Source organism: Marmota monax, unplaced genomic scaffold, assembly GCF_021218885.2.
Source record: "Marmota monax isolate L192 unplaced genomic scaffold, Marmota_monax_Labrador192_F-V1.1 WCK01_AAM20220418_F8-fsc00160, whole genome shotgun sequence".
Lineage (NCBI taxonomy): Eukaryota > Metazoa > Chordata > Mammalia > Rodentia > Sciuridae > Marmota > Marmota monax.
This window is the reverse complement of record NW_026694183.1, coordinates 1,276,354-1,342,075: the sequence shown is the minus strand read 5'-3', so window position 1 is coordinate 1,342,075 and position 65,722 is coordinate 1,276,354. Positions and strand designations below refer to the sequence as shown.

Below are 65,722 nucleotides of genomic sequence, written 5' to 3'. Positions count from 1 at the left end.
CCTCTAGGCCAGGTCACTTCCGGCTCCTGGAGAAGCTCTGTGGGACCAAGAGGAGAGCCGAGCCCTCAGGGAGCAGCTCCTGCTCTCATCAGCGGTCAGTTGGGGGGACAGGTAAAAGCCCAGGAGATGGAGATGGACAGCCCCCGGCAGCCCGTGCTTCAGAAGGCGGTGGGAGCGACCGTGGAGGAGGCGCTGGCCGGGACTGAGCACGCTCCCAGCCCCGCACACCATCGCCCACTTTCCCCAGCAGCCCATGCACCTGGCCAGGTTAGCAGGCCCACGTTACAGAGGAGGAAACGGAGGCCCAGAGGGGGCAAGAAGCCACCCAAAGGAAGCACCCAAAGTTCCCAGTGGGCCCCATCCTTACCCACGAGGAAACTGCAGAACAGAAAGCAGAGGGTCCCTCCCAGGGCCTCAGCCTGAGGGGCAAAGGCAGATGGTCTCCTGCCCTCTCCTGCCCTCTCCTGCCTGCTCCAGGGCCACACCCATCGGGCTCCACCCACAGGGCTCCACCTCCAGGGCCAGGCCAGGCTGCGCCTCCCACCCCACCCCTAAGTCCATTCACCTGCACCCTGCTTGGTTGGAGGATGGCCGAGGGTAAGGCTGCCACCATCTCCTGAGAGGGGACAGCACCCCCCGCCCCCGTGGGTCACAGCAAAGAGTATGCACCTGTGGTCAGCCACGGGGATGTCGGAGCCAGGCCACGTGTTAGGATCCCAGTCCTGGCCCTGAGCACGGGGTAGCTGTGTCCCTTTCCCAGCCTGCATCACAGCCAGGTGAAGAGTGCCTGGTCACTCGGCAGCCAGCCGGGCGGCGTGGGCACCACGGCAGCAGCCCTTGTCTCCCGAGCCCTCTGTCCACGCCGGCCACATTCTGGGCATGTTCCATGGATGCTCCCATTTGTATCTGTCCAGGCTCCACCAGCGGAACAGCTCCAGCAGCAGACCCACCCTGAGATCCTCGGCAGAGATGGGCTCCCGTGATGGGGACGGTTGGCAAGGCAGGTGCCGGAATCCGTGCTCCCCCAAAACTCCTGTGTTGAAATCTGACCCCCAGATTTGGGGAGGTGATTAGGTCATGAAGACTGAGCCTTCACAAATGGGACAGATTCCCTTAAAAGGCAGAGTCCTCCATCTGCCACATGAGGACGCGGTATAAAGACCCCATCTGTGAACCAGACGCAGCCCTCACCAGACACCAAATCTGCTGGCACCTCAGTCTTGGACTTCCCAGTCTCCAGAACTGTGAGAAAGAAACCTCCGTTCCTTATAAGCCTCCCAGTCTGTGGTGTTTTATTACAGCACCTGGAGCTGACTAAGACAGCAAGTTGGAAGTCTGCAGGGAGGAGACTCAGGCAGCAGCTGGAGCTGGGGTCCCAAGCAGAACCTCCTGCTCCTGGGGAACCTCCGCTCTGCTCTTACGACCTGTCAGCTGATGGAATGAGTCCCGCCTACGCCGTCACGATAATCTTCACTTACAGTCACCAGATTAGAACCACAACAACCACCCAGGGAACTGCATGAGAGGCATGCGTTAGTTTGCTTGACCGTAGCCATCAGCTCGCCTGTAAATGTGCCTGAGAATGTCACGTTGGGCACTGTGAACATGAACAGTAAAGTCAGCTGATTAGAAACGTCAGTCACTTCTACAAATACCTTTGGGACCACACCTCTTCCAGTGTTTGATCAAACAACTGGGGACCCCTGCTGAGCCAGGCCAACACCCACCACTGACCACCACACCGCTGGATCCTCGCAGCCCTGGGAGCTGGGCCCCAGGGTTACCCCATCGTGTGGGGAGGATGAGACTGAGAGGGGTAAGGAACTGGGCTGATGGACCCTCCCCATCCACCCTGTGGATGACGACATTCAGCGAGTGACTTCAACCAGGGGCAGGGCACAAAAACAGAGAGTGTGTCCCTGTGTGTCTGTCATGCCTGATCTTGTCCCAGAGGGGGGGATCTTTGAGGCTGAGGGGCATTTGGTCAATGAGCAGGGTGGAGGCTCCTATCCTTCAAGAACACTTTGAGTGCCTGCTCTGTGCCCGGCCCTGAGGACAGAGCCCCGAGGGAGGCGGGGTTCCCAGGACACGCTGAGGCCCGCCGAGGACTCACCGGTGGGTGAAGCCCGACTCCTCCTCAGTCCCCTCCTAGGAGGCAACACCGTCCTTGGTGCCCTGTGCTCCCTTCCTGAGGCCGTCCCCAGCTGGGAGCTCTGCCCTCACGGGGCGGGGAGAAAGGCTGCTGCTTGGGAAAGGCTGCTGCTGGCACCTGCAACACACAGGACGCTCCGGCACCGGGGACCGTCAGCCAGGGGGGCCACGGTGCCGAGGTGGAGCGGCCCTGGCTAGGGGCTGATGTACACGCAGGCCCACGGTGTGCTGCTGCACCTCCAGACTCATCACGCAGTGTCACGTGCTCAGCGTCCTCAGAACAAGCCCTCGAACCCGCCCCAGATCAGTGTCCTTTGGACGTGGTTTGTCCCGTGGGGGGTTCATGTGCCAGAAGCCCAGGCCCCAGTTGGATCTACTGACATGTGGCAGGACGGTCACAGGTGGAGCCTAGTGGGGGGTGTGATGGAATGACCGTGGTGGCACCACCCTCAGGAGGGACTAATGTGGATCTCCAAGGGAGTGGCTAGGTCTCCCGTGGGGCTGGGTTGGTTCTCAGGAGACTGGGTTCTTTAAAAGAGTGGCCCTGACCCCTCCTTGGTCTCTTGCTCACTCTTTGGCCATGTGGGTTTCCTCAAATATGCTCCCTCCATGTGATGCCATCTGCCATGTTGGTCCCAGAGGGGTGTCAGAAATCGTGCTGTTTGGACTGTCACGCCGTCAGAATCATGAGCCAAATAAACCTCTTTCTTTATACCTTACCCAGCATCGGGCATTTTGTTGTAGCCACACAAGTGGACCAGGACCCCCAGGGCATGGATGCAGCCTTCCTGGTGATGGACGTTCAGGCAGACCCTCCTCCCTGAGCACAAGGGACAACCCTAAGCTGCTGATCCTTGTCTGTCGCCTTTGGGCAGGCATGAGATAACTCTGCAGGAGAAAACTCGGAGCGTGGACTTTCCAGGTCATAGAACAGTTACATCACTTTCATGGATCAGGCCAAATTGCCCTCCACAGAAAGGGAGCCGACGTCATTCCTGTCAATAACTGGCAGTACCAATCTCCTGTGAAACCAGGCTCCTTTTATTGCCCATACAATAGATGAAGAAATAGTATCTGTGGCCATTAAGGTTCTTTACTTTGCTTATTTGCTGTGAAATTGAGCATCTTTCACACTCTTGCGCCTTCCAAGCATTGTCACTTGGGCTTCCGGCCGCCACCCAGACCCTATGAAACCTTAGCATAAAGGAGCACACTCAGTGAGCAACAGCGGAGCCACTAATGGCGCTCGGTCAGCAGGGTCCTGCCAGGGAGGAGTCAACCCCTTGCAGTGGTACTTCTTAAACAGACTTTCTAATAAAGGCACCACTTACAGGTGTGTGCGGGGTCACAGACACAGACGGTCCCCAACCTAAAAGGGGTCACTTCACAATAAACCCGTGGTGAGTTGAAAATACCGTAAATTGAAAATGCAGTCCACACACCAACTGAGCATCCAGCTGAACAGCACAGTGCACGGCAGTGATGCCGGTTACTCACCCTTGGGACCCCAGGGCTGATGGGGAAGTGGCCCTATGGGCATGTGACAGTCCCACGCAGCCTGTGACCAGCCCAGGAGAAGGTCAGATTCCAAACTCAAAGCACAGTTGCTTCTGAATCAAAAAACAGTAAGTTGAGCCACCCTAAGTCAGGGTCTCTCTGCCCAAGGAATGGGAAGGCTCTCAGCTTCCAGCAACAGGAGGGAGGGTCCTTGTCAGGTTCTGCTGAGACCTGGAGGAACAGGGGGGAGAAATGGCGTAGCTGCCACCTGCAGAGGATGCCGATCACCAAGAGGGGCTGCCTGCGGCCTCCACTGCCAGAACTGAACCATGGTGGGGCGGCGGCCCAGGGGTGTACTCTCCAGCCACCCACCAGCCTTCTGTCCGTGCCTCCCTTTGTCCAAGCTGACCTGGAGGATGAAGGGCAAGGGAGCTTGCAGATGTGGTCAAGGTCACCCCTGGGCATGAAGCAGGCAAACAGAGGATGGGGAGGGATGTGGTGTGCTGGCCTGAGTAAGGGTTCCCAAGGACATCAGGTCGGAACCCTGGAGCCTAGCAAGTTTATGAGACGTGATGACATGAATAAAAAAAAAATTAAAATGTGATGAAGATAAGGATTTTGAGATGAGATTATCCTAGATTATGCAGCTCTATCCTAAATGCAATCCCAAGTGTCCTTCTGGGAGGCAGAGGGAAATTTGAGCAGAGACAGAAGACAGAAGGCCATGTCAATACACCCAGAAACTAGGCAGATCTGGCAGGAAGCCAAGGCACAGGGTAGGCACCAGAAATGGAAGGCAGGAAATGGATTCTCCCCTTAATGCCTCTGAGGGAGTCCGGCCCTGTTGACACTTGATCATGGATTCTGACCTCCAGAATTGCAAGAGAAAAAAATGTGAGGTTTTTTTTTTTTTTTAATTTTTTTGGGGGGGAGTTGTAAATGCTTTTCTTTCTTCCTTTTTTTCTTTCTTGTGCTGAGGATTGAACCCATTGCCTCACACATATTAGGCAAGCGCTCTGCCACTGAGCTAAAGCCCCAACCCCATGTGAGTTGTTTTGAGCCACCAAATATGTGATAATTTGTTACAGCAGCCACAGGAACTAATACACATGGGAGCGGGCATGTGCACTAGAGACAGCCCAGTGGCACGCCCTCACGGCCCTCACGCTGAGCCAGGTGCTGAGCGAAATGCTTTCCATGCATGAGGCAACTTGCTTACTTCCCAGGGCAACTCTGTTGGGCCACAGCCACCATCTCCAGTGAGGGCTGAACCTCAGCCTAGGGAAGGAGGCCCCTTTTCCAGGGTAGCTCCTTTGAGTACCCTCCCTGAGTCCTAGGCCATCCTTTTGAGTTCTTCTTTACCCCTCTATAGAGGACCACCTGTTACCATCACTAGTTCCTTAAACTTTCTGTGTTCAATTTAGAACATTTGGCAGGGCAAATTGCTAATCTTTCTGTGCCTCAAAAACACTGGGCTTATTAACACCTCCACTTCACAGAGTTGCCCTGAGGTTTTCTGGGTTGCCAGGCCAGCGCTGATCCACAGGTGCTGATAGGCAGAAGACCCTCTACAGCGCAGGCAGGCTGAGGCCAGGAGACTCGAGCTGGGACAGACTGGGAAACCATCTAAAGGGAAGCCACTGAAACCTGATGGAGTTGAGCACCCTGAATGTCCCCTTTACCTGTCTCCAGTGACCTCAAGACAGGAGCACAAAGCAGCCCACATAAAAATCAAACCACAGAGAACCCGGCTCCTCCCACAGAGTCCCTCTGGCTCCTTCTGCTGCAAAGGAAATATATTTAAAGTCTGCAGCTCCATTTTTGCCAAGCAGGCAATAAAGGGTAGCTATGAAGCTGAGAGGCAATAATAAAGCAGTATTAAAGATTAAGCATGCCTAACTTGAAAATCTGGAACTCAAAATGCTCCAATGGAATCCAAAGCTTTTTGACACAACACTCCTAAAACTCTGGATTGGGGAGCATTTCCAATTTCAAACTTTCAGATTAGGGATGCTCAACCAGTAGACTGTATGCAAATATTCCAAAATCCGAAACACTATGGTCCTAAGCATTTGGGAGAAGGGAAACTCAGGCCTGGGAGGGTGGGGTCACTTGGGAAGGACAGAGGCAGGAACAAATACACAGGACAAGCCAGTGAGACTCTTAAGTCCCAGAGAGTGTTCAACAGGCACAGAGGAGGGAAAGGATGCTTCAGGCTGCAGGGACACTTGGGGACAGCAGGAACAGAGTGCTCTGGATCACTCTAAGGAACACAAGCAGTCTGCAGTGATGGAGAGAGGGGTGAGGGTGGGCAGGAAGCTGACCTCTGTGGTCCTGAGCTCCTCACCTCTGTCCTGGGCTGTCTTTCCCATCACCCCATATTGATTCCTGCCTCTTACTAAGGGTCTGCCATGCCCTGAGCCATCTGTCGTGTTAATAGCTCACTGAATTCTCTTATGGCCTATGAAGACGTCTGGTGACCCAACTCCCAGTTCTCAAAGTACAACTACTTTGACTCTCACTGTCTAGGTTAGGAAAAACTAAGGCACAGAAGGGCAGTGCTACCTGTCCACAGACAGCCAAGGTCTGGACTCAAGCCCAGGCCATGTGGCTCTGCACGCTCTGGTCTGTCCTTCACCATCTGTCTTTGGAGAGGCCTTCTTCAGGGGCCCCAGGCTGGTCACAATGAGAAGGTGCCTGGCGCTCTCAGGGGGTGCCCACAAAGACCAAGTGGGAAGGGGAAGAAGGGACTAACTACGGGTCCTGAGCCACCAGCTGCTCCAGGGGCTCTCATCCTTCTCTACAACCTTGGGAAAGCAAAGCTATTCCACTGCAGTTGAAAGCACCCAGGTCTCGGAAGAGAACTGACTTACCCAAGGACACACAACCAAGTCACTGAAAGCCCTGGGATCCCATGCTTTGTGTCTCAACCCTTTTCCACGATCAGGTTCAGGGTCCCTCCCCATTGCCCTACTATCCTCCTGATGAGGATGGGGTGAAGGGAAGAATAGAGGAGCTGAACTGTGTCCCACAGGGAGAGGGGGGCAGAGGAGAGGAGGGTTGGGCCTGGACCCCTGGGTCTGAGGGAGGAGGCTGGGCCTGGACCCCTGGGTCTGAGGGAGGAGGCTGGGCCTGAACCCCTGGGTCTGAGGGAGGAGGCTGGGCCTGAACCCTGGGTCTGAGGGAGGAGGCTGGGTCTGGACTCTGGGTCTGAGGGGGGAGGCTGGGCCTGGACCCCTGAGTATGAGGGAGGGTCCTTGGAGCCAGGACTCCAGGGTCTGGGGAGAATGAGACTGGAACCTGCAGGAGGGAGCCGGGTTTAGGAAGAGTCTCAGACTCGTGTTGGAGCCCGGAAGACGCGGGGTGCCCGGGGCGGCGGGGTGGGGGCCGGGCCGCAGTAACAAAGGCCTCTCCCTCCAACAAGCAACCCCCCCTCGGCCCCGCCTCCGCGGCCCCCCGCCTCCCCTGATTGGCCGGTCTCCCTGCCCGTCAGCGCCGCCCCCCTCCCCGGGTCTGCTGCAGCTCCGGCCGCCTCGTCGCGCCCCCCCAGCCCCCTCCCCCCGCCCCCGCCGCCCCCCGGGCCGGTGCAGCCGCAGGCGGGGTCCCCCTCCCCCTCCCCCTCTCCCCCAGGCCTCGCGCGCCCCGGACCGGCCCCCCCTCTCCCCTCCCCCTCCGCGCCGCCGCTGCCGCGATGCCCCCCCCTGCGCCCGGGGCCCGGCTCCGGCTCCTCGCCGCCGCCGCCCTGGCCGGCCTGGCCGTCATCAGCCGAGGTACCGCAGCGCCGGGGGCGGGGGGGCTCGGCCGGGACGCCTGGGTCTGGGGCGGGGGATGGGACTGGGTGCGGGGCTGCGTCCCCGGGCCGGGAGGGGAGCGCTGGACGCCGAGGTCTGGGCCCGCCGCAGGGGTTGCATTCCCTGGCCGGGAAGGGGGTCCTGGCAAGTCCCGATCCGCGCCCTGGGGCCGGGGGATCGTGTCCCGGGGCTGGATCCTGGGCCCAGGGGCGGAGGTCCGCTTCTCGTCGCCTGCTAGCAAGGGGGTAGCGGACACCTTGTCCGGGCCTGGGGGGCCAGAGTGTGTGCCTCTGGATCGCGGAGGGGGCTCTGACGCTGGAGTAGGGGTTCCCAGGCATGATCTGCGAACCGAGTTGGGGTGCTGAGGAATGATGCGGGTCAAGGGTCTTGCCTCTGCCTGGAGAGGGTCCCTAAGGGAGTTCTTGCCTGGGGGCTGGGGCATGCGTCTCTGGACAGAAGGGTGGGGGGATGGATATCTTCCCAGGGTCAGTAAAAGTAGGGGACACAGTGTCCACAGACCTAAATCCCAGGGCCAGGAAAAGGGAGCCAAGAGCTGAATCTCCCAGTTGAATCTTCTAGGTTAAGAGAAAGTGTTGGCATTTGGGGTGGTGCAATTATGTGGGGGAACGGTACTGGGATCCAGGAGGTTGGGGTGCTGGGCTGGGAACTGATTCCAAAGCTCTGATGAATGTCTGGATTTCTGGTGCTGGACAAAGCATGAGAGATGGACGGATGAAGGACAGGGACCCATTGGAAGCGGAGGGGAGGGGGAAGGGTTAATGCAGGTCACAGGGTTAAGCTTAACCCCACCAGTGGAGACTGGGGGAGGGTCTCCAGCTGAGCTGGAGGGAGTTCTGGTGGAGGATGTGTGGCTGGAGCCTGTGTCTCCCCCGCAGGGCCTGGCTAGGAGGGGATGGTCAAGGAGATGCCCCCAAGGGGAAGGGGAGAGTAGGAAGCCGCTGGGTGGGTGCTCCGGCGGGCAGGGAACAGTGCTCATCCAGTGTCTCTGGAGGATTCCCCAGGCCTTGACCTAACCAAGGGTTAGTGTCAGGGACAAGAAACCCCAACATAGTGACCTCAGCATCAAAGAGGCAGCTGCTCTCAGCCTCCCTACCATATATGCACAGCCACACAAACACCGCCACAGCACTCTGCCCCAAGATGCACCTGCAGACACCCACAGTCGCACAAACACATCCTCGTCCAGACGGGACATCTATGTCCCCACACCAGATCAGGTCAGGGCCAGAGTGGGCCAGAGCACCAACCCCTTGCTGGTGCAGAAGGCTGGGTTGTTATCTGATTTGCAGACCTGCTCTGTGTTCCTCTCTGTCCCTGTCATGGTCTCTTTGGGTCTCTGTGTCTTGGCCATTTCCAGAGACTCCTATCCTGTCTATTATTTGCTGGTGACATTCCATCCATTTCTGTCTCTGGGTCTTTGTCTCACATCTGTCTCTTTGCCTCTCAAACTGTTCCCCATGGTCACCTCCCACCTCTCTTCCTGGCTCCCTTGTTCATACCTCAGTCCTCCTTCACCTGTTTCGTTCTTCCCTTCTTGCTGCCTTCTTCCTCCCCCAACCCCCTGTCCCTTTGTGACCTATTTCTCCTCCCTTCCTCCCTTTCCCCCTTTACTCTCCAGGGAACTTCCCATCTTCCACTTTCTGTCTTCAAGACCCCAGAAATCATTGCCATGCACACATTCTGGGTGGGAGCACTCACTCGCAAAGCCAGGAGTAGCCTGTGACCTTGGTCAATTCCGGCCTCATCGGTGGTATTAGGTTCCCCATCTGAGAACCAAGGACAAGAGATGATGGGGTGGGGGTGAGCCATGACAGCTAGGTGCCAGACAGGCACCCAGCCCACCCACCCACCCACAATTTGCACTGTCTGAAAATAAGCCCTTGGCAAGATATGCAAAATAGTGCCTTCTCCTCTTTTATGGTGATGTTTTCCAAGTTACGAGCTGCACATGAGTAGAACAGTGCACCTTGCAACAGGTATAAGAGCAAACCCTGCGGTGCCCCAGCCTGCCCTCCTCACACCTGCTCTCCCAGAGCCGGGCCAGCGGCGGCTTCTCTCCCTGACACAGGCTCAGACTCAACAGGTCAGTGGAAGAAGAGGACTGGTTGGTTGGGTGATGTTTGTTTGTTTTTCCCAAAATAGAAACAAAAATAAGCCCATTTCTTATTTCCACTTTAAAAAAGCTCCGTGGCATCCATAAATATTAATCTACTTTTATTTTTTTTCTAAATCTTTTATGCCAACACACACACACACACACACACATACACACATCCTCAAGTGTACAAATTCATTCACAAAAGTAGTTACACTGTATCATGAAACAATTCAACAAAATCAAAAGGCAGCTGTAGCAGGGTTGGAGTTCTTTTGCTCCATGGGCAGCTGGTGGAGGGACAATAGCCAAGAAGGGGACAGGAGGGTCGAGTCCCAGTGCTGCCCCTGACCAGCTGTCCATGGGACCTCTGAGCTCCCAGATTGACGGAACGGTGGGCTCTGCTTCATTGGTTCATTTAGCAAATGTTTATTGAGCCTGGAGTCCCTGCTCCAGGCACTCGGGAGACGCACATGGCCGTGAGCGGGCCAGACCGAGTACTGCCCTCATGGAGCTTGTACCACCGTGGGACGGAGAGGTCAAAAGGCAATTGCAAAGTCTCACAGACAAATAGATGGGTCACTTCAGAGAGTGACAAATGGTATAAAAAAGATAAAAGTGACTTGGGAATGAGTTGGCAGTTTGATTCTGGGTGGTCTAGAAGATGAGGCAGCTGAGAGTGGCCTGAAGGAAGACGAGAAGTCAGACCTGGACAGGTCCTGGGGACAGCAGAGGCCCTGTGGTGTGGACCCCCAGTGAGATGGCAGCCAACACGCAGCATCCAGTTCCAGGGTGCCGGGCCCACCGTCCGGACTCCAGGGCCTCCCTAGTGCAGGCTCCCGGGTCAGCAAGCGGGGAGTCTGGGGGTCCCTTGTGCCAGCTGCACCAGGCCCACCCCTTCTCACGGCCCTCCCCAGCCAGATCCTGGGCTTCCTGGTCCCCACTTCACCAAACCAACTCCCTGGAGGACCCGCACAGGCTCACACCCACTGCCAGGGCCCCAGGGCCCCACCCATGGCTTCTAGGACTGTGGGATCGGAGCACTCCTACCCCAGCCCACTGCAAGGTCCCTGCTGGGCCTCAGTTCTTCCAGGAACCTCGGAGAGTCTTCCCCAACTCAAGGTCACTCAGCTTCTAGAAATCTCACCTGTCTGTGACCTTCATTCCTTAATTTATCAAAGGAGTGTGAGGCCCGCTAGTCTGGACTGTGTGGACTATAAGTCCCTCAGGGCAGGGATCCCCGGGGATCCTGTGTGGTCCTGGGGTCCCCCAGGAGGCTCCTGGTGCCTGCAGCTCCGCCTCCTAACAGCCAACTCCCGGACAGCCCTTGCAAGGACGGGGCCACACCAGCAGCCCTACATGTGCCCCTCAAAGTTCCTCTTTTAGTCCACCCGTGTCCCAGGCAGGGAGGCGTGGTCACCATTCCCACTTACAGGTGGGGAAACCGAGTCTCGGAGAAGGGAAGTGATTGTGGGGCTCTGTGGCAATGCTGGGGTTTGAACCAGGCGGTTCAGCTCCCTGCTGTGTTCTCTTGGCCCCCAGGGGAGCTGTGCTGGGTTGCGCCGGGCCAGGAACAGCCATAGATGTTTCTTTAAAAAAGAAGGTGCTGGCCAGGCACAGTGGCGCAGGCTGGTGATCCCAGCAACTCAGGAGGCTGAGGCAGGAGGATTGCCAGTTCAGGGCCAGCCTCAGCAACTTAGGGAGACCCTGTCTCCAAATTCAAAAAACGAACTGGGGATATGGGTCAGTGGTAGAGCACCCCCAGGTTCACTCTCCAGCACCAACAGATAAAAAGAAGGTGCTGCTGGGAATGGCCAGCACGTCGGACCCTCATGCCAGGCTGGTCGCTGGGATCCTTCACGGAAACCCTTGTGGAGAACTCGTATTGTTTTCATTTTTTCCATTTGGACAAACTGAGGCTCAGGTTGACGGGGGGGTCACCCAGGATGGACATGGTGAGCAGACATTTGGTTTCCCAGTCCAGCTCCTTGGGATCTGTTATCTCTGAGGACCTTCCGTTCCCTCTCACATACTTCCCAGCTCTGAACACGGCCAAGAGTCAGGTCCTCAGGGAACCAACTCCTGGTCCGGTGAGGGTCATGAACACCATCTCAACTGAGTCACAGGGGGCCCAGAAGAGGGGGCATGGGCTTTGCCTTGAGCAGAGAGGTTCTCCTGGAGGAGGGGCGTTCATGTCGGTGTCTTGAGGCATGAGTAGGAGTTCGGGAGTTGAAGTGTATCACAGTGTCCATTTAGTTATTCATTCATCAAGGCCTCCAGCCGGCCAGCTCCTGTGTGGGGAGATGCTAGGGACCCAGACGTGAGTCAGAACCAGGCTCTGCCCTCAAGGAACTCCTAGTCTGCAGGGGAAGTCAGACAGCACCGTGTACTGGGCTCCAGGGGAGGTAGCCCAAGCATGTGGGAAACAGACGCTCGCCTGTTTATTGATCAGTAAGTGTCTCCTGAGGCCTCCTGCAGACCAGGAGAGCCGGGCCTTGCTGGAACCCTCCATCTGGTGAGGACAGCAGACCTGACGCAACCCAAGGTGATTGGGGCATGCAGGGGAGGAACCAGGCTCAGGGACAGAGTCGGCTGTGGTCACTGAAGAAGCTCAGCCTTGAACCAATGAGTGGCCCCAGTGACTACGGCCCAGAGAGGGAAAGGGACTCACCCAAGGCCACCCAGCACAGAGGGGGGCCTCCTGATCTCAGAGTTTTGGGGTTTTGTGAGACAGATGCAAAGGCCTGAGATCTCCATAATCATAGATACAGACTAGGAACCAAAGACCTGCTTGAGAGGCGGATTTGCTCATCACGCATTTCCTCGGACTGCCCGAAAGCCAGGCTCTGAGACAGACAACTTCTACCCAAGGTCATGTGATCTGGGAGTGGGGCAGGAGCTCCCCTAGGAAATCTGGGAGGGCCCCTGTGCACTGGGAAACCTGGAGAAGGGTTCCCATGGGACAGTGCGTGTGCTGGGAGAAGAGGGCCGTGCAGAACTGGACCTCACAAGCCAAGGGAGACACGGCCAAGAGTGACACCAGGGTTCCCAACAGACACCAGGCTGAGGCAGCCTGGTTCTGGGGGCACTGGGAGCCCCAGGGGTGCAGTCAGCTCTGGGCACAGGAGACACACCTGTGGCAGGAATGTGTGTGTGTCTGTCAGTGTTTCTGACCGAGTGTGTCCTGCTCGCCTCTGGAGGGCCCCCCTCCCCATGCCAGGGCCCAGCCCTGCATCCTGCATCCACTGAACCTGGAGTGGCACCTTGGACAGCTCCACCTTCAGCCTCAGGCCTTCCTGTCCTGCAGGCACCTCTCAGTGGGACGATGCCATGTGCTGTGCCCCTAGCGTGCATCCCACAGTCTGCTGTTTGTGGGGCAGAGAGAGCTATGGTCCAGAGCAGGAGGTTCAAACATCCTGCAGTGCACACTACTGTCCAGCCCCAAATGTCAGCAGAACTGAGACCTGGGAACCCTGGCCTAGGATGCAGGTCACCAGGAGGTGGCCAAGTCCTGGGGAGGCGAGGTCTGTCTGTCTGTCTGTTTTGGCCAGCCTGGGAAGGGATCTTGGTGCCCACATGTGACTGTCTCAGAACTGAATGGTGTGACATGACTGCCTCTTGGTCCAGGTGTGACTCTCCATCCAACTCCCTGTGTGGCTGTGTGTGGCCATGTGTGATCTGATCGGAGGTGACAGCATGACTTGGTGCACCTGATCCTCTGCCTGGGGTGGCCTTGGTGTCTGAGGGGATGTGACAGTGCAACTGTGTGCTCGTGCAGGGTGTGGTTTTGTGGAACTCTGACCCAGGGCCTTCCAGAGTGGGGCTGGGGCGCGTCCCCTCAGGCCGTGGTGTCAGCATGACAGGTCAGGTCAGCGTGTGTTGCTTCCCCTGGGTAGGCTGTAACCAGACGTGGACTTGGCAGCCCCGTTGGTGTGGGAGGAACCCTGCGGGAACCAGTGGCATGGGGGGGCTTGGTCTACAGGTGCTGCTTGACAGGGACTGTCCCCCTCGGCTGAGTGTGACAGTCTGACTGCTCCTGGGGCAGAGCTGCTTTTTCCAGCTGACCTGCTGGCATGTGTCTGGGGCTGTGGGTGTCAGTGTGACTCAGTGTTCCTCTGAGCAGAGCCATAGCTTTGTGTGTGACCGAGGGTCTGGGACCGTCTCCTGGCCTGCTGTGGCTCTGCGTCCTTGCCAGGCCCTGGCGACTGTGTGCGTGTGTCTGTCCTGTCGTGAGCAGGCTGTGCGTGGCAGCCCGCTCCATACCTCAGGGGGAGGACCAGGCCCTGGCCTGGTGAGCCAGGCTGAGGGGCTCTGCGGCCCAGGTCCACGCCCGGTGCTGGCCTGCCCACCGCAGTTGGCTGTGTCCTGGCCCCTTCCTGAGGGGCTGCTGATGGAGAGGGCCCCCGGGAGTCATCGGGGCAGCATGGGCAATTAATTCATTAGATTAATTAGCTCCTCTTCCCAGGCTGGGGGTAGGGCAGCCGCACAGGGCCCTCCCGCTCCAGGCGCCAAGGTCATCCAGCCGGCTCCCTCCCTCCCTGCCCAGGGCTGTCTCCACCGCCTCCGCGTGCCCAGCCCCCACTCCCTGGCCCCTGTCCAGCCGGCCAGCCATGGTCCAGAGAGGGATGAGTGGGTGGGGGGGGTTGATGGGGCCCATGGGCCGCACTGGAGTGTGCAGGTGGGCATGGGTGTGTACCCACAAGTGTGCTTGTGAGCACAGGCCGCAGGTGTGTCTGGCACACGTGTGTGTGCAAAGGTTTGTGTGTGTCCATGCACCATGCCTACAGATCTGGGTGTGATGTCTGTCTGTGTTGCGTGGGGCATGCTGGCTCTGTGTGCCTGTGGCGTGTTTCTGAATTCATGTGTGTCTGCGTACAAATGGGGGACTGTGTGCACGTGGATCTGTGCATGTGTATCTGTGCACACGCATTCCTTATATGTGTGTTTATACGTCCTGCACGTTCACAGCCTGTGAATATATGTGTGCATGCATGTGTGTGTGTATACGCATGCATCTACACAAGTGCCTGGGTGCTTGTACCTGTGTCTGTGATGTGGTGTATCTGTATGTCTAAATGTGTACACATGCCTCATCTGTGCACATGCATGTGTATCTGTGTAATTATGAATTTGCACATGGATGCCCCTGTGCACTGTGAATGTATTGTGTATGCTCATGTAACTGCACATAGATGTGTGTCTTCATACCCATGTCTGTGCGTGTGTGTTATGTGAACATCTCTGCATGCGTGTGTGTGCACACATGCATGTGTGTAACTGTGCCTGTGCTGTGTTGGCTGTTGCCTCTGTGTCTGGAGATGTGTGTTTGTGTGTCCCTGTGAGCCCACCTGTCCCCATCTGTCAGTCAGGCCCAGTGTGTGTGGGTGTGTCTGCCATGTCTGAGTCTCTGACAGCATCAGAGGATGCGTGTGGAAGACGTCTCTGTGTCCCCAGGGTGTGTGCTCACGTGCCCTCCTGCCTGCCCTCTCGTCCACAGGGCTGCTGTCCCAGAGCCTGGAGTTCAGCTCCCCTGCAGACAACTACACCGTGTGCGAAGGCGACAACGCCACCCTCAGGTACCTCCTGCCTGCGGAGTCAGGAGTCCAAGTCCTCTGTCCCTCCCCAGTCGGGGCAGCCTGGCAGGGGCAGGCTGGGGCCATGACATCCCCATCAGGCCGAAAGGAGTGTGGACTCTGAGCCCAGTTCTGCTCCAGAGCCTCTGTGTCCCTGTCCGTCCCAGGAGTTCTGCGACTGAGACACCACGTCCAGGATTGAGAGTGCCCACACCCCAGGCTTGGCATGACGTGGCCGCGTCGTAAATGACAGCAGGGTCACTGCCTCGCCGGCTCGCTCCTCACCTCACTCAGGGCCCTGTCTCCTCTCTCTGGGTCTCTGTCCCTCTCTGGGTCCTTGTCTCCCTCCCTCTAGGTCTCTGTTGCCCCTCTTTCTGGGTCTCTATTCTCTCCCCTGGGTCTCTCTCTCTCTCTAGGTCTCTGACTCCCCCTCTCTGACCCTCTGTTGCTCCTCTTTCTGGGTTTCTGCTCCTTCCCTGGGTCTCTGTCTCTCTAGGTCTCTGTACCCCTCCTGTGTCCTCATCATCCCTCTTCCCAGGGTGCCCATGCCTCTCTGGGTCTCTGGCACTTAACATCAGCCCACGGGCTCTCTGAGGCTCAGCTGCCACCTGCCTGGGTGCACAGCAGGGTCAGCCTCTTGGGCTGCGATGTAGAGAAACCCTTCCTCCCCCACCCCACAGCTGCTTCATTGATGAGCATGTGACCCGCGTGGCCTGGCTGAACCGCTCCAACATCCTGTACGCTGGCAATGACCGCTGGACCAGCGACCCGCGTGTGCGGCTGCTCATCAACACGCCTGAAGAGTTCTCCATCCTCATCACCCAGGTGGGGCTCGGGGACGAGGGCCTCTACACCTGCTCCTTCCAGACCCGCCACCAGCCGTACACTACTCAGGTCTACCTCATCGTCCACGGTGAGCCCTCGGCCACGGCCCGGGATAGGGTGAGGGGCGTGGGAGGAGGGGACTCGTGACAGGCTGCATTATGGTGAGAGTGGGGACACATTCAAGTAGAAGCCGGGCACAACCCTGCCCTCATGGATTTCAGCCAAGCAGAAGGGGGACGTCACACTCCTGGTGACACTTCATTGGACCGTTATAGAGCGGGAGAGCTGCAGGGTGAGGGGCGCTCAGAGGAAGACAGGCACTCTGCGGAGCCATCTCCTGCGTGCCCACCGCGTGGGGCTGTTGTAGACGGAGGATACCAATGAGGCAGGATTTCCCCGGGAGCGGCTCAGGGAGGGCTCCCAGGTACAAAGCCGGTACCAGAAAAGAAACAGTGCCTCGGGGATCTACAGGACCAGACCTGGGGCTGCGAGGGCCCACAGCAGGGGGGAGGCACAGAGGGCCTAGAGATGAAGCTCCGGAGGCTACTTCCCTCGCCAGCAGAGTGGCCCGGAAGACAGCAGCACACGAGGGAAAACAGCCCGAGACAGGGAGTCCTGACAGCTCAGGAGCCAGCCTGCCTGGTTCCAGACTCAGGGCCAGCACCCACCTGTGAGCAGAGGCCTCGGGCTCAGCCTCCTCCTCCTGGGATGGGGACGGTGCTGGCACTCATGCAGTGCAGGACGTCCTCAGTCAGAAGGCCCACCTGTATTTTATCCTTTATAAGAGAAGAAAAACCTTCTGCCAATTAAACTGTTTTCCTATATCACAAGCCAATCCTGATTAGAGAATGTCCAAAGGGAGGAGGGGAAGTAAGGCACAGTGTATTAGAACTGGGGAAATAGGGTAACGCCCACCCAGAAAACAGGGTGCGGGCCTAGTGGCTGGGTTTTTGTAAAGCAATTAGAACACAATCTACCACATAGGAAGTGTCATGTATATATTTGTTAAGTTAATTTTAAAATAATAATAAATAAAATAGCCAGGCATGGTGGCAGGGGGATGGCGCATTCCAGGACAGCCTTGGCAACTTAGAGACACCCTGTCTCAAAATAAAAAGGGCTGGAGATGTGGCTCCCAGGTAGGAAACCACCGGGCTCAATCCAACATACCCCCAAAAATCATAATGACAAATAAATAAAAGTGGAGCCAGTAGAGCCAGGAGGGAGGAATCAGACCAAAGATAAAGTTGGGATGAAAGCAGAAAAGACAGACAGACAGACAAAGCCAGTAATTAGACAGGGGGCCAGGCCCAGGCAGCGACCCCTGAGAAGAGGGCAAAGAGTCAAGTGAGGAAACAAAGGGAGGTTTAGAAGGTCTGGGCCTTGGGTCTGGGGAGGGGACGGGCCTGGACCCCTGGGTCTGGGGGAGGGGACGGGCCTGGACCCTGGGTCTGGGGGAGAGGACGGGCCTGGACCCTGGGTCTGGGGGAGGGGACGGGCCTGGACCCTGGGTCTGGGGGAGGGGACGGGCCTGGACCCTGGGTCTGGGGGAGGGGACGGGCCTGGACCCTGGGTCTGGGGGAGGGGATGGGCCTGGACCCTGGGTCTGGGGGAGGGGGCTGGGCCTGGACCCTGGACCCTGGGCCTAGGGAGGAGGCTGGGCCTGGACCCCTGGGTCTGAGGGAGGAGGCTGGGCCTGGACCCTGGGTCTGAGGGAGGAGGCTGGGCCTGGACCCTGGGTCTGAGGGAGGAGGCTGGGCCTGGACCCTGGGTCTGGGGGAGGGGACGGGCCTGGACCCTGGGTCTGGGGGAGAGGACGGGCCTGGACCCTGGGTCTGAGGGAGGGGACGGGCCTGGACCCTGGGTCTGGGGGAGGGGACGGGCCTGGACCCTGGGTCTGGGGGAGGGGATGGGCCTGGACCCTGGGTCTGGGGGAGGGGATGGGCCTGGACCCTGGGTCTGGGGGAGGGGATGGGCCTGGACCCTGGGTCTGGGGGAGGGGACGGGCCTGGACCCTGGGTCTGGGGGAGCGGATGGGCCTGGACCCTGGGTCTGGGGAGGAGGCCTGAGGCCTGGACCTTCTGGACTGAGGGAGGAGGGAAGAAGGCAGGCCTGGACTTCCAGGGGTGCACACAGGACTTACGCTGACCTCTCCCGCTGCCCACAGTCCCTGCCCGCATTGTGAACATCTCCTCCCCTGTGACGGTAAACGAGGGAGGCAACGTAAATCTGCTTTGCCTGGCTGTAGGGCGGCCAGAGCCCACGGTCACCTGGAGGCAGCTCCGAGGTGAGGCCCTACCCCTGACCCAAAGCCTCTTCCCCAATTCTGCAGTCTGGGCCCCTCCTTCCCCATATTCCTGGCTGGACTCCCAGATCCCCCTTCTCCAGCGACCCCACTAAGCCCTGGCTCTGGCTTCTCCCACCTGCTCACTGATTCTCCTAGACTCAGCTCCCCACCACCAGATGCCCTAAGCCAAGCTGCAGCCTGGACCCTGGCCATACACTCACCTCCTAGTCACACCCCACCTCTCTGCAGCTCATTGTCATAGCCCAGTGGTTTCAAAATGTGCTCCCCAGACCCCAGCATCAGCATCCTTTGGGAACTTGCCAGAAAGGTACACTCTCAGGCCTCTGCCCAGACCCAGGGGAGATCAGGAGCCCCCTCCACCTCACCCCAGTCTTTTTCAGCAAGCCCTGAGAACCACCACTCAGGGCTCCCTCCAAATATGACAGCACCAGGCCCAGACATCACCCTCCAGCCCTTTACCTGGCTCTCCACTGCCAGATTCAGATCTCTGGATCCTCACTCATTGGGTCTCTGGAGACCCATGGTGCCAATTGCTAGGTCCTAATCCCTGGATCCCCTGAGATCCCAGAACCCTATTACTAAGCCTCAGATCCCTGGATCCTGCCCCACTGTGTCTTATGAACCCCACAATCCTGATCTTGAGATCCTGGATCCCTGGGTTCCTTAAGTCCTAGGGGTCCTCTGTGTGCAGAACTGTCACGAGATTGCAGATATCTAGATAACTGATTCTGATAATCAGATATCAATTCCCTGGACCTGAAGAACTAGGTCTCAGAATTCTGGATTCTTCCCCATTGTGTTCCCTGGATCCTTCTGAGATCCAAGATCCTGGAATCTTCCACCCCACTGGATCCTCTGAAGACCAGGATCTGAATCATAAGATCCCAGATCCCTGGATCTTCTGAATCCTGAAATTCCAGGACCCTCCCCACTGGGTTCCAGTGCCTAAGTCCCTGTCCTCACTCTCCCTCCCCCTTAGGCCCCTCGCGGCTCCTACTGCCCCGGGCACTCCAGGCCTTGCTGTGCCCGCCCCGCTGATGTGTGTCCGTGTTGTGCCCGTGTTGTCCCGTGTTAAGTGTTTGTGTCCGGCCCCGCCCCCTCCTGCTCCCTCCCCCACAGACGGCTTCACTTCCGAGGGTGAGATCTTGGAGATTTCTGACATCCAGCGGGGCCAGGCCGGGGAATACGAGTGCGTGACTCACAACGGGGTTAACTCGGCGCCCGACAGCCGCCGCGTGCTGGTCACAGTCAACTGTGAGCGCCCACCCCCACCCCGGCACTGGGCAGGAAAGAGGGGTGGGCCTTAGGGCCCTGGGGAGGCGGGGTCTGTATGTTGGAGAAGGAAGCTGGGCGGGGCTCCTGGGTCCGAGGGAGGAGGCTGCTGGAGTGGCACCCTGTAGTCCCCTCGCTGCTAAAATTAGCCCATGCTACACCGTCGCCAGATCCCCCGACCATTACGGACGTGACCAGCGCACGCACCGCCCTGGGCCGGGCAGCCCTTCTGCGCTGCGAAGCCATGGCCGTGCCGCCTGCGGACTTCCAGTGGTACAAGGACGACAGACTGTGAGGACCGCCCCGGGGCCGGCCGGGAGAGGAGGAAAGGGGGAGGCCCTCGGTCCCTGGAATGGCAGGGCCAGGGCGCGGGGGTGGAGGGGCCAAGTTCTGTGTTCTGAGAAGCGAGGGTCCAGCTTCTAGGTGATAGAGTCTGCCGAGTCCAGGGAGACTGACCTGGGTCCCGTGATGAACGCCGGAGCCCGTCTCCCCGGACTCATCAGGGACAGGTCTAGGGTCGGGAGTCTGCTGAGGATCTGGCGTGCAAGGGGACCACTGGGACCGGGTTTGAGAGCCCTTAGGAATTGGGGGTTGTGGCGCACACAGGGAGAGTCCAGTGTCCCTCGGGGCTACCGTGCTTGGAGAAGGAATCCCTGAGGAGCTAGAGAGCTAGAGCCCAGATGCTAGTGGTCGCTGGAGGAGGCTGAGTCGGGGTACTGGGCGCTGCTCCCAGGAGGGTCTGGCCCAACGCCGATCCCGTCCCCGGCAGGCTGAGCAGTGGCGCGGCCGAGGGCCTGAAGGTGCAGACGGAGCGCACCCGCTCGATGCTTCTCTTCGCCAACGTGAGCGCCCGGCATTACGGCAACTACACGTGCCGCGCCGCCAACCGGCTCGGAGCGTCCAGCGCCTCCATGAGGCTCCTGCGTGCGTCTGCGCGTGGCGGCAGGGCAGGGGTGGCGGGTCGGGAAGGGGAGGCAGACACCCCGGGACCCACCCCCTGACTGGCCCCGAATTTAGGAAAGAGGAACCATGAGACTTGAGCAACGCGACTGGGCAAAGAAACCCATCCACTGGATCAACACTCATTGAGCACCCACTAAGGGCCAGGTGCTGGGGACACAGCAGTGCACAGAAGAGACAGGATTTGGGGATGCACAGAGCTCGTGGCCTAGTAGTAACAGGAAAGCATTTATGTGGGCACGTAGATAAATAAGCAAATACATGAACAAAATATTATTTTGAATATCAAGAAGAGCTGGCAAGAAACGAATAGATAGGATTAAGGTGGCAGGTGTTACCCAAGGTCATCAGTCAGGCTACCCTGAGGGGCATGATTACTCTGAGACCAGAATGATAAGAAGCCAGCCTGTGCAATTCTGCTGGAAGGGCTTCACAGGCAGGGGGACAGAATTTGCAAAGGTACTGTGAGAACAGCTTGGTGTAGCAGATAAATTGCATGGAACCTGGGAGAAAAAGGAAAGTAGCCCTTGCCCCATTAGTAAGGGGTTTGGGCTTATTGTACTGCAGGTAAGACCACTGGGGGCAGTTAAGCAGGGAGTGACATGTGTTGAGACTTCTAAAGACAATCACTTAGGGCTCTGAGATGGAGGCAGAGAGCTGGCGGGGAGGGCAGCTGTAGAGATCCAGAGCTGGGTGGATGGACAGCATGAAGCCTCTCTCCAGAGTCGCCTTGAGGTGGCGCCATGGGGCTAGGTGCCAGACTGATGTGCAACGCTAAGGTAAGGGAGGAGCTGAGTCAGAGTGCTCCTGAGGCTTGGGCTGGAGCTGAAATATTAATATGCTCAAGTATTGAAGAGGGAGGGAGGGCGGCCAGCCAAAGGCAGAAAAGTCCAAGAAACAATTTTGGGCTTGCGGAGGATGAGACAACTGGTGGAAATGCTGGACAGACAGATTCTAAGACAGAAGGACAGGGCTAAAACAGTGGAACAGAGTGGAGAAGATCTGAGAGTGTGCTAAGACTCACAAAGCAGAAAAGTCTCAGGAAGGCCCCCGAGAGGCGGCTTAAGACGAGGCACCCAGAGGGACACGCAGGAAGCCTCCCCGCTGCTGCCTCCGTCCCTGACCCTCCCTCTTCCCTCAGGCCCAGGATCCCTGGAGAACTCAGCCCCGAGGCCCCCGGGGCCGCTGGCCCTGCTCTCCGCCCTGGGCTGGCTGTGGTGGAGGATGTAGGTGCAGCCCAGGGCCTCCCCCTGCAGGGGGCCTCGGGCCAAGAGCAAGAGGAAAAGGGGGAGCCAGCGCCGTGGGTCTCGAGCGGGCAGAAGAGCTCTCAGCCACCGAGAAGGACGAGAGGAAGAGGAGGAGGAGGAGGATCTTTAGAGAACCCATCACTGTGAGGGATAACGCAAAATTATGCATCTTTCTACAGCCATTCTCGCCACCCGTTCACGTTTCCAGTTGTGACCCACCCCCGCCACCCCACACCCCTCTCTTAGCTCAGGCTGTCAACGGGCTCGTGTGTGGGTGGGTGTGTGAGTGTGAGCCCGCACGTATGTATAGGTGTGTGTGGGGGGAGGCTGGAGGAGGGGACCAGCAGTCCTCCCCCGCTGCCACCCCGTGTCCCCTGCCCCGCCCTGCTGCCTCTCTCCTCTGGCTGGAGGTAGGTATGTGGGTGCTTCTCTGTGAGGCTGTGAGAGAACGGCCAGGCTTTCCCACGTGTGCACGCTGCCCGCCCCTCCCCCTCGCTGTCACTAGGGCAGGTCTGGAGCTGGGCAGTTGCTCAGCCTTCAGGAAGAGGTGAGGGCTGCCTTGGCAGGTTCCTCCCTGCTGCGCCACCTGCTGCCTGTAGCCAGAGGCCCCATCACTGGCTCAGTGGCCTGAGACCTTCCACTTGCCCTGTCCCTCCCCACCCTGGACTTTCTGGCCCCCTCCTGGGCCATTCGGTGCTTCCATCCAACTGTCAGGCTGGTGACAGAAGTCGCCTGTCTGCCTCAGTGCTTTGCCCCACCCCCGCCACCACTCCCCTTGGCCACCTGCAGTACCAACCAGCTCCCCCCGGCCCTGCAGCTGGCCCATAGGTGTGGGCTTCCCGGCCTCCCACTCCCTGGCCTCCCACTCCCTGGCCTCCACCAAATGTACCTCCCAAAGGCTAACCTGACCGTCCTCACACACAGACACACACCCACACACCAGCGACTGTGACCAGCAATAGCCCCCTGGCTCCAGCTGTCCTGTAGCCGCTGACCAGCTGTTGATCCCTGGTGGGCCCCTGTTGTCAGGAAGGGATGCTGAGGCTGTGGCCTCAGCTCTGATTGTCAGATACTCCACCCTGGTACACCACAACACACAGAGTAGGGGGGAGGCGTCACAGACATCCTGAGCCCAGAAAAGATGCCATGTCACCAGCTCCAACTCCCTGGAGACCCTCTATAACCACCCACCCACCCACACCACACCACCCAGAGCTTGGTGGAGAAGAGGGCAGAGAGGGGCGGGGGAGCAAGGGGCAGTGACTGTACCTCAGACAGGGGCGTGGGCCCCATCCCACATTGTCTTCCATTCCCAGGGTCCAGGGATCGGGTAGGGAGGGGAGGGCTGCTGGGCGGGGAGGGCGGGGGGCCCTGGGGGCCGTGTGTTCCGATTCATGGGGAGTGTTGAGACCACCGCACCAATAAACGCCTTTTTCCAAAGTCTCTGCCTGCAGCTGTCAGTGTCATTAGGAGTTGGGAGTGGAGGGTATGGGGACATGGATCTCTGGAGGTGCCTCCCCAGCGTCATTCCCACCCCCCACTCTCTCTTTGGGGCCTTTAAATTGGCCCATTACAGCAGTGGCCCCTAATTGGCTTAAGCCACTCCCCAGAGCCCATCTCCCACCACAAGTGGCTCAGAGATGGGCACACGGCCCAGCCGGGCTACGGAGGGGGTAGATTCATGAGGAGTGGTGAGTCTGCTGGATAACAGGGCTCCAGGATGCACGGCGGGCATCTGCAGGGTCACTGGGTCGTAACCTGAAACCAACCGCCTCCATATTTCTTGCTGCCATTTATCTTGTTATCTGTAGCCAGGAGAATCCCCACTGGTGTACCCCAAATTCTCAGTGAGATAGCTGACATGCAGGAGAGAGCAGCAGCGAGCCCAGCCCTTCACTGGCACCAAAACATCTATCAGTCAACAAATAATTTATTGATCGCCTGCTGTGTGCCAGGCTTTGTGATAAGTGCTGAGATAATGTGTGGTTTCTGCCTCTGTGACGCTGTCATCGTAGAGCTGGAACCTAAGCTACGCATAATGATGTGTTTACATGTGAGGAGGGAAAAGTTCAGGGGCTCTGGGACCTAACCCATGACCAAAGAGAGGTGAGGGGAAAGATGGTCTGTGGTAACGGCTACCTGGGAGCTGATGATCGATATGGGGAAGACAAGTGGCCAGACAGAGTGAATCCAGGGACAAAGGCCTGGAGGGGGAGAAACGCTAGGGAGGGGCTGGGGTTGTGGCTCAGCGGTAGAGTGCTCGCCTAGCACCTGCAAGGCCCTGGGTTCGATCCTCAGCACCACATAAAAATAAATAAAGGTATTTAAAAGAAAAAGAAACGCTAGGGAGCAGGGTTAGTCCTGGGAAGAGGGTGATGAAGGCCAACAGGCCAAACCACAAGACCTTGGAGGTCCTTGAGGAGTTTAGATAAAATCTAAAGAGTCTAAAGAGAAGAATGAAGCCTGGGAGCTGGAGGGGGTGTGGCCCAGAGGAGGCAGACAGGAGACCACTTCAGGGAACCTGGACAGGCTCCCCTCCAGCTCAGAGGAACACGCTGGCCCTGCCTGTCCGCCCCAGAGCCGGGGGTTGTGAGAACTGCACTTTTCCAGATGTGCAGGACCTCCTGGGCTGGGTCTACAAACACAGGGTAAGTCTTCTCTGTGACGAGACAGGGAGTCCCACTTTCAGGGCCCAGCCCTCAGTCATAGCTGGCCCTACTTGCTGCTGGATCCTTGCCCCAAAATACCCCGTGAAGAGTGGGGCACTGGCTCTGATCACACCTGCGTGGCTGTCCGAACAGTTCTTGGTCCCCCACCTGGAAAGATGACTGGACTGGGGCTGGTGGCCTGGAAGAGAAGCAAAGTAGGGGTGATCTCAGGAGGCACCCTGGATGTGACATGACTCACCCACATCATTTCCCCAGCCTAGCCCAAACTTTTCAAAAACTAGCTGTCCCTCCCCCTGCCCCCCATATTTGACCACCATTGGAGGGGCTAAGACATGCAGCAGCAACCCAACTTTAATGGGAAACACGGAAATTCCACTGCCTCAGGGAGAAAAATGGAAGGTTTGACCAATTTTTATGAAAATCAAAGGAGGCCTCACCTCATTCTCCTTTGGAGAAGATACTAGGATGCACACTTCTGTTAGGATACCTAAAAGCTGTGCAGGAAATCCTGTCCAGATTTTTTTTTTTTTCTTATTAAGAAATAAGGTTTTACCAACTTTGTAAGCCGACAAACAAAGTTGGAGACTGGAATTAAGACACGCTCATCTCCCTGAGTATGAAACAAGCTCCGTCCCCATTCTGGGAGGAAATGGGGACAGGTGCACTCACTTGGTAGGCCTTGGCTTTGTTAGAGTCCTTCAGAGGGACTTGGAGGGGCAGTGGCTGTGGGGTCTGTACTGGGCTCACAGTCTGCATCTTCTCCTCTGGAGAGATGACCACAGGAGCCAAGGCTGCAGGATGCTTCTTTTTCTTTGGCGCCTTCGCTGAGAGAGGAGGCAGAGGAATAGGAACATGTGATTGGCTGCCCCAACATGCAGACCCAGCCAATAGCAAGAGAAGCTGGGGTGAGAGGCGGGACCTTACTTTGATTGATCTGGAGGTAGGAAGGTGGGACATGCTAGGACTGCGCTGATTGGTTCACTTAGGTCTCCCTTTTTCTAGCCCCTCCCAGTCGGCCTCCTCTGCAGGTTCCCCACTCACCCCGGTAGCACCGCAGGCAGTAGATGCAGAGGAGAAGGAGCGCGACGAGCAGTGCCAGACCTAATAGGGAGCCCAGGACAATGCCAGCAATGGCACCGGGGCCCAAGGTGGGGCCTGGAAGAGACAAACAGAAGGGAGAGAAGTTTCCAAACCCCTAACTCATCCTTCCTGTGAGCATCCCGTGCACTGTCCCTCTCAGAACACAGAACTTGGGGCTGAGCGCTCTCAATTCATTTAACGTTTTCTGAATTACGGACTACCCAGGGCCTGGCAATTCGGCCTCGTGGTGAGGATCCACTGGTGGGCAAGACAGCCCAGATGCCTACTCCATGGGGATTCATCCTAGGAGGGCAGCAGAATAAGGAGCAACAACTAGCATAACGACAGACTGGACTAAGAAGGGAAAAAACCCCTGTGATAGACACAATGGGAGGGGAGATGATGTTTAGCAAGGGTGATGGATTAAGGTCTCTAAGAAAGTAACAGCTGAGCAGAGATCTGAACAATAAGAAGTTAGTCAGGCTAAACCTGGGAAAGGGTGTTTCAAGAGGAGAGAACAGAAAATGAGAAGGCTCAGAGGTTGGGAAGAGCCTTCTGGGTTCAGTACAGGGTAATGTGGGTGGAAGGAGAGAAGGCGAGAGAGAGGGAGAGGGAGAGGGAGAGAAGGAGAGGGAGAGAGAGGGAAAGAGGGAGAGAGCGAGCCAGAAAGAGGGAACATGGCTCTGAAGACACCCCTATCTTGGACTTCTGGCCCTGGGAACCATGAGAGAATCAACGTCTGCCATTATAAGTCGGCCAGGTCATGGTACATTGTTATGGTGCCCTAGCAGGTTACCAGAGGGGGAAGACAAGCCACTGCAACAGATTGAGAATGGCTGGCCAGAGTTCTAAGAGGAAGTCCAGGAGAAGATGTCCACGGCCCAACTCACCTGCCTGGTAGACCCGGCTTTGGGATGGAGGCCCTGGCTGGGACCCCAGTCTGGGCAGGATGCGCAAGGTCCAGGCCCTGGGAGTCCGAGGAGGGAGGGGCAGCACAGCTGAGCGCTCCTGAGGCCCCAGGATAAGCAGGGAGATCCAGTCCTCATAGGCTGTGGCTCTGCCCAGTTCAGGTCCCTCTGTCCGTGCCTGGATCACAAAGCTGCTGATCAGGGCCCCACGCTCCACATCCCAAGTCAGCACTGCCGCATCCCGGGCTCTCTGCAGCCTCCATGAGGCGATGGAGGGGCCTGGGGATGAGGGGAGGGGGTGGCTGGATTCTTGGGAGCTAGAGAGGAGAGGGAAAGGGAACTGGACTCCTAAATCCCCTACATGGAGAGCTACATTCCTGTATCTGGAAAGAGGAAGGAGCTAGGGGCCCAGGCTTCTGCTTCTGAGGGAGGAGGCTGGGGCTGGACCCTGGGTCTGAGAGAGGAGGCTGGGCCTGGACCCTGGGTCTGAGGGAGGAGGCTGGGCCTGGACCCTGGGTCTGAGGGAGGAGGCTGGGCCTGGACCCCTGGGTCTGAGGGAGGAGGCTGGGCCTGGACCCTGGGTCTGAGGGAGGAGGCTGGGCCTGGACCCTGGGTCTGAGGGAGGAGGCTGGGCCTGGACCCTGGATCTGGGGGAGGAGGCTAGGCCTGGACCCCTGGGTCTGGGGGAGGAGGCTAGGCCTGGACCTCTGAGTATGAGGGAGGAGGCTGGGGCTGGACCTCTGAGTATGAGGGAGGAGGCTGGGGCTGGACCTCAGGGATGAGAGAGGGGGCCTGGACATACTCCCGGGTCTGGGAGAGGAGGAGGTGGGAGACTTAAATTGACAGGTTCTTGGAATGGGCGGGGCTCACCAATAAGGGTAATCTGATCGACCCCAGCACCCAGCGCCCCACTGCAGAACACGGAGTAATTTCCCAGGTCCACATTCAGGCTGAAGTTGCTGATGAGAAGCGTCTGCCCATCTTGGCTGATTCGCAGGCGACCCCCGCCTCCTGGAGCCAGGGGCCTTCCTTCCCGGGCCCAGGATGCTCGAGAGGGTGGGAGACAGCCAGAAGCCTCCAGAGCCACCTCTGCCTGCCCTGACCTTGTCTCTTGCACCAGCTGATGTAGCAGCACCTCCCTGGGGGCCTCTGTAGGTGACAGAAGCCCAGTTAAAAGTCAAGACCTGCCTAGTGTGGTGAGGCCCGCCTGTAATCCCAGCAACTCAGGAGGCTGAGGCAAGAGGATCACAAGTTCCAGACCAGCCTGGGCAACTTAGAGAGACCCTGTCTCAAAACAAAAAATAAAAAGGGCTGGGGATGTAGCTCAGTGGTATAACCATTCAGGGTTCAATCCCTAGAACTGGGAGGGAAAAAAAGGCAAGACCGTATTCTCCACTGGAATAATAAGTCCCGTGTCCTTCCATAAATCAAATAGTGGTGAACCCAGCACTGTGGGGGAACTGCCCATTCACTCTCTCATTCATTCATTATCTGATATCCCCAGCAAACACTTAACTGAACATATGTTATACATGGACAAGGGCTGGGAAGCCCATTATGCTCAGCTAGTCATTACTTTGAAAAAATAAAAATAAAAAGATTAATGTATCTTTCTAAATATAGGGACTGCCCTGTTCCTGAGACCAGGGGGAAAACCCTGTCCCTGCCCCCTCCCCACCTTGGAGTACAGAAAAAAAACCTTGTTGCCTCTTTAGGTTCAAAGAAAGTGAAGTTCTGCCCTTTCCTGGAGTAGAGGGAGATTCTCCCCACCCCACAAGTCCCAAAGGACCAAAGGAAAGTTCCCTTCTCTCGAAACAGCAAAGCCCTGCCTCTCTCACCCGGGGTGACAGTGCAGGTGCGCGTGGCCACCAGGTGGCGAGCAAGGCAGACGACGGGGACTCCACTGAGCTGCGGGTGGGCGGGAACCACCGCCAGGAGCTCGGAGGGCTCCGGACCCGCGCGCACGCCGCGGGGGAGACCTTGGAACTGCAGGGAGGCTGCAGGTACCCCGCCTGGCCACGAGCAGCGGAAGTGGAGGCTGCGGTCCCCAGGACCCCCTTCTACCGAGCACTTTGGGGGCCCGAGGGGCAGATCTGCAGAGGAGTAGAGATAAAGGACGGAGTCGGTCTCCCCACCTTCTCCAGGGCTGCCTCTCCAAGCTCGGACCCCACCACTTCTTCACCTAGCCCCGCCTCAGAGGTGCAAATCCTGTCCCTTTCTCTGGCTGACTCAGCTCCCTGTTCCCAGTAATCCCCGCTAAGCGCGCAACTCCTGAACGCCCCCCTTTCCTAAAACTGCAACTTCACACACTGATTCTTTCCCCACGTAACCCAGCCCTTTCCTTTCTAGCTCCACTCTCTCCCAGGTCACCCCGCCCCCTCCTGGGTTACTCCACGAGACGCCTCCCCTTTTCCTAGGTAGCTCCGCCCTCCCGGGTGGACCTAGCCTCCTTGTCTTGTGACTCCACCCCCTTGGCCAGGTAACTCTCCCTTGGCTGATACCACTTGCTGGCCCAAGCAACTGGGTCCCTTCCCTTCCCTTTCTAATCCCACTCTGCGCCGTCCGCCGTCTCCTCCTTCTGGTTCCGCCCTTTCTCCTAGGCGTTCCCGCCCCTTCTACCAGCAATCGCCGCCCCCCGCCCCGCCGCGGGCCCCACCCAACACCACCACAGCTGTCCCAGCTCCTCCTGGCTGGCCCCGCCCCTCCCCAGCTGGCCCCGCCCCAGCTGTGGCGCCCCAGCCGCTTTCACCTGCCACCGTAAGGTTGAGCAGCGAGCGGCGCCGGCTGCCAGTGCGCGGGTTCGCTGCGAGGCAGGCGTAGGCGCCCGCGTGGCCTGGCCCGACGGCTGGCAGCAGGAGGCGCGGCCCCGCGGGCACTGCGGCCTCGGCCGGGTCCGCCAGGCTCCACGTAATGTCAGCCGGCGGCCGCGAGGCGGCGGTGCAGCGCAAGGTCACGTTGCTGCCCGCAGTGACATACAGGTCCGGGGCGGCGTCTCGACTGGAAGTCGCTGTGATGACCGGCGGATCCGGACCGTCTGGGGGAAGAGGGAGTCGGGATTGGGCTCAACCGGGGCGTCTCCAGAAATCCCGAGACCAGGCCACTAGTCCTGTTCTCTCCTGGGATTCCAGAGTGACTCCTAGCCGGCTCAAGGCAGCCCCCACTCACAGAAGACGCTGACGTTGGCCGCAGCCTCGGTGTGGCCAAAGGGGCTGCGGACGCGGCAGGTGTACCGCCCATGGTCGCTGCGCACAGGGCGAGCGATGAGCAGCTGGTCGCCCTCTGCGCGGATCCGGGACGACTCTGCTCCCTCAGAATCCGCTGCATTCAGAGCACGGCCGTCTCTGGTCCAGCTCAGCTGCCCACAGCCTGGTTTCCAGCCCACACAGCGCAGCCGGAGCTCCGCCGCCCCCTCCTCCGTCTCTGGGGTCTCTGGCTGCACAGACAGCTGGGGTATGGGCTCTGGAGAGGGGCAATGCCCTTAGGATCCGTTCAAGGAGCCAGGCCCCAGTACTCACTCTCTTATTCCCAGGACTTCGCCCCCAGCCACCGCCTCCTTTTAGCCGCAGGAGTCTGGTTATCCGTCCCTTCCCTTTCCTCTCCTTGACCCATGATGTCTCCTCCCTCCAACCCAGGAGTCCAGTCCCAGCGGCTCCTCACTCAGACCCAGGGGTTCGGTCCCCAGTCCTTGCTCCGTCAGACCCAGAGTACAGGCCCCAGCCCTCCTCCCTCAGACACAGGAGTTCAGGTGCTCCCTGCCCCAGTCTTGATCTAGGTCCAAGCTTCCTCAGCACCCCTGTCTCGGTCCCTTGTCCCTTTGGGGAGGAAGCATCCTTACAACAGAAATGGCTTGCCCAAATGTCTCAGCAGCCTGCACTTGTGACTCCAGGGCCCACTTACCATACACATTGACTGTGAACTCCTGAATCTGCCGAGAGACCCCACCCCGGATGACTTCAGCTGTGTAGACCCCGGCATCATCCAGCTGGGCAGAGGCAAGTTCCAGCCCCCCTCGGGCCTGGTCGAATCTCAGGCGGTCTCTGTGTGCAGGGTCCAGGCTGATCAGAGGAGCCCCTGGCCCCAAGCCCCCAGCTGCTAGCACCTTGGAGCTTCTTCGCCAAACTACCAGAGGGGCAGGAGGAACAGGGCTGGGGGCTGGAGCCAGGGAGAGTCGGATGGTAGTCCCCACCAGCACAGCAAGAGGCCCCCCAACCTGCTGGGGGAAGCTTGAAGCTGAGTGGGTCTCCAGAGGAACTTTGGATTGGGGTCTCTGGGCAGAGAATTCAAGGTCCCGATTCTCAGGGGGGAGTTTTGAATCTGGGGCCTCAACAGTCACTTTGGAGTCAGGAAATTGAGCAGAAATGTTTGAAGTTGTGGTCTTAACAGAGAAGGAAGGCACAGGACTTTTGGCAGGAAACACTTCTGAACCAGGAATCTTAGAGAAGGTGGGATGGGGGCTCAAATGTTGACCCTCGGCAGAAATATTTGACCAGAGGGACTCAGACACATCATTTGAATTTCGGGCCTTGGGAAGCCAGTTGGAATCAGGAACTTCAGCAGAGGCTTGTGAATCCAGAGAGAGTTTTGGAAAGTTCTGGCTGGGGGGTTTGATGGAGGGAACTTTCGAGCCCAGGCCGAGGGAGGAGCTGGCTGAGTCCAAGAAGGAGGCGGAGGTAAAGTTGGTTTGCTGAAGTCCAGAAGTGGCTCCCAGGGCAAGCATCCTTAACGGAGGGGCTGCAGAGGAGAGGTAGGAGGGGTGGGCTTTGGGGGAGGCTGCTAGGAAGGGGGCTGGTGGGGAAGGGGTCAAGAAAGGAACTTACCCAGGAGTAGGAAGAGCAGCAGAGCCTGCAGGATGTCCATGGTGCTGGCCGCACCCCTGAGAGGACACTGGAGAGAGATCCAGGGCCTGCATCTGTCCCTCCTGGGTTGGACAAGTCCAACAGGACTGGTAGCTTAGCTTCCTGGGCGGGGAAGGGAGCCAGACCCAGCAGGAGGTGCCAGGGTCCCCCTGGCTGAACTGGTGGCTAAGCCGCCCACCCCACCCTACTTGTTGTCCTCATAGGCTGGCCCTGCCTGTGGGGAAACCCAGCCCTATCCCTGCCTGTTCTACCCACAAGGGGAGAGGGGGAGAACAGAGTCCCAGCTGAAAAGGAGGTAGCAGACATGTCGGGCAAATCCGGGAAGGCTTCCCAGAGGAAGGCAACGCGGCCTCACATCCGATGGCCTCCCCTCAGCTCAGACTTCCTCCTCCCCAGCCTTCTGGCCTCTGCTCCCTCTGTCCTGCCTGTAGCCTCTGATATCCACATCTGACCCTGCTCCCCGCTGCTCCAGATCATCCCAGGGTTCCCTGTTGCTCTCAAGTCCCTAGTCCTACCTACCTCTCCTGAGACCCATGGAGCCGGATTTCTGTGTCTTCCAGGCCCTCACGAGCCCTGCATCCCCATGTACTCAGCATCCTCCCCTGGTTTTCCACTTCCGGGATGGTTCCATCTGAATCTCAGGGCCCAGGCCCCAGCACAGGAAGGCCTATCTTTTCCAACTGTCCCCTTCCCCACCCCCCAGGCTCCAGTCCCCTCCAGTCCACCTGAGGGTCTTGCCACACCCAGAACTGCTGCTGCTCTCCCCTGCTTACAACCCTGCCTGGCTCCCCAGTACCCTCTGGAGAAGCCCAAGCTCCTCAGCGGACCCAGCCACTCCCACCGATCCAGCACCCACTCTGAACCTGCCGCCATTCCTATGCCATCCTCACTCCCCAGTCTTTGCCTGTGCTACTTCCTCTACCTGGCATGCTATCACTCACTATCCCCACCCTTCAATCTGGCTAAACTGCAACTTGTCCTTCAGGTCTTACCTTATTAAGAACCATAATGATAATTACCATTTACATTGTGCCAGGAATCTATCACGCTGAATCCTTCTAAATGCCCTCTGAGCTGGGTGGGAGTCTTTATCCTCACTTTACAGAGAAGGAAACTATGGCTCAGAGAGGACAAGGGAACTGCAGGAGGTTTCACAGCCAGAAAAGGAAGTTGGGCTTGGGCCCAGGATGGTCAGAAGGCTCATTCCTGCTACCCCATACTGGGCTTAGTGCCTCAGTTCAGCTCCCAGTCCTCCCAGACCTGGCATAATCTTTACCATGCTGATAATAATCATGGCAATAATACACGTTGAGCATTTTCTGTGTGCCAGGTGTGGTTCTGGAAATGCTACATAAGTTACCTTTTTAAAACCCCTGAGGTAGGCTTTGTAGCTTAAGGATGGTGCAAATTTGACCCTCCTGCCACTAAGAGTGAGGTCTATGTTCCTTCCCCTTGGGTCTCAGCAGGCTCTGTCATTGCTAGATCAGAAGATTTGGAGAGTCTGGTGTGGTGGCCCACACCTGTAATCCCAGTGATTCAGGAGCCTGAGGCAAGAGGATTTTAGGTTCAAGGCCAGCTTTGGCAACTTAGTGAAACTGTCTCAAAAAATAAAAAGGGCTGGGGATGTAGCTCAATGGTGGAGCCCCTGGGTTTAATACCCAGTACCAAGGGAAAAGAAAGAAAAGAGGTCCAGAGAAAGTGAACTGGGGCCACTTCCTGCTTCTAGAGGCTGGCTAGCTCCACTTCCTGTTCCGCAGAATACTCCCTCTTGGAACCCAGCAGCCATGCTATAAGGCCTCTCAAGCAGCCCCAAGGAGAGGGGTCAGGGCCCCTGGTCACAGCCTTGGCTGAAGCCCCCAGGCAGCGGTCAGCTTGGGTCAGGAGTCCCAGCCAGCCTGCTGGCCCTGGAGTGAGACATCTTGGAATGATGCTCTGGCCCCGTTCACACCACCCTGGCTGATGCTACATGGAGACAAGAGCTGCTGAGCCTGACTGAGTTTCAGATCTGTAAGCAAGATGATCCGTCTGTTGTCTTAAGCCACCAAGTGTTGGGGTAGTTTGCTATGTGGCAAAAAAAAAAAAAAAAAAAAAGACAAGATATTATTAATTCCATCTAATGAAAGAAGAAACCCAGGCCCAAGGAGTGGTGCCTGCCTCAGGTCCTCCTGGAGCCAGACCCTGGTCAGAGCCGGGGTTTGAACCCTGGTCTCAGGATCCAGAACCCAAGTCCTCCATTGCTGTTACCTTGTATTTTGGCCTGCCAGACAAGGAAAGTGAGGCTCAGACAGGAAGCAACTCACCCAACGCTTCTCAGCAGGTAAAGGTGAGAGGGAGGATTTGAAAGCAATAAATCCAACTGTAGGTCCTGGGCTCTTCGTGTCACTGACCAGAACCAGAGCCTCCAATCTCAATCCTTCTTGTGTCCCAAGTCTCAATAGGGATCTGGTACCAGGAGGCCCAGCAAACACTCTGAGCTCAGAGTCCTTCTCACTGACCTCACTGATAGTCCTTCAACACTCAGCTTGAATGAGGCTCCCTGGGGAGCGTCTCTGACCCCACAGGCCAGGCCAAGTGCCCCAGCTAGGTTCCAAGCCCTGTGTGTCTCCACATCTAGCACCCATCACCCTGTATTACAGCTGCCTTTGCCAGCGTCTGTCCCCTTCAGTACCGAGGCATCTCAAGGGCAGGACTATATGTTACTCACCTGGCTTCCAGAATCGCTCTGCACAGGGCCAGGGACACAGGAGATTTAAGTAAATATTTGTTGAATGAATTAAAGAGCAGACCTCCAGAGAATGAGGTAACAACAGAGACAGGCATTAAGAGGGTCATAGTTTTATTGCTGAGTTTCAGGGAGGGATCAAATCCGCCCCACCTCCCTCAGCTTGGCCACCAAGTCCTCGGTGGTCTCCACCTTGACACCGGCTGTACGCTGAGGTGGGTCCTCCACGCTGACCACAGAGATCTTGGAAGTCAGGTCCACGCCCAAGTCCCCGGCCTTGATCACTTCGATCTTCTTCTTCTTGGCTTTCTGCACATGGGGAGTTTCAGCTCAGGGGCTGCCGCAGCCCCTGCCCAGCCTCCCACAGCCTCCTCCCCAGGGCGGCCACATCTGCAGAGCCATTCCTATTGGCTGAACCTCTGCCCTTCCTGCTGGCCGGCACACACACACCCTCTCCTGGGCTACACCTGGGTGACCGTTCCTGGGAGCCACCCTGGGGAGCCCTGCACCAGCTGCAAGGTACCCACAGACCCATCCTTTTGGCAATAATGGTTCAATCCTTTGGGCTGGGATGACCCACAGAACCCTTCCTGTTGGCTGGGATGATGCCTGGATGTTCTCTGTTGGCTGGGATGACACAGGGAACTCGTCCTGGAGATGATTAGTGAATTCTTCCTGTTGGCTGAGAGACTGCACGAGCCCTTCCTTGGTAGCCAAGATGGCCTATGTGATACCTTCCTGATGGCAAGGATTACCGAGGGAACCTTCCCTAATGAACCGAGATGACTGCATGGATCCTCTTTGTTTGGCCAAGATTGCCCAGTGAACATTTTCCACTGGCTGGAATGATGAGGAGGACCTTTTCTGTTGCCCACTGAATCTTTCTATTGGGGAGAATTAGCCAGAACAGCCCAGTAGTCACCTCATCACTAGCAGAGATGACCAGAAAACCCACTATCTGCCAGATGACCAGGTGATCCCTTCCTCTGGGTGGGATATCCCTGGGGCCCTTCCCTCCTCAATCCATCCATGACAGAGGCACTGGGCCTGCAGTGTGCTGGCCCATTCCTAGGCCCTCAGCGACCCGCGAGTTGAGTGCTCACCATGATGTTGGGCAACGTGGCGTAGCGGGGCTCGTTGAGCCGTAGGTCAGCAGTCACCACAGCTGGCAGCTTCAGGCGTAGGGTCTCCAGGCCCCCGTCAATCTCCCTCTCCACTTTCAACTTGTCCCCCTCCAGCGTCACTTGGGAGGCAAATGTGCCCTGGGGAGGGAGAGTGTGGACAGCAGGCAAGGTTAGTCCAAGCTGGGTAGAGAGCGGTCCTCAGCAGGGTACGTCATGCCATGCTGAGCAGAGTCAGGGAAGAGGGTGGCAAAAGACGGAGTCCTGCACAGCACAATTGGGGAGGGAGCCACAGAAAGGGACCTCAAAAGTCCAGGAGGGGTCCCACTTCCCCTGGCCCTGCTGGATAGGCCCCACAGTAATGACAGTGAGCGTGTGTGAGTGCTGGGCCCTGCTCCAGCCAGTTCACGTGTATTAAACCATCGCGTCTCAGAGAGTCCGGGAGGCACATGCCACAGCTCAACAACAGGTGCCCGTCACCCACAGAGTAACTCCTGAAGCTGGCAACCAGCTCCCCAGGGGCTCTGTGAGGTTTCTCCACCGGCCCAAAGCAGAACAAGGTGAGCTCACCTTGGTCCTTAAACGGCCCTCTGGGACCCCATCCTGTGGCCGAGGCCGCTTGGGCCTGAATCCACATCTCCTCCCCTGCTGGCCGACACCCCACACGCCTCTGCTTAGCTGACCTGCTCCCTCCTTTCACTCGTTCACTGGATTCATCTTTCAGGTGACAGTTTGGGCGTCACAGAAGCAGCCTCACCCAGTGCCCCTGTGAGCCAGGCTCTGGGGACACACCGTGAACACGACCAATCGCCCCAGCCTTGGGGGACATGTACGGCAGTGGGGAGGATGGCCAGCACCAGGGAGGAAGGCGACTTCAGGGGCTGCCCATGTGAGGATAAATGCTTCGGAGAAAATTAAACAGGAGAATGGTCAAGAACTGTGCTGTTCCCTCTCGTCACTGCTGGCCACCAGGGGCTACTAAACCTAAGAAATGTGGCTGGTGCAGCTGAAGAATGGAACTTCAGATTTTAATTTTAATTAATTAATTAAAATTTAAAAACAGATATTTGATACATTATCATGAGTGTGGAGATGTGTGCGTCCTTGTGTCAAAACCTGTCCACTGCACGCTTTAGATGTGTGCAGGTCACTGTGGGCGGAGCTGTATAAGCCCTGAGCCTCACAGAGTCACTGGGAAACTTCAGTCTGTTGGCACCACGTGGGCACGTGAACTGCTTTAGAAGTCCAAATTAAGTATTTCTGATGAAACTCAACATCTGGACTGAAATGTGGTGCAAACATAAGATACATCCTGCATTTCGAAGACTTGGTACAGAAAATAATAAAAAATGTAAAACATCTCAGTATTCTCATATTGGTCACGTGCTGAAATGACAGCATTTTATATATGATGGGATTACATTAAGCATTAGAAAAAGTAACGTGTCTGTTTCTTTTCTTTTGATGCTGGAGATTGAACCAGAGGTGCTTTACCACTGAGCCACATCCCACATCCTCAGTCCTTTTCGTTTTTATTGTGAGACAGGCTCTGGCTCAGTTGCCCGGGATGGGCGGGAACTTGGTCCTCCTGCCTCAGCTCCTGAGCTGTGGGGTTCTGGCCGCGCACCACTGTGCCTGGCTTGTGGCTTCTTTTCACATTTTCAATGTGGCTGTGGGAGACTTAGAGTTACTTGGCGTGATTCTAAATTGACTTGCACTGCCATAGATGGGGACCAGAGAGGCAGGGCTGAGGGGACCTGAGGATTTCGTGCAGGGTGGACAAGCGGGGATCCAGAGGCAGAGAGGAAGGAAGCCATGCAGCCATCTGAGCAGACGGGTCCCAGGAGGAGGGAAGGGCAAGGGAAACGCCCCGGGATGAGGCCCCCAGCTGTGCTCCCCAACCCAGCCCCACCTGCGGCCAGTCCAGAAGTCCAGCTGTTATCTGCCCTGTCTGGTTACAGTCATCATCGATGGCCTAGTGGGGGGAGAGAGACGACGACGATCAGTGGAGCTTCTCATGTCCATTCAGGCCTCTGCTAGAACAGGAGTCAGCAGACTTTTTCTATATTTCTAAACATTTTAGGTTCCGTGAGTCTTACAGTCTCTGTCAGGACCTCTCAGCTCTGCCCTTGCACTGCACAAGGAGTGACAGGTAACATATAAATGAACGTGTGCGGGTGTTCTAACAAAACCATATTCGCAAAATAAATAGGTTATGTCGTGGGCCATAGTGTGCTGACTCCTGTTCTAGAACAGTCCCCTCACATGGGCGCAGAGCAAACAGTCGCTTGTCCAGGAACACGGGTGTGCCCCAGCATTCCCAGAGCGAAATCTTTGCCCTCTGTACAAATACTCGCAGAAGCCTCTGTGAGCCAGGCCCTGAGCCAGCCACCATGGGAAGTTGGATGAACAAGATCTGGGCCAATGAGAACCATCTATTCCCGGACCCCTGTGACTGGTTCAGGCACGGGCTTGTGACTCAAGCTGGGATGTGGCCAGCCCAGGGAGCTCTGTGGAGCGCTTGGGAAAGAGGCTCTCTGCCTTCTGCTGGGTCACTTAGTCAGTGGGATGTGAGCTGGAGATGCAGACAGAGCAGAGGCAGAGGAGCAGGGCCGGGTGCTAACACATAACCCCGGATCAGGCTGCACCACGTGACTTACACGAGCTAAGGAACTGGCTATCTGGCTAAGGCCAGTGTGAGCTGTGATTTGGCTGCCCAGATTGAAAGCACCCTGACCAGTTCATCTGGCATCTCCCCAGCGGGAGGCCCCAGCCCCAGGAACTGAGTCAGAGCCACAGGAGACGCACAGGCTTCAACACAGCAGGTTGCCAACACGTGCCAGGGAGCGGATGTGAGACCTGGGCAGAGCCACACGGGCCTGTTTCCTGGCCTTTTTTCGGGTGGCCTCTGCCCCGGCCCACTCATTTGCTCCTGGGCCCCTCTCTTTGGGGTCAGCTGTCTGTTCTCTACTGATTTCCGCAGGGCCGGGAGGACCCAGGGACGGTCTGCATCTGCCTGGCTCCGCTTCTTCCCTGGAACCCCACCCCTCTGAGCCTCCTGTGCCCTGCCACCTCCGCTGCTGCTTCACCCCAGCCTCTGACCTTCCTTCTCAGCAGCCTCGCCTCATTCCCTCTCCCCTCACTCCCCAGCCTGACATCCACCTCCGCTCCCCCCCTGCGGAAGGCCACCAGGTTGGTCTCCAAGGGGATAAACGAGGATGATACCCCAAGGAAGGCAGTGTCCCTGGGGCCCTGAGGGAACACCTGCCTCAGCTGAGTGCCAGGCCTCCAGTGTCCCCTCCAACCGCAGCCCATCCTCTGGTCTTTCTGCACTGAGCTGGTCCCACTCCCTCCTGCTCACAGGCCCCTGTGGCTCCCCAGTGCCTACTAAAGGCCCAAGTCTCTGTTTCAAGCCCAGACCTGTCTCCTGAGACTGCCTCCTTGTGTCCCCCAGATGTCCCTGGCTGTCACACTCCCTGAGTAGTGGTCACAGGATCTTCCAGGGTTCCTCACCTGTGTTACCAGGCCAGACCAGGCACTGTCCCTCCCCCACTCCCCGGGCCTTGGCCCCACCTCCCCCTTGACCTCCTTCTAACTCCTGCACCAAATCCTCAGTGTCTGGAGCTTCAGCCTCACTTCAGAGGGCTCCAAGGGATCTTTATGACACCCAGAGTGACCTGCCCTCCCCTGCTCAACCTCTGTCAGGGAGATGGCCAAGGCCGAGCTGCTCAACCTGGAATGTCTGAACTCCCGGACCACCAGCAGTGTCACCTTACACCCCACCTGAGTGGATCAGGTGGAGTGGGAGGAGCTGGAGACCTACCTGCTTGCCCAGCAGCACCAGGTTCACCTTCTCCTTCTCGGCCAGCTTGGCCAGGACCCGAGCCACCTGCAGGGGACCCAGGCGCTCCGCCTCCACAGCTGGCACCTCCACATGGATGCCTCGGTCTGCTCCCATGGCCAGGGCAGTGCGGATGGTCTCCTGCCAGGGAAGGAGGGGCTCGTGTGGTTTCTGTCATGAGATGGACCGAGAAACCTGGACCCAAGACCCTCCTCCCTCAGACCCAGGGGTCCAGACCACCCCCAGCGACCTTGCACACCTGGCACTGTGTGGGGCCACAGCTGACAGCAATGACCTCCTTCACCAGCTTCTTCTCCTTGAGCCTTACGGCCTCTTCCACAGCAATCTCACAGAAGGGGTTCATGGAGTGCTTCACACCATCAGTGACCACGCCCGACTTGTCCGGCTTCACCCGAATCTGCCCAGCAGGAGGGGAAGGGCAAGATCAGTGGGAGTCAGGTAGGACCTTGGGACCAACCCTTTCATGGGTAGATGGGGACAACAGTGGCCCACACAGCTCCAGGGCCAGGGCAGGGTTAGAATTTCAGGTGGGAGCTGGGCACAGTGGCACACACCTATAATCCCGGCCACTTGGGAGGCTGAGGTAGGAGGATTGAGTTCAAAGCCAGCCTCAGCAAAAGCAAGGTGCTAAGCAACTCAGTGAGACCCTGTCTCTAAATAAAATACAAAATAGGGCTGGGGTGTGTCTCAGTGGTGGAGTGCCTGAGTTCAATTCTCAATACTCATCCCCACCCCCACACAAAAAAAAGAATTTACAGGGAGGACACTGCCTCTCATTCAGACCATCCTGAGCACCAGGGACATCCAACGTGATTATCACCACTGGGTCTCTGGCCCTCAGGTCTGGCAGAGGGTTTCTCAAGCTTTGTTTGCTTTTGCCACAGGGAAAGATGAATCTGCCACACCCTCAAGTGTATCAGAAGGCCCACCTGCACACCCTCACACGAGCACCTGAGTGTCACGTTCTGTGGCATTACCCACCTTGCTATGCACCCCACCCCATGACACACCCCGTTCTCACTAAATACCAGCCCTCTTCCTTTTATCCTTCACCCAATCTAGAAAACCCCAGCGCGGAAGGCCTCTCTGCCTGACAGGTGAGGCGGTGGGCCTCCAAGGCCCTCTCACCCCTCTCTCCACGTGGCCTGTCTGCACTGAACGGTGCCATGTGCTGGCCCACACGGCACTCTGGGTCACTGCTGTGTCCAGGGCTGCAGTGTGAACTGGGGCTCCTGGTTCTGGAGGCCAGAAGTCCAAGACCAGTTCATCAGCCTGAGATCAAGGCGGAGGCCGGGAGGGCAGGCAGGGCACTCTCTCTGGAGGCCCCAGGGGAGGATCTGCTCCCTGCTCTTCCAGGTCCCCACGGCTGCCTCACTTCATCTTCAAGGCCAGCACCTTCACCTGTCTGCAAGTGGCCTCTCCTCTGTGTGTCAAATATCCCTGGGGCCGCTCTAGCACAAGAACCCCTGAGGTGGTATTTAGGGCCCACCGGGCACTCCAGGAAATCAAGTTGTGTGATGCATAGCATCTGGACGGGCCCTCCTCAGTCCAGGGCTAGGGATGGACTCCTCAGGGCCATTTCCTAGCCATCCAGTCCTCTGGAGAGCAGTCAGAGACATTATTGGCCACCACAGTGCAGGAGCACCGTGCCCAAGCCCTGCTTTCAGCGACTGCACATGTCCTGATGTGTTCATTCTGGCCACAGCCCACAGAGGGAGGAGATGTCATCGTCCCATTGTGCAGACAAGGAACCTGAGGCTCCAAGTTGAAGCATCTGGCTGAGGTCAGCACTAGGTCTGTCATGTGTACTGGGCCCCTGTTGTATCTCCTGACGTTGCCACGTCCAGGGAGGGGAGGGAGGGTGATGGGACCAACTAGGGAAGGCCTCATTGGAGTAGAGGTACTCAGGCTGTGATCTGAAAGATGAACTGACCAGGTGGACTGCAAGGGACAAGGGTTCCAGGAGTGGCAGGAGCAGGTGCCAAGGCCCTGAGGTAGGAAGGTGCAGGAAGAGTTTGTGGAGTCAAAGGAGACTTAGTGTGGCCAGTGGGGAGCAGGATGCCATCAGGCTAGAGAGGACAGCAGGGGCTAGACCATTGTGACAGGCATAGTGATGGCCTTCCAAAGTTGTCCATGTCCTGAGGAACCTGAGAATGAGACCTTATATGCAAGAGGCCCTTTATGGGTGTGACCAAATTGAGTTTTGAGATGGGATATTGGCCTGGGTTACCTGGGTGGGCCCGGATGTAATCATAGGGGTCCTTATAAATGGAAGAGGGCGCTGAGAGAGTGAGTGTCCAAGTCATAGAGAGGCCAGAAGATGCCCCACTGCTGGCTCTGCAGGAGGAGGAGGAGGGGCCTCCCTCAGGGATGAGGTGGTCTCCAGAAGCTGGGAAGGCAGAGACACGGGCTGTGCTGGAGCCTCGAGAAGGAACGCAGCCCTGCGGACACCTTGATTTCAACCTGGGGCCTCCAGAACTGTAAGGGGATGGCTTTGTGGCACCTATCTCGCCATCGCAGCCACAGGAGACAACTGCGCAGGCCCAGGAGGAAGCAAGGCGCTGGGCCTTGGCCTAAGGACCTCAGGGCAGGGCAAAGAGGCTGTCAACTGGAGTCAACTGGAGTTTTCACAGGTCATTCTGGATTCTTGGTGGGGGAAGTTGAAAGTGACAAGAGAAAGTGGGAGACAGGCAGCTGTTAGTCACTGACTTTAGAGAAGACAGCGGCTCAGACCACTGTGAAGTGGAGACGAAGAGGTAGTTGGACTCGAGGATTTGAAAGGGAACTGAAAGGCCCTGGGGCTGTATGGAAAGATGGGAGAGTCGAGGCCTTGTGTTGCTTTAAGTAATGGTGCTTTAGAACCAGAGGCAAAAGATTCAGCGATACATTTCTAGGTTTGCTCTTAAGGGGGCAACAGACTGAACTTCTACAAAAACAGCCACGATCCTCGATCCTTGCAGGCAACACCCCCAGGGTTCATATGCATTAACTCCCATCCCTGTCCTGCCATCCTGAGAGGTTGGTCACTGCCATTACCAGACTCATTTTACAGTGGGGACAACTGAGGCAAAGAGGCAATGTGTCTTGCCCCAGGTCATGCAGAAAGAAAGTGGCAGGATCAGGGATCTGACCCCAAGACTGTCTTGGCATGGGGTGGCTCTGGAAGAGGCTGAGTTGGCCTTAGACAGCCAGCCTTCGGGTTCGTGCCACTACATCTGACAGGGTTTAGACGGTGTGATTTCAACAGCCCCTCCTGGACACAGGGCAAGGACTCATTTGCTTCTGTCCTCTAGCCTTCTCTGTCTAGCATGGTAGGAAAGGGTACAACCTGGGACCCAGAGCAAGCAGCACAGCAAGGCCGGGTGTAGGGACTGTGGCCAGTGAGCAAGGCCAGCCACAGACTGCTGCTCTAGGACTGGGGCTCTGAACCCTTCAATAAGGGAGCTCCTGGGTCGATGGAGAAGAGTCCTGAGGAGGGGGTATGTGCGCCCCGGCAGAGGAGGAGGCAGGGGGCATAAGTATGGGGAGTGGAGGAAAGTGGGGAGCCAAGGTGCATTCTCACCCAGAACTGGGAGAGGGTGGGGCTGGTGGGCCCAAGGTGGAAACAGCCTTCCTGGGCTTCAAGTTCCTGTCCTGAAGCCCAGCTGGGAATGTAGCTCAGGGGTAGTGCACCTGCCTAGCACTGTTCAAGGTCTTGGAGCAACGCAGGAGGCTGAGGCAGGAGGATGGCAAGTTCAAGGCCAGCCTGAGCAGCTTAGCAAGACCCTGTCTCAAAACAGAGAAAGGGCTGTAGATGTAGCTCAGTAGTAGAGCACCCCTGGATTCAATCCCCAGTACAACAATCAGTCGATAAATAGAAAATGAAGCCCAAATTACGAATACAAAATTGCCCCAGCCTTGCCTCTCCTGGGCCCCTAAAAGAGGCCTCCAATGGCTTCATGGAAAATGTATTCCTGGCCAAGGCTGGGCATCAATGGTTGCCAACTGCCTCTTAAGAGCCCCCCCCACCCACACACACACACGTGTGTGTGTGTGTGTGTGTGTGTGTGTGCGCGCGCGCGCGTGCGCACTGAACAGAATAAGTGGCTAAATGAACCTCCACTCCTGCGCTACCAATAGTGACAGTACCTACTCCATGACAGTCAACACAAACTTTGTGTCAGGTGCTGTCCTAAGAGCTTACTCCATCTTCACTACCACCAACCAAACAGGTACTACCATCATCCCCATTGTACAGAGGGGGACACGAGGTTCAGAGTGGCTAAGTAACTTCCTCAAGGCCATGCAGCAGGAAGTGGAACCAAGCAGCTGGTCTGGGAGTCAAGGCTCTGAAGCATTCAAGTAGCGTAGCTGCCAAGACAGACACACCAGACAGACTCCAACTTCCAGGAGGAGTGGACAAAATGCTGAAGTAATAAATGTAATGTGATAAGAGTATGGCAGCGGGTACAGCAAAGAGGGGGACAGAGACTCTGGGGCTGTAATCTTGAGGGGACCAGGGAAGGCCACAGAGAAAGTGATCTTTGAGTAAAGACTTGAAGGAGATGAGGTAACTGAGGGATGCGGGAAACAGATGGGTCAGACCTGGTCCTCCCCGTGGGGAGCTGCCAGTCTGGGGATGATGGCAAACAGAGGATCACAGTCCAGTGTGAGGAAGGCCAGTGACCATGCCCAGGGGCTTCAGGAGTGTCCAAAGGCACACCAAGGTAGCCTGGGGTAGGGTGGGAGGCTTCCTAGAGGTTGACAAACTTCTGTTATAATCGATGGATCAGAATGAAGCAGGACAGGTAGGGCATGGTGGCACATGCCTACAATTCCAGCGACTTGAAAGGCTAAAGCAGCAGGATTGCAAGTTCGAAATCAGCCTCAGCAACTCAGGGAGGCCCTAAGCAACTTAGCATCACATTGTAGCAAAATAAAAAATAAAAAGGGATGGGGATGTGGCTCAGTGGTTAAATGCTCTTGGGTTCAATCCCCAGTACAGGAAGGAAGGAAGGAAGGTAGAAAAAATGCAGGTGAGCAAGACAGGAGAGGGACACAAGGCCAGGTGGAAGGTGGTGGAGGAGCAAGAAGGGCACCCAGGGAGAAGGCAGACCACTGGCAAAGGCCCCAGCAAGAAGCAGCCTGGTGCATCAGGAGAGGAGGCACAGGGTCCCACAAGGGATAGAGATGGCTGAACCTGACCATGAAGGTCTCTAATGCCAGGCTGAACAGCCAAGATTTCATACTGAGGGTGCTGGGGAGCCACAGGAGGGCCATGAGTAGGGTCAGCTCTGGATGCAGGAAGGCCCCTAAGGCTAGAAGAAGATGGGCTGGAGGGAAAGGCTGAGTTGGGGGAAAAGGGGAGCCTGGTACTGCAGCCAGATGACAAGAGGAGGCCTGCACAGCAGGAGCCGAGAGGAGATGGAGAGGAGACAATGGGGCAGGGAGAGAAGGCTGAAGATGGGCTGCAGTAGGTGAGGCTTAGGGCTTGAGGCCTGGTCTGGCCCCGTGATGAGATGGCTAGTAGTGTCTGAATCATTTATTTGTTTCCAAAAGGGCCATAATCAGACCCATCCAGACAGGAAGTAAGAGAGAGCCCTGGGCCAGTGTGGGAGGGGAAGTGGCACTGACCCTTGGGAAACTGATACAATTCTGCATTCACACTTTGCTCTCTGTTCTCTTACCTAACACACCACAGGTACCCATGTGCCAGGCTCTGTGCTGGGTGCCACTGCGACCATAGCTGTGTCAAGCATGGTGAGGGAGACACAGCTGACCTAGATAGCCCAGGCCAGGGAGACCAGTGCTGGGGCAGGGGGATAAGTCCATAGGAGTCCAAATGGGGCCCACTGAGGAACAGGCAGAGGTAGGAAGAAATCAGGAGTCAGGTTCCAGGACCTCAAAACAGCATGTCTGAAAACAGGATGGAAGTGACACCCCTGTCCTATGCTGCCTGAGGCATCATCAGGCCAAGTGGCTGCTGAGTGGAGAGAGGCACAACAGAGTCTGGAGCAGGACCTGCCTGGATTTCCTAAGTCTGCTACTTACTAGCTGGGTTATCTGGCAAGTAAGAGAACCTCACAGGCCTCGGTTTCCTTGTCTGTCCCATGGGATTAATAACAGTGGATATAGAAAAGGTTAGGACTGAATGGGTTCATCTCTGTAAAGGACTCAGAATGCCTCCTGGCACAGGGTAAGAACCTACTTAACGCCAGCTGTTCTGATACGTACCCTCCTCCCCAAGTGCCCCAAGCAGGCAGGGGTACTAACAATGGCCCAGCTGCACCCACCCTAAGACCCTGTGTCAGGCAATGCTTGGGGACACAGGTGAGCTCCCAGTCTGATGGGGGGACAGACATGACAGCATTTTAGGTCATGCATTAAGAGAAACTGGCCTGAGAGTCCATGTCTGATTCATCTCTGCCCATACCAGTTTCCCTCTGGGGACAAGCCAGATCCTTAGGGATGCTGCCTACCCCAACCCCTTAAGTGAGTCACTCCCCCAGCTCAGTCAGGTTGGCCCTTTGAACTTTCCTCTCTAACAAACATGTCTCCCTCCTTTCCTAGCTAGAGCTCCCTCTCCCACCTGTGGCTATGAGGGTGAAAGACAGTTCGTGTGTCCAGTCGTGCCCTGATGGGGTCTTAGGACATTTGGAGTACTGTAATCAAGCAGGCAATGGGGTCTAGAGGGTGAAAGCTTGGCTCGTGTGCAAAACCCGAGTCTGAGTGTGGACTCAGAGGACCTGGGCAGGATTCTCGGCTCTGCACCTTCTAGCCGAATGACCTCCTTGTGGCTCAGCTTCCCCGTGTGGTTAAACAGCGACTGTGGCTCTTACAGTCAGTGAGAAATACAGAAAGTAACTCGCTTTGCACAGTTACTAGGAAACTGAGTCCAGAGCGAGGAAAAGGAAATGGTCCGTGCCTTGAAAGGGGTGGATATCAGAACCTAACAGCCCTTGATCTTTGCCCCCAGGTGTGACTTTGACGTTCGGGGGACAGCGGCAGCGATCAGAGGCTACGAGAAGATCCCCGTACAGTGCGTTCGTGATCCCGGAAGCGCAAGGCCGCGGGGCTCAGGGAGTGGGAGAAGGGGGCCCGGTCACCTTCACGGCGAAGTCGATGACCCTCTTGACAGCCACAAGTGCGCGCAGCTCCGCCATCTTCCCGCCGCAGCCACTTGCTGGGTCAGCCAGCACCCGGCCCCTGCGTCCGCCACCTCCCCCACCCGCCCCGTCTCTGCGCCTGCGCACCTCGCGTCCAGCCAGTCAACCACCACCGTCCCGTTACCCCGCCCCGATAGGGAACCAATCAGAAGGCCGGAGGGAGGGAGCCAATGGGAGGCGGATCCCCAGGAGAGAGGCGGGACCCGGGGCGTGGCGGGAAAGTAGGGGAAAGGTAGCGCTGCCGAGGGCGGCTCTGCCGGGAGGGACGGACTCCCTCCCGGCTTCTCTAAGCTCCTCCCGGTGTCCCTCCAGATCCTCCTTCTTCCTCCTCTCTAAATCTCCGTGCCCAGGTCCCCACCCCGTGCCCTTGTTCTACGCCTCTGAGTCCTCAGGTTCTCTCCCTGCCGGCGTTTCCCATCGCCTCCATATATCCGCGTCCACCCCTGTCTCCACTTTCCCTCTGCGTCGTCGCCATACCCTCTCCATGCGCCCACGTCCCCTCGTGGCTCCACTCCCCTGTGTCCACTCCAGCTTCGTGTTTCCATATTCGCGTCCCCTCCTCCGCTTCCGCATTCCCTCTAGGCCGTGCCCTTCTGTCCCCCCTGAGCCTCTATATACCCCCACGTCAGCGACCCCGTGGCCCTGTGTCCCCCAGAAATGCACTTGGAGCCATGGCGATAAAAGCCGTTCCTTTATTCTGTCCCAGGCAGACGCGGTTACAGGCACACGGGGAATCCACTGATGGCATCGGTGCTTTGCAGGATCATGTCCGCCAGGAGAAAGCAGAAGCCTGGCGGGAGGGAGGGGAGCGAGGGCGGGTGGAGGAAAGTGGGCCCTGGGGCCGATGACCAGGCGGGCCCGGGGGACTGGGATTTGGGGTGCCAAGGGCGTCTCTGCTGGGTCCGCGGGAGTATGGAGTGGAGTGCGTTTGGAAGTCACTGTGGGGTGTCCCGGGGTAGTGGCTGGGGAGTCTCGGGGGAGGGGGTCCTCTGGACAGTCTCTTCAACCCTCTTCCCGACTGTCCAAATTACCCGCGAGAATATAGAAGGGTAACGCCAGCCATCCCAAAAAATAGGACCAGGAGAAGAAGACGTCGTCCTTCCAGGCATTCTTCACCGTGTAGCCTATCAGGGCGGTCAGCAGCAGCAGCCCTGGGCCACGCCCGCCCGCCAGGTGAGCATGGCCAGGTGGGTCTACACCGTGGCACCACCCAGGCCACACCCCTAAGAACCGCCCCGTTGTGACCACTCCCACCCCCCCTCGAAGCCGGGCGTCGAGTCCTGCCCCTTAGTTCCTCCTGCTCCAAATACTGCCCCACTCCTTCTGCTCGTTTCCGCCCAGCTCAAGCCCCTTGGTCACTCCCAGGCCCACCCTCTGCTGGTGGCTGCTGCCTCTCACCGCTAAGGAAGAGCAAGGAGACTGTAGTCCGGGCCCGCAGCGGCTCGCCCTTGTGGCACGTAATCCGCATCCCCATCACCATGGCCACGATGCCAAAACCAGCCGTCAGCACCATGCACGCCGCGGTAACGGCCAGCGTGGCTGGGGAGAGTGGGCCGCATCAGTCCTGAGCGGGAGCTGCCCCTCCTGCGACAGCTTGGGTCGCAAGGTGGAGCTGTCCTGGCCAACAAGTCCACCCGCCAAGAGCCCAGCTTTCCCGACCCAGAGTCAGGTGTTTGGTTGGGGACCTAGAGGTCACGTCGGGATGTCGGGATGGGCGGTTAATGTCGTGGCAGGGAATCTGGTCCACAAGTGGGGGTCGGCAGTGGCCCGAGCCATGGAAGGCAGCTGGATCTGGGCCTGGAGTGAAAGGGGCGGGATGGGCACCTGCTCTTGGGCCCGGCTTTTGTGTCTGGGGCTGTCTGGGGGGCTCACAAGTGTGGTCTGACATCTGGGAGGGCGGGCCTCACTCTGGCAGGGGATGTTGGAGCAGGTGTTTTTGGTGCATTCCTGCCACAGGCCACTGTGGCCCTGGTGGTGGCGGGTCCAGTAGTTGGTGGCAGTGGACAGCACCGTGAGGACGTTGGCCAAGATGGTGAGCAAAGTGCCCCCGCTCTGAAGGCTCCGCTTCACCCCCATGCCAAGGAGGCTGCTGCCAAGGACCACACAGGCAGGATTGGCCACACCCCAGAGGCCGTGCTTCAGGATGTCTCTCGCCCCCAGCACCCCTTTCTGGGGCCGCTACTCCTGGGAACCTGAAGACTCCCTTCCTTTAGACCCCCACGCCCCAGGTCCCTCCCTTAGTAACTCTGCCTGGGGACCCACTGCCCCTCCCCCCAGACCCTCAGTCCTCCCTGCCCAAGCCTTCCAACTAGGGACTTTGAGACCCCCCTATGGAGGCCCCTGGCCTCAGCTCTGCTCCAGAACCTCTTCCCAGGGGCCTTCCTCCACAGGTGGAATGTCCTTTCAACCCGCCCAGTGTCCTTCCCACCCAAGTGACTCACACTCAGCTCCCTGGGGCTTCTTAGACTCGGAGCCCAGAGGGGTGGGGGAAGGGAGACTGGGTGTCTGTGAGGCAGCCAAAGTTCCAGAACTCCCTCCCTCAGCAGCCATTTAAAGGAATACCCCCACCCCTTCCCACATTCCACACACTGGCCAGCAACCCTCTCATCCACAGGCCTAGGGGTAGGGGAGCTTGAGAGCCACCACGTGGGAGATCAAGTCCTTTGAGAAATTTCTCTTCCCTTGACATTCAAGGCACCCCAGGAACTGGGGTCTGCGGCAGCTCTCCAGCTGTGCCCCTCTCAGACCACATGTGGGCTCAGGACGCTGGCATCTCCTCCACTGCCCTTGTCAGCGCTGCTGTCCCCTGAGGCGCCATCCTGCACCTCTTTCCAGGTGGGCCTCCTCACTCCCCCAGCTGGCACCTGATATTCTGAGAACAACCCCAAATCCATCTCCAACATCTTCTGAGACCCCAGACCAGTCCTCACCTGCTCCTGGCTGTCCCCCAGGACCTCACACTCAGCCACATCCCAACGGAGCTCAGAGGCTTCCACCAAACTTGGGATGGACCCACCAACCCACCCAGTTCATCAGGCAGAGCCCTGGACACTGTCCAGGCCCCTGCATCTGCCAGGGTCATTCCCTCTTTTCCATCTTGGGCCCTGATCCAGCTCAGGCCCCATCCCTTCCCCTCTCCTATCACCTCCCTAACCTCCAGGCCTCACTTCCATGTTCCCAGATGAATCTTTCTGGCACTTAGGGACACTGTCTCTCCCTTGCTCACAAATTTCTCCTAACTCCAGATCACCCTGAGGAGAAAGCCCACTGTGGCATCAGAGGTCCCCAGATCCCATCTGTTTCTCTGTTCTCTCTCCCTCTCTATTCCACATTCTGGCCACAGAACATCATTCTCCATCCCCAGAAAACTTCTGGACTTCCTATTGCCTGCATCTTTGGGTCCCTCTACCTAGAAATTACCCTGTCTTGGCCCTCAAGAAGTTCCTAAATGCCTTTTCCCCTCAAGAGTTCATCTCTGCACTTGTACCAGAGGACTGGTCTTCCTGTCACCTTCCTGCTCCCATGGGTAAACCCAGGGCCTTGCACATGCTAGCAAACATCCCACCACGGAGCTACATTCCCAGATCCTTTTAAAATTTTATGTAAAAATCCCCCGGCACTTCCTCCTGGTCTTGCTAAGTTGCCCAGGCTAGTCTTGAACTGCCTCTCCTCTTCTCACGGAGCCCCTGTTGGGCAGGAACTGGGTCTGACATGTCAGTGACCCTAGCATGGCCCAGCAAAGGAGAGAGAAGAGTAAAAAGCTAGCTAAAGGGGAAAGGACACAGAAGAAATGAGAAAGGGAGAAAGAAGAGCGTTAGAACCAGGTGCAGAGGCGCACAGCTATCATCCTAGCAACTCGGGAGGCTGAGGCAGGAGGATCACAAGCTCCAGACCGGTCTGGGCAGCTTAGTGAGGCCCTATCTCAAAAGAAAAAAGGGCTGAGCTCAGTGATACAGTGCCCCTGGGTTCAATCCCCAGTGCAAAGAAAGAAAGAAAAGGAAAGCACTAGAGAAAGAAAGCAGGAGACACACTTGGGACGTATTGAGCCTGTGCCCACATTGAGCCTGTGCCCAGAAGCACCCTGCAGGCAGGTCTGGCCAGCTCTCACCCACCCTGGACACCCACTGTCGCCCACCAAGGAGCCAATGTGGGGCTGGTTTCCATCTTGACTGAATTAATCTTGAAATATCAGAACTCAGCAAATTTTTATTGAATGAATGAAGACATAATAAATGAAGGGGGAAGGGCTGGGAGAGAGGGATAAAGGCAGAGTCAGGCATTCGTTCCAGCAGCTTCTGATGATGCCTTCAGAGAACAGCGCCCCAGACTCATCCTGGTATTCTCGCCTTCCACTCACAAGCTTTCATAGCCGGGCTGCTGGGCACCACGGTGAGCACCTAGACTCAGGGCACCTGGGGTGGCCAGAGAGAATTAAGCACTTCCTCCTGCTTTGCACCCTCACTGTTTCTAGCTGGGCCTCCCCAGCTCCCCAGGGCTGGGTGGTTACCTGCACAAAGCCAGAGGATGGCTGAGACCCAACCCAGGTAGAAGGACCAGGAAAAGAAGGTCTGGATCTGGGGGTGTTGAGGCTGGGCCCACCTCTCTCCTGTGTACACAGCCATGGCCACCACCAAGGAGAGAGCTGGGGGCAAGGAGCAGAGAGAGATGGTTCAGGCCTCTGGAGGAGCTCACAGGCTTCGAAGCCCAAACCCTTCCCAGAGTACCTGCAGCAAAGGCTGTGATGGTTGAGACCAGAGGGCCGCGGCCTGGGGCAGACAAGGAAGGGATACAGGACAGGACCAGGAAGCCCACCGACACCAGGCCCCACACAGCAGCCAGGATGCAGAAGCTCTGGGTCACGTGGATGGAAGCTGGATGCAGATGAGACTTCTGAGTGTCCATTCCCCACCGGCCATCCTCCCACATGAGAGCCCTCTCCCCCTTACCTGCTACTGTCTCCCAATGTCCCGATGGCCAGAGGCCTGAGTGAGCAGAGGAGGTGGGTCCCATGGCCACGAACCAAAAATCGGTGCTCAGAGCAACCAGGGAGGCTATCAAGCCCAGGGAGCCAGCAAGCAGGGCCAGAGACCGGCAGGGCTCCATGGGGTGAGTGCTGGGTTTCTGGGCTCCAGGCAATGAAAAGGTTTCAGACCCAGGCTGCAGACTTGGAGAGAGGAGGAACTGTGTGCCCAAACTCCTGGGTTCTCTGAGCTCCAGAAGAAGCCAGCACGCAGCAGAATCTGCTAGGTGCCTTGTGCAACCTCAGAAGAGGCCAGGCTGTTTTCTCGCAGTTCCCATCAGCTGACTCTTCCTGAGTTGCACATACAACCAAGCCCGCCCTCCCCGGCAAGGCTGGGCTCCCTCCTGTCGTGTGTGGAGGGCGGGCACTGGGGGTGTCAAAGCATTGGTGGTTTAGCTGGTGGCTTAGAACTTGTGTCTTTGTGGCAGGTTCTATACCTCCCACCCTTGGAACCCTTAACACCAGAGATAGCTTCCTGGAAGGGGTGAGAAAGAGAGACTTGGGGGCCCGGAGGAGGTGGGAGGTGGCCAATCAGGCTCTGGTGTGAGTTAAATGGGAGGGGAGTTGCGGCTGGAGGGGACAGTTGGTGACCTGTCATGCTTTCCTGTGGTTTTGTAACCTTCTATTCTGGGAAAGGAGGGCCCCAACTCCAGGGAGGGTCTCCACCAAAGGAAGGGACTAGGGGGCCAGAACTAGACTCCAGGTCCAGGGCTGAAATTTATACCTGGGGCAGGCAAATGGGGTGGAGAGCTAGCATTCTGAAAGGCCATGGAGAGGAAGACCCGCCCACATCCTCATCTGATAAATGAGAGGCAACTCTGCCTGGTGGTGGGTTCTTCAGCATGGGGGCGGCAGGTGCATGGGCAGTGGGGACAAAGATGTCAGGGCCGGCCTCTGGCCTCTCAGCATCAGGTCCTGGACAACACCTCACCTGGGAGGCGGAAGTGCCACAGCCCAGGGAGAAGGCCCAGGAACACCTTCCTCCTATGAATGGGGGAATGGCCTGGAAGGGGACATTGGTCATGACAATGAACTGGGCCAGCTGTCCCAGGACGGCTGGAGAATGGAGAGAACAAGAAATGTCCCAGGAGGCTAGCTTCTCTGCTCAATTTGTAGGCCCCATCTCTGCTCAGGTCCCCACCAGTGAGGCAAGTGGGTGCTCCTGAGAACAAGGACAGGCCTGCAGACATGGGTGAAGGTCATCATGAGCAGGAGGGTCACCAGCACAAACATACAGACAGGTCTGTGGCAAGGAGCAGCCAGACAGCTTCAGGAAGTCGGGGCTACTGGTGGGTGGTGAGCACAGAGGCCACCTGTGACAGTGACCCCATCATAACCCCAGTTCCAGCTCCAAATTCAACCGCAGCCCCAAACCCAGCCCCTCTAGCTCCTCCCTGCCCACCTGTCACCCTCATCTTCACCTCCAGGTCCAAGCCCACACCCCTGTTTCTCCTTCCCTCAAGTGAGCACCCTGACATCCAGGCCTGCCGCATACACACAGGTGAGTGGTACCTGGCCCCAGCAAATCCCCGCACATGTGAGCATCCCAGGCTGGGCCCAGGCTGGGGACACACACCTTGAGCCAGCGGGGGCAGGTGGAGGTCAGGAAGAAGAGCACAAAGGCAGGAGAGCCAAATGTGACCTTGAACAGGAGGTTGGTCTGAGGTGGCCAGAGGGGAAACCAGGCTGGTTTTGAAGCTTTTCCTGAGAGTGCACATGAGTTCCTTGCTTGTCCACACTGTCAAACTGCTGGTTTCCTTAGATCTCTACCTGTCTATCTAAGTGCTGCCAGTTTTTCTGAGTCACCCCGGGTCTCTCCAGGCCTTTCCTGCCTCTTCAGGCTCGAGCACTCCTTAGCAGCCCCCAACCATACAGAACACCCACCCAGCGTCATCACTCAGGGGTCTTCTGTGAAGGGTCTGCTCGACCCACTCTGGCCACACAGAGAGCTGCTCTTGGCTCTATTGGTATTGATTCTGTCTTCAGGGCCAATGCCCCCTGCCTCAAATCCCAAGGCTCCACCTGCACCCAAGACCCTCCTCCCGTGCCTCACACTTCTACTCTTTTATTTGGTATATCCAAAGTCTCTCTCCTTCCACTACTTTCCATGTTTTTTTCAGACTTCAAGAAGTTATTTCTGTCTTAACAGGAATAAGATCTTATTGATTTAGGGGCCCAAAATTGAGAATACAGCATTGCACAAGGCATGTAGGACCCTGATTGTCCCCGAACCTACATTATATCATACATTCCATTGAAGAAGTGAATGCCTGCACCTGGCCAGAGAATTGGCACCATTCAAATCGTGTCTTCACAAAACTGCATCTGAACCCTGTGCAGAGCAGATTTCCGCAGGGGTTGGGGAGGGGAGACCAGGCCAGGAGGCTGCCTAGGAGGCTGTGGCAATGTCAGGTGGGGACAATTAAGGCTTGGACCAGGTGGTAACTGTGGATGGACAAGAAGGAGCCAAAATGCAGATACATTTTTAAAGGTAGAGTCAACATAATAATGCTGATCTATGAGCAAATATGCTCATAGATTAGATGTTGGATGTGACAGAAAGAAGGGACTGAGAGCTGGGCGTGGTGGCTCCCACCTGTAATCCCAGTGGCTTGGGAGGCTTGAGGCAGGAAGATCTCAAGTTTGAGGCTAGCCTCAGCAACTTAGTGAGACCCTGTCTCAAAATGAAAAGAGAAAAGGCTGGGGATGTGCTTAGTGGTTAAATATCCCTGCGTCCAATCCCTGGGAAGGAAAGAAAAAAGTAAGAAGGAAGGAAGGAAGGAAGGAAGGAAGGAAGGAAGGAAGGGTGGAGGGAGGAAGGAAGGAAGGAAGGAAGGAAGGAGGGAGGAAGGGTGGGGAGGACTGATGATCTGCAACGTTCTTGTCTTGAGCAACTATGTAAAAATGGAGTTGTCATTTTCTAAGAAGGGGAGAGCATGAGAGGAGCACTTGTGTGGGGGGGTGGAGAGACAGAGAGAGAGAGAGAGAGATGGAGGGAGGGAGGAACTTATTTTTAGACCTGTGACATTTGAGATGTCTCTTCTTTTCAAGTGGAAATGTTGAGTCAGTAGCTGGAGGTCTGATTCTGGAGTTATAACTATATCATTATTATTGCCCAATAAGCCCTTATAAATACGATTACTGAAATAAGCCTCAGTAAATATTTGTACCTACATAGGCCCCAATACATTATTATTACAGAAGGCCTCAACTGCCATTATTATCAGAGGAAGCCTCTATAAATACAGTATTGTTTTTTGAGGAGGCTCCAATAAATAACACGTTAGGGAATAAGCTCCTATTCACATAACATTTATTCGCATAGGCTGTAATAAAAATGCTTATTATTAGAATCCACCTCACTAACTAGTCTCCTGTGGTTGGCATCTGTTTACTAAATGAACTAATGAGTGGGTGAATGAAGAGAAGTCAGGTTCATCAACGGTGCAAGCTCCGAGTGTGGTGTTTCTAGCTGGAGGAGCCCCTGCCAGGGCGGGAGAGGAGACTGGGGGAGCCCACAGGGACTGGGGGTGGCTTGCCAGGGAGGCTGTTTTCTCTCTCACCTTTTCATTGATCCTGTTATCTGACACATCCATGACTAACTCCTGGGTGAGACCACGTGATGTATCTCTGTCCCCAAACTTACAGAAATGGAGAGGGCCGGGCCTCCTTAATACGGCACCCCTACCTCACACCCACCGACCACACTCACCTCTGCTTCTTTTCACCTCCAAAGATTCACACTGCGGTAGTTTCACGTCAGTTTTATTAGACCCCAAAATGTCACTCTAAAGGATATTGTTTCTCTAACAACGGCCCGGCAGGTTGGGGATTGGGTCACCTCCACTGCCCGTCGCCAGGCCCTGTTCTTCTTCCTTCCCCTCAGGACACAGGAGTCAGAGGCCCCTTCCCCGAGTCTGGGACTGAGCCCCACATCCCCCCAGGAACCAGGATTTCAGGCCTCCAGACCCTCCTCCTCTCCAGTGACCTCACTGTAACTGGGCTGACGTTGGGCTCAGCGGGGCGTGGACAGGCGCCGGCACTCATGCATGCGGTAGGCACACATGTAGAAAATCCCTGCGGGAAGGGATCCCAGTGGACCTGCAGACCCCTCCCAAGCCCCCACACTCCTTCCCTCCATCCCTGGGTGGCCACAGGCCCCAGGCCCCTCAGGCCTGGAGTCTGCCTGCAGATCAGGACTGTGGGGTGCATGGGGAACACCCCAGCATCTCGCCCCCACCCCGAGTGCCCACCCTGTCCCGGACATCGACCTTCCCACCCTGGTACCTGCAAAGAAGGTCATGAGCAGGGCTACCCAGCCCAGGATGTAAGACCAGGAAAAGCGCCAGTCCCCGAAGCGGCGGCCTAGGAAGCTGACCGTGACTCCCGTGTAAATGGCCAAGGCCAACAGCACGAAGAGGGCTGGGGAGAGAGGATGGTGAGGACGGCCCAGGGGGGCTGGGTGTGGGGTGGGCAGGGGGCTGCCGCCGGGGGAGGGGCAGAGGTCAGGGAAGGCAGGATGGGGGAAGGGAGAAGGGTGTGCATGGGGCTGGAGAACTGGGGCAGGGGGGCAGTGTACACACAGGAGGGAGGTCGAATCCCTGAGAGCCCCTGAGTAACAGGACTCTCTTTGTCATTCCTGAGCCCGTGGGCCACACCTGAGTTCACATCCGTGACTCAGGAAGCCGCTCACCAGGAGAGCGCCTGGGGCTGGAGCTCTGAGCCCCTTGATGTCAACACAACCCCTTGGGGAGCAGCGGGGGCTGGAGGTCAGGCCCCACTCATGGCCAGTTGTTCTGTCAAGCAAGCCTGAGTAAAACCCATGAGTCTGCCTGCAGATCAGGACTGTGGGGTGCCTGGGGAACCTGTCTGATCCTGCTGTAAGCAGAGCACTTTCCTGAGTTCTACGAGTTGCCCCAATATGTGTGTGTGTGTGTGTGTGTGTGTGTATTGGTCCTAGAGATTGAACCCAGGGGTGCTCCACCACTGAGCTATATCCCCAGCTCCCCACCCACCTTTTTAATTTTTATTTTAAGACAGGGTCTGGCTAAGTTTCACTGAGGCTGGCCTTGAACTTGTGATCCTCCTGCCTCAGCCTCCCCAGTCACTGGGATTACAGGGGTGTGCTGCTCTTCCCTCCAATACATTTCAGGAACCCTTGGATTTGTAGTCAGCTGGTCAGAAGTACAGTTGGCCTGGGAGCTGTGACCAGGAGCTGTGACCCTAACCTGTGGAGTGGTTAAGCCAGAAGTAAAGTGCACCACGTGGTGTCAGATGTGACTGGAATCAGAACTGAGGGTTCTCAGTGGAGGGGGGCGGTTGAGAAGTCGGTTTGGGGAGTGGGTTGCCATTAGGGGGCAGAGCTGGGAATGAGGGGGAGCTGGGAGTTGGAAGGGGGGAGGGGAGGGCTCACTCACTGGAGGCAAAAAACATGATGCCCGCGGAGAAGGGCCGCGACAGGCGGGTGAAGGCGGACTGCTGCGCAAAGGCCAGGATGCCCATGACGATGCCCGAGGTGGCGCACAGAGCGGACAGGATCATGAAGGCCCGGGTGGCATTCCAGTAGGCTGTGGGAACACCCAGGTCACTCCCAGGCCGCTCTAGCAGGGACCCTGCTTCCCTGGGACAGGACATCTCGCCCTCTCCGTGACCCCAGCCAGCTGCCCTGGGCTTCTCGGCAGACGCCTTCCTTTCCACCTGGCAAGCTCCTCCTCATCCTCCTGTCTCTCAAGACCTCCTCTGAGAAGGTCCTTCGCCTCCGGGCATCACGCTCGCCCGCTGTTCAGGGTCCTGATTTCTCCCTGAGGACAGGGACTGTGTTGATTCTTGCCGTGAACAACCTCAGCCCAGGTTTGGTTTGCACACGGGTCTGGAGAAATGTTTGTTGAACGAGCGGTGAGTTCAGATTCTCCGAGCCCTCCTGCTCTCTCGGAGCCCTCTTCCATTTCCTCAGGCCCCTCGCTCATCTCCAAAGTCCTGTTCATTTACTTTAACCTTGTCCACAATGCCTGTCTGTTCCCACCAAATTTTCAGCTCTGTGAAGACAGGGCCTTGCTACCAGGGCCCTAGTACTGTCTCCCACTCCTTATCTTCAACCAGCAACTGGGTTAGGCACCCAGGAAGCAAGTCAAGGGCTCCTGCTCTTAAATTGGGGGAGCAAATTACGGCCGATTCAAGTCAAGTCAGCTGTTTTGACAAATACCCAAGAATCCATGCAAGTGGCTGTCCCTGGTTTTGTGGCCCCAAGGATGTCAAAGGAACTGGAGACCTGCACTAAACCTGGCAGGGGTGAGCTGAGGAGGCAACTCAGAGCAGCCCATCACAGAGGGCCCAGGATGAAGTGGGAGGGATGGAAGGGGTCACCAAGGGTCAGCCACAAGTAAAAAGCATGTGTGGTGTCAGGCAGATGGCGTGACAAACCCTCCCACTGCTCCCCACCTCAGCGTGTCCCCCAGCAGTGGGTATTGTGCTGCCCCTCTCTCAAGGCTGACTCAGCAAAGGGGTCTGCGAAATCTCCCTGCCACAGAGGAGAATTCGGTAAGGATGCGCCCCTCAGAGGATGTTTGACTATTCACAGTCAAATCTCTCTATTCACACACACCCTTGACCTGCCCTCCTGGCGGTGCTGGGAGACAGCAGGGGCTTAACCCACACAAAGTGTTAAGAATAGCACGTTGGACACAGTAAGCACTCAATAAATGCAGGCTGCTACTATTACTACTATTAGTACTATTAGTAACTATAGTATTAGTTAAATAACATTAACTATTATGTAATGTATTACAATTACATATTATTAATTTATATTATATACTTCAAATCTATCAAATGTAATGTGTTATTAAAATAATTTGTATGCATAAGACACACTATATAATTTTTGGATATGATAGACTATTATTCTATGTAATATACTATACATCTATATGTGCATCTCTCTGTATGTCTGTGTGCAAGGTGGCCTGGCATGCAGTAATAAAGTACATCATCCAGTATTCAGCACCTGTACAGCTTCTCTGCCTCCCAGGTCCTAACATGATTATTGGTCCATAGTAGATATTTATTTGTATATTATTATTATTATTACCAAGGATTGCATGTAGGGGTGCATAACCATTGAGCTACAACCCCCAGCCCCTTTTCATTTTTAGACAGGGTCTTGCTAATCTTCTGAGGCTGCCTTTGAACTTGCAATCCTCCTGCCTTGGCCTCCCGAGCCTCTGGGATGACAGGACTGCATCACCACTAAACCCACTTGTAGCAGATATTTATAAAATGTTGTTCAGGCAACCCCAGCTCCAGCTGCTGTGCCTGACACCTCTTTGTTTCAGGAAATGCCACCTCCTAGCCTAACCTCCACACTAATACATCCTGCCCCTGCAGCTAGAAAACAATCCTGAAATCCTGATTCTGCCCCTCCGAGCCCAGTGGCTGTGGGCCTGTGGTCCCTTTTCCTTAAAGCCGGAGGATCTCCCTCCGGAACACCCCCCCGCGGCGGCGGGGGCTCTGTCCCAGGGCTCACCAATGCTCTCCGTCTGCAGGTAGCACTTGTGGCCCAGGCAATACCGCCACAGGCCTTGGTGAGCGAAGGACCCTGACAGCCGGTACTGCATCCAGTGGTCTGTTGCCGTGGCCACCACCAGGAGGATGGTCCCCACCCATGCACAGAAGAGGCCGCCACCCATGAAGCTGTACATGGTGATCTGCAGGGAAGGGGAGAGAGGGGGCTGGGAGCTGAGCACCTGGGTGCTGGTGGAGGAAGGGACTTGGGGAGGAGGGGAGGCCTGGGACCCCTGAGTCCTTGTGGGGAGGAAGCTGGAGTGTGGACTCCTGGTTCTGTGAGAGAAGCAGGCTGGGGGCCTGGATTCCTGGATCCCAGGGGAGGAGGGGGCTGGGGCTGGGACACCAGGTCCCTGGACAAGGTGGGGGCGGGGAGCCCAGACCTCAGGTCCTGGGGGAGGGGGCTGCAGGTCTCATGCCTGATGCCTACCTGAGTGGCAGAGCCTGCTCTGAGCCCTTCTTCTGCCACAGCCCCTCTGTGCAGACTGAGCCGAGCCAGGTCGCCGGTCTCTCTGCCCCGAGTGTCCCCCAAATCCCTTAAGCCTCCCTACACAATGGCCCCATGGCCCAGCAGCTTCCAGCAGGCAGAAGTGCAGAGGTGGCAGAGGCCTCAAATGGAATTCGCTGAAGCAGGGATCCAGGTGGCTCCTGCCCCAGCCCCTGGCCCCACTGGCCTCTCTCTGTGACCCTCCCTGGACCCTCCTCCTCCCACAGCACCCACTGGGCTAGCCTAAGCTGCGTGCACACACAACACACCAAGACGAAGTGCAGCCTTCCATTTATTGTTCAAGCAGGGCACCCTGAGCAGCAGGGGACAGTACTGGGGTACAGCTGTCTGTAGATGGAGCTGAACATGGGCGGGGGGCTGAGGCACACAGGGAATGGGGCTGGGAAGGAAGGCCGAGACTGGGCTGGGGCTGGGGATAGGGGAAGGAGCCAGTGGGTTTGGGGACAGGCATGGAGGTGTGGAGAGGCAGGGGGGAAGGGCTGAGGGATCTGGAGTGGCCTGGGAATGGCCCTGGAGGAGCCCTAGGTGCTGGTGGGCTCAGGAGCGTAGCTGCAGTTGGGGATGGTGCAGGGGACGGGACTGAGGCCATGCAGCAGGCAGGCGTGGGTGTGGACATGGATGCGAGGTCCAGGTTCAGGGCTTTCCTGACTTGGGATCCTAAGACAGGTCCCAGCTTCACCACGTGGCTCACAGGTTTGGGGGTGGGGGTGGGGTTAACAGGAGGCTAAGGGCTAAGGTCACTCTGGGCTCCAGGAAAAAATAAACTGTGGGTGACGAAGTGCTGGACCCTCCCCTGGGTCCTAATATTCTGTCTCCCAGTCCTCAGCAGCAGGTGTGGGGTCCAGGAGTGGCTCCCTCTTCCCATCCTGGGCCAGCAGGGTGGGTGGTGATGGAGGTGTCACCGGTGGGGTCTTGGGGCCAGCCCAAGGGACCCCTGCCCTGTCCCTGTCTGGTTGCTCAGCTCTCCCAGGGCCTCTTCTTGACTGGCCATGGCCCCGGGTGGGCCTGCGCGGAACACCCCACCCTCCGCGACCCCTGAACGGCCTCTTGGCTACTCCTGGCTGGGTGTGGCACGCCTGTGGGGAGCAGGAGCAGGAGGGGAAGGACTGCTGGAGGCTGTAGGCCCCCATCAGGGCACTGTGCAGGAGGTAGGAGAGGGCATCCAAGCGGATGGGAACAGTAACAGAGGCCAGGTGCTCGGGGAGTCCCAGGTGGGCTGGGTGTGGGGTGCCCACGAGCGAGGGTGGCAGGGCTGGGATGGACACAGGGGACCAGCCCTCAGCTCCAGGTGTCAGGAGGGGCAGGCTGTTCCTAGGATGACAAGAAGACAGATCAGTGGGTCTCACCTCTCTGAACTCCTCCTCCTGTCGCTGCAGGGCAGCCTCTGCACCTCCACCAGCAGCCCCCCTCTGACTTTCTCACACCCTCACTCCAGTTCCTTCTCTTTGTCCCCCCTGTTTCCTGCAGAGCGGGCCTGCAGCTGTGCCATTAATGCTCAGTTCTGACTGGCAGCTGCCTCCCTTGTGGTGCATCTTGGGCAAATCATTTCTCATTGGAACCCACATTTTCATATCAAAACATAGCTTTGGAGGCTGGGGTGTAGCTCAGCGGTAGAGGGTAGAGCACTTACTTGCCTAGCATGCCAGACTCCCTGAGTTCAATACCCAGCACTGAAGAGGTGGAAAAAGATAACCCTGGCGGCATCAAAGGAGAGTATTTAAGGGCCGAGTCTGGTGTGTGCTCAGGAAACGTGTCACTTACTTTTTTCTCAGCCCTATGGCTGCCCCAGCACCTTCAAGTTCCCTCTCGGAAATTTCTTGGACGAATATATATTTCTAGCCCTCTCCCCATTTCTAAGTTTCTGGCTCGATACCGTCACCAAAATCCCCTAAGACTCTGTTTCTATGTGATGATATCCTGATCCCCGCCCCCAACGCCCCACCAGACACTCTCTCTGGGTCGGTTCAGCCCCCACCCCCTCCCACTTTCTCTGACCCCTCTTCTCTCTGGGCCTCTGTCTCTTTCTTAGGGGTCTTAGTCTCTTACCCCTCGGATCCAGCTGGTCCGTTCTTTAGTTGTTCCATCTTCACGGGAGTCTCTTCCATCAACTTCGCGTGGATCCTTCCAGGGCTTGGGGCGGAGGGGCGGGGCCTGGGAAGAAAGAGGGCGGGGCTCTGGCCAAGTGCGCAGAGCCGGGGGCTCCAGGGGCGCCGAGCGGTGCAGCCCTGGCATCACGTTTTGACCTAGCCCCTTCCTCCCTCAGACCCAGAGGACAAGGGGTCCTTCCACCTTCTCTCTGCCTCTTTCTACAAGTGGCCTCAGGACAATCCTTCAGGACTACCTGGACATTTAGTCACTTCCTGGGCAAAGGGGAAGCTAGATGGTGGGAATCTCAGCCGCCCCAGGGTCTGGATTCCATTCTGTGCGGCCTGACTTGGTGACTTTAGGGTCTTCCTCTTCTCTTTGCCTCAGTCCGAGAACTGAGAACTAATGTTTGCCTGAGAACTGGGGCTAATGTTACATCCAGGTTCTTGTGAAACTTTCGTGATATCCCTTGATACCACGTGTGCAAAGCCGTAACACAGAGTCTGAACAGATGTCAGTCTGGAACCAATGCGTTGGCTTGTTGCTTGTCCCGGTAGTGTTTTATTGAGAAGTAATCGTCCTTCTCCTCTCCTTGAATTTAAGAAATACTTATTCAGTTCCTCCTGTGTGCTGGGCTCCAGGCTGGGAGCTGAGGACAAAAGAGCTGTGGCCACTACTCAAGAAATTGCATGCTTGTGAGGGAGAAGGACAAGACATAAATAGTTCATTTTCTGTAGGACTCATTACCTGAAGATGTGAAATCAGGGCAAGGGATGTTTAGATAAGGTCCTTAGCCAATGTTATGGTGGGAAGGCACCAGAAGACCTGGAGATTGTAAGGAACAGCCGTGCAGAGCTCTGGGTTAGAGCAAGGATAGCGCATGCAGGATTGGAAAGGAATGAGCTAGAAGAAATGATTTTTTTTTAAAATAAACGTTTGATTTTGGAACGCTTTTATATTTACAGAAAAGTTACAAAGATAATGTGGAATACCCCTATAATCCTCACCCAGCTTCTAATGTTATCATCTCTCATTGGCATGGTACATTTATCCCAACTAAGAAATAGACATGACATTAAGTGAACTCAACATTTCAGATCTCACCAGTTTTTACATCTGTGATCTGCTGCCCTTTCTCAGTCTTAGTTTTCACAACCTCAACAATTTTGTAGAGTACTGAGTCAGTCATTTTATAAAATGGAGATCTCTTTTTTGTATGTCTTAGTCTTTATTTTTGATGCCTAAAATTATCTTTACACATTTTTCCCACTTTTATTGGTGCATCATAGTTGTACATACGAGCGGAATTTGTCGTTACATGTTCGTACATGCACACATACAATCCTTAACCTTCTGAGTTTTATTTTAACATGATGGATTCTAGTTTCTCCCATTTTCTTGCAAATGCCATAATTTTATTTTTCTTTATGGCTGAATAAAACTCTATTGTATGTATATGCCACATTTTTTTAATCCACTCATCCATTGATGGACACCTAAGCTGGTTCCATAGTTTTGCTACTGTGAATTGTGCTGCTATAAACATGGGTATGCATGTACCACAGTAGTAAGATGACTTCAGTTCTTTAGGATAAATACCTCGGAGTGGTATAGCTTGGTCATATGGTGGTTCCAAGCCTAATCTTTTGAGGAACTACCATACTGATTTCCATAGTGGTTGTACTAATGTACAATCCCACCAAAAATGTAACTGTGTTCCTTTTTCTCCACATCCTCTGCACATTTATTATTTGTATTCTTGATGACTGCCCTTCTGACTAGTGTGAGATGAAATCTCAGTGTAGTTTTGATTTGCATTTCCCTAATTGCTAGTGATGTTGAACATTTTTTCATATATTTGTTGGCCATTTGTATTTCTTCCTTTGAGAAGTGTCTAATTCAATTGCCCATTTACTAATTGGGTTATCTGACTTTTTGGAGTCAAGTTTTTTGAGTTCTTTATATATTCTAGATATTAATCCTCTGTCACTAGAAACTAGCAAAGATTTTCTCCCATTCTGTAGATTATTTCTTCACATTCCAAATTGTTTCCTTTGCTGTGCAGAATTTTTAAGATTTGATACCATTTCCTGATATTATTTCCTGAGCTTTAGGGGTCCTATTGAGAAAGCCATTGCCTGTGCCCATATGCTGGAGTGTTCAACTTCCATTTTCTTCTAGCATTTATATAGTTTCTGGTCTAATTCCTAGGACTTTGACCCATTGAGTTGATTTTTGTGCAGAGTGAGAAATAAGGGTTTAATTTCATTCTTCTACAACCAGTTGTACCAGCACTGTTTAAAAAACTTTTTAAAATTTATTTTTAGTTTTATTTTTTAGTTGTTGATAGACAACTATTTTATTCATTTATATGCGGTGCTGAGAATCAAACCCAGTGCTTCACACATGCCAGGCAAGTTCACTACCGCTGAGCCTGAGCCTCAGCCCTTAAAAAGCTGTCTTTTTTCCAATGTCTGTTTTTGACATCTTTTTAAAAATACATGTATTTTTCAGTTGTAGATGGACATACTACCTTTAGTTTATTCATTTTTATGAGCTGCTGAGGATCAAACCCAGTACCTCACACTTGCAAGGTAAGTGCTCCACCACTGAGCCACAACCCCAACCCATGTTTTTAACATGTTTGTTGAGGATCACATGACTGAAGATATGTAGGTTTGTCTCTGTCTTCTATTTTGTATCATTGGTCTATGTGTCTATTAGATCTGTCTTCATGAATACCACAAACTCAATCCTTATTTCCAGATGACCAAACTGTACCTCAGAGAGGTAAAGTAACCTGCCCAAAGTTACCTATGTGGCACAGCTGGGATTTGAACTCAGAAACCTGGACCTAAAGTCTGTGCTTTCAATGGAGAAACAAGATGCATCCAGATCATATAGAATCTTGTAGGCAGCAATGAAAAAATTTGGGTTTTTTCCTTTTTCTTCTTTTTGTGATGCTAAGGATTGAACCCAGGGGCTTCATGCATGCTAGACAAGTGCTATACCACTGAGTTAGATACCCAGCCTCTGTATTTTTTTAAATTGTAAGAATATTGAAAAACTGAATAGTTGTAAGCAGAGGTATGATATAATTTGGTTGCTTTTTTTTTTTTGGTTGTTGAGTACTGGGGATTGAACCCAGAGACACTACTACTGAGCCATATCCCCAGCCCTAGCCTTTTTTATTCTGAGACGAGGACTGGATAAGTTGCCCAGGCTGGCCTCAAACTCCTAATTCTCTTGCCACAGCCTTCTGAGTCACTGAGATTACGTTTGTGAGCACCTGCACCAGACAAGTTTTACAAGCACTTTTCCTGAAGTTTGGAGAACAGACTTGGTGGAAAGCAAAAGTGAGATCAGAAAGTCTAGGGAAGACGCTGCTCTTCTCTAGGAGAGACGTGGTGGTAGTTCCAAGGAGGGTGAGGGTGCTGGAGATCTGGAGATGCGAATGGACTTGAGGTGTATTTGAAGGAAGGGATATTAGGACTTGCTGCTGGACTGCTGGGGTGGGTAAGGATAATCAAAGATAATTAAGTTTTCATCCTGGCCCCTTTTAATATGAATTTTTAAAGCAAAAAGTGCACAACGTCCCATTTTAAGGATGAAAAGTTCCAGATGACACCAAGCGGCTGGAGTAGAAGGATTTTTATCAAGAGGCTTGACTTCCTTTCTCCTGGAAACTGATGAAAACCGGATCTCCAGATTTCAAATGTGGGTTTTATCCATTTCAATACCTCATTTGCCAAAGAGGCATCTTATTTCTATACAAGGCTCAGAAATAAGGGCTTGAATCTCCGCTCAGGTACTTCAAGTGTGTGCCCTCAAGCAAGCTGTTCAAGCTCAGTCGGTTCTTAATGGCACTGCTATTTATTGCTCCTCCAATTCACGTCATCCCGGTCGACTCCACTGGGAACCAGAGGTCCATTTTTGCTTACCCGGTACCTGGCCCTTTAAAGTCCGCTTGTCTGGCCAGGAGAGTGGAGGCGGGACCTCGCGCCACTTTAGGAAATGTCGGTAAAAGGCAGCTTCCGAAAAAGATTGGCAAATTCGGAAAGCCCACAGACCGACTCCAGCGGTTGGGTAGAGCTGGCTGTGGATTTGCCGGGAAACGCAGCAGCGCTTGTTTTTCAGCCCCGCCCGTCCCTTGTTACGTACGCAGCACTAGCCACGCCCTCATCTCTGATTGGCCGGAAAGCTCCGTCGCTCAACTCCCCTAGCCCCGCCGTCCTGGGCGGAGTCGCTTCCACGTCCCGGCCCCGGGCCCAGAGGCGCGGCCGGCACCCTCGCCCTGGTTGGTCTGCCTTTCTGATCGGCGGCCTCGCCCCGCCCTCTGATTGGCTAGCATCTTTCCGCGCCTTTTGGAAGCTGATTACTTAGGCCTTGGTCTGCGGTGGCTCTGGGCGCGCCCGGCGGCTTCCTGAGGAGCCAGCCAGGCCCGGA

At 56.3% G+C, this 65,722-nt stretch overlaps 7 protein-coding genes across 10 annotated transcripts; 1 reads left to right on the top strand and 6 right to left on the bottom strand.

Moving 5' to 3' along the window:
* The first annotated feature begins 7,315 nt into the window (after positions 1-7,315).
* On the top strand, positions 7,316-23,090 carry Iglon5 (IgLON family member 5). Of its 3 annotated transcripts, none has more exons than XM_046466128.2 (8): positions 7,316-7,418; positions 15,053-15,131; positions 15,809-16,041; positions 18,121-18,240; positions 19,381-19,515; positions 19,704-19,824; positions 20,303-20,375; positions 21,635-23,090. In XM_046466128.2, exons 1-8 carry the CDS (start codon positions 7,340-7,342, stop codon positions 22,289-22,291), a joined length of 1,497 nt encoding a protein of 498 aa, XP_046322084.1. In that variant the 5' UTR covers positions 7,316-7,339; the 3' UTR covers positions 22,292-23,090. The 3 variants fall into 3 exon arrangements, with proteins under 3 accessions (XP_046322084.1, XP_046322086.1, XP_046322085.1); XM_046466130.2 differs by having other exon boundaries at positions 20,303-20,457; positions 21,635-21,857; XM_046466129.2 differs by lacking the exon at positions 20,303-20,375 and having other exon boundaries at positions 21,635-22,025.
* Positions 23,091-23,654: 564 nt separating this feature from the next.
* Positions 23,655-31,981, bottom strand: Vsig10l (V-set and immunoglobulin domain containing 10 like). 2 transcript variants are annotated; one of them, XM_046466127.2, is made up of 10 exons: positions 31,215-31,981; positions 30,295-31,128; positions 29,563-29,856; positions 29,147-29,431; positions 28,236-28,490; positions 27,268-27,546; positions 26,380-26,676; positions 25,451-25,564; positions 25,079-25,233; positions 23,655-24,587 (listed from the first exon to the last, which is right to left on the bottom strand). In XM_046466127.2, the coding sequence occupies exons 1-10, from the start codon at positions 31,252-31,254 to the stop codon at positions 24,516-24,518; spliced, it is 2,625 nt and encodes an 874-aa protein (XP_046322083.1). In that variant the 5' UTR covers positions 31,255-31,981; the 3' UTR covers positions 23,655-24,515. The 2 variants fall into 2 exon arrangements, with proteins under 2 accessions (XP_046322083.1, XP_058441994.1); XM_058586011.1 differs by having other exon boundaries at positions 25,079-25,228.
* Positions 31,982-34,072: 2,091 nt separating this feature from the next.
* Etfb (electron transfer flavoprotein subunit beta) lies at positions 34,073-46,165 on the bottom strand. The gene is made up of 6 exons (XM_046466126.2): positions 46,044-46,165; positions 39,197-39,355; positions 38,920-39,078; positions 37,009-37,071; positions 35,079-35,237; positions 34,073-34,284 (listed from the first exon to the last, which is right to left on the bottom strand). Exons 1-6 carry the CDS (start codon positions 46,098-46,100, stop codon positions 34,114-34,116), a joined length of 768 nt encoding a protein of 255 aa, XP_046322082.1. The 5' UTR covers positions 46,101-46,165; the 3' UTR covers positions 34,073-34,113.
* Positions 46,166-46,819: 654 nt separating this feature from the next.
* Positions 46,820-48,294, bottom strand: Cldnd2 (claudin domain containing 2). Its single transcript, XM_046466125.1, has 4 exons — positions 48,011-48,294; positions 47,502-47,642; positions 47,135-47,254; positions 46,820-46,893 (listed from the first exon to the last, which is right to left on the bottom strand). The coding sequence occupies exons 1-4, from the start codon at positions 48,177-48,179 to the stop codon at positions 46,820-46,822; spliced, it is 504 nt and encodes a 167-aa protein (XP_046322081.1). The 5' UTR covers positions 48,180-48,294.
* Positions 48,295-50,291: 1,997 nt separating this feature from the next.
* Positions 50,292-51,433, bottom strand: Nkg7 (natural killer cell granule protein 7). Its single transcript, XM_046466124.2, has 4 exons — positions 51,050-51,433; positions 50,828-50,974; positions 50,611-50,745; positions 50,292-50,515 (listed from the first exon to the last, which is right to left on the bottom strand). Exons 1-4 carry the CDS (start codon positions 51,204-51,206, stop codon positions 50,457-50,459), a joined length of 498 nt encoding a protein of 165 aa, XP_046322080.1. The 5' UTR covers positions 51,207-51,433; the 3' UTR covers positions 50,292-50,456.
* A 3,515-nt stretch (positions 51,434-54,948) lies between these two features.
* Positions 54,949-58,820, bottom strand: Lim2 (lens intrinsic membrane protein 2). The gene is made up of 4 exons (XM_046466123.2): positions 58,646-58,820; positions 56,541-56,690; positions 55,411-55,545; positions 54,949-55,200 (listed from the first exon to the last, which is right to left on the bottom strand). Exons 1-4 carry the CDS (start codon positions 58,818-58,820, stop codon positions 55,139-55,141), a joined length of 522 nt encoding a protein of 173 aa, XP_046322079.1. The 3' UTR covers positions 54,949-55,138.
* A 1,064-nt stretch (positions 58,821-59,884) lies between these two features.
* Positions 59,885-61,780, bottom strand: CUNH19orf84 (chromosome unknown C19orf84 homolog). Its single transcript, XM_046466122.2, has 3 exons — positions 61,533-61,780; positions 61,238-61,342; positions 59,885-60,502 (listed from the first exon to the last, which is right to left on the bottom strand). Exons 1-3 carry the CDS (start codon positions 61,538-61,540, stop codon positions 59,992-59,994), a joined length of 624 nt encoding a protein of 207 aa, XP_046322078.1. The 5' UTR covers positions 61,541-61,780; the 3' UTR covers positions 59,885-59,991.
* Between the last annotated feature and the right edge of the window lie 3,942 nt (positions 61,781-65,722).

Coding starts and splice junctions, on each gene's coding strand:
- Iglon5 (XM_046466128.2), top strand. CDS start 7,340: ATGCCCCCCCCTGCGCCCGGGGCCCGGCTCCGGCTCCTCGCCGCCGCC. Junction 7,419..15,052: donor CCTGGCCGTCATCAGCCGAG/GTACCGCAGCGC, acceptor TCTCGTCCACAG/GGCTGCTGTCCCAGAGCCTG. Junction 16,042..18,120: donor GGTCTACCTCATCGTCCACG/GTGAGCCCTCGG, acceptor CGCTGCCCACAG/TCCCTGCCCGCATTGTGAAC.
- Vsig10l (XM_046466127.2), bottom strand. CDS start 31,254: ATGGACATCCTGCAGGCTCTGCTGCTCTTCCTACTCCTGG. Junction 25,565..26,379: donor AAGCCGGGTCTACCAGGCAG/GTGAGTTGGGCC, acceptor TGTCTCTTCCAG/GCCCCACCTTGGGCCCCGGT. Junction 24,588..25,078: donor ACAAAGCCAAGGCCTACCAA/GTGAGTGCACCT, acceptor CTTCTCTTCCAG/GCCACCAGCCCCAGTCCAGT.
- Etfb (XM_046466126.2), bottom strand. CDS start 46,100: ATGGCGGAGCTGCGCGCACTTGTGGCTGTCAAGAGGGTCATCGACTTC. Junction 39,079..39,196: donor GTGGCCCCACACAGTGCCAG/GTGTGCAAGGTC, acceptor CTTCCCTGGCAG/GAGACCATCCGCACTGCCCT. Junction 34,285..35,078: donor CCACGTTGCCCAACATCATG/GTGAGCACTCAA, acceptor CCCCATGTGCAG/AAAGCCAAGAAGAAGAAGAT.
- Cldnd2 (XM_046466125.1), bottom strand. CDS start 48,179: ATGGGGGTGAAGCGGAGCCTTCAGAGCGGGGGCACTTTGCTCACCATC. Junction 47,255..47,501: donor CTCCTTGCTCTTCCTTAGCG/GTGAGAGGCAGC, acceptor GGCGTGGCCCAG/GGCTGCTGCTGCTGACCGCC. Junction 46,894..47,134: donor ACCCTTCTATATTCTCGCGG/GTAATTTGGACA, acceptor CCCTCCCGCCAG/GCTTCTGCTTTCTCCTGGCG.
- Nkg7 (XM_046466124.2), bottom strand. CDS start 51,206: ATGGAGCCCTGCCGGTCTCTGGCCCTGCTTGCTGGCTCCCTGGGCTTG. Junction 50,746..50,827: donor CATCACAGCCTTTGCTGCAG/GTACTCTGGGAA, acceptor CCTTGCCCCCAG/CTCTCTCCTTGGTGGTGGCC. Junction 50,516..50,610: donor CATCCTCTGGCTTTGTGCAG/GTAACCACCCAG, acceptor TGGCCACCCCAG/GTGCCCTGAGTCTAGGTGCT.
- Lim2 (XM_046466123.2), bottom strand. CDS start 58,820: ATGTACAGCTTCATGGGTGGCGGCCTCTTCTGTGCATGGGTGGGGACC. Junction 55,546..56,540: donor CATCATGTTTTTTGCCTCCA/GTGAGTGAGCCC, acceptor CTCTCTCCCCAG/CCCTCTTCGTGCTGTTGGCC. Junction 55,201..55,410: donor GCTCATGACCTTCTTTGCAG/GTACCAGGGTGG, acceptor CCCTTCCCGCAG/GGATTTTCTACATGTGTGCC.
- CUNH19orf84 (XM_046466122.2), bottom strand. Junction 60,503..61,237: donor GGACCAGCTGGATCCGAGGG/GTAAGAGACTAA, acceptor TTGTCATCCTAG/GAACAGCCTGCCCCTCCTGA.